Source organism: Oncorhynchus mykiss, chromosome 19 (genome assembly GCF_013265735.2).
Source record: "Oncorhynchus mykiss isolate Arlee chromosome 19, USDA_OmykA_1.1, whole genome shotgun sequence".
In the NCBI taxonomy this organism is placed as follows: Eukaryota; Metazoa; Chordata; class Actinopteri; order Salmoniformes; family Salmonidae; genus Oncorhynchus; species Oncorhynchus mykiss.
This window is the reverse complement of record NC_048583.1, coordinates 39,804,213-39,876,301: the sequence shown is the minus strand read 5'-3', so window position 1 is coordinate 39,876,301 and position 72,089 is coordinate 39,804,213. Positions and strand designations below refer to the sequence as shown.

Genomic DNA, 72,089 nt, shown 5'->3' with positions numbered 1-72,089 from the left:
TACACCAAATCAAATGAATGTATTGTTTTAGAGGGGATGCTTGTATCTATATCGAAGTATATAATTTTAAGATTATTCTATACATCAGTCTGGGTCTCTATAAGCTTCAATATGAGGTCCTTAACCTAAAATAAAAGTGCATCCTTGTAGCTGTGTAAATGAATATAGTCAAATGTTTGCCTTGAGCCAATGGCAAGTTGAGCAAATTGAAGTGTTTTCTTCCTAGGTATAATGCAAGGCATTATTGCTGGGATATGAGGTAATAACAGAACATGTTTAAAAAAGTACAAAGCGTTTTTTACATGTATAACCTGTGTTAAAAGATTTGAAAAAATTTTAAAAGAAAAAAAATCTATTGTGATTGTGTTGAATTGTGTTTGGGAAATAAAGATAGACATGGTTTTAAAAAGGTAGTGATCATATTCCCTTCAGTACAGAAATGGTGGCTTAATTTATCCTGTCCCACAGCTCAATTTACCACTGCTTTTGGACGATCTATGTTTTCAAAACTGTAATGTTTACATTCCTTCTTACAATTTCCAGGGATACGCAACATCCTCAAACATAAGTAGATATCTTTGTTAGAAATAATACTACTATAATATGTCCCTTGATGAAGTGATGCTGAATGTAAAACACCACAACTTACCCCACTCTCCCCTACCTGTGAGGAAGTAACTCATTGGGAGCTTCCTGTTTTATATAATGGCCAATGTCTCATGAATCTATTAATACACAAGGCATTATTCTCCAGCATTGGATCTTCAATGCACCATTCTTTCAGCCTGTAATACAGCCTACAGTGCACGTACACACATGTAAGGGCTTTGTTTGTTATCAGCAGGAACTTGGGTCTACACGAGAGAGGAAATGTTACTGGTTCCCACCATAACTCAGAAAGGCCTAATCAGTAATGGGGCTTGATGAATGGAACAGTAAAGAGTGGCTTTGTCACAAGCTATAAACAAAGAGTAGGTCTATCCAACAATTACAAGCTGTGCTTCAGGACTCACTACATATCCAACGCGGTCGGAATCTCACATTTAAAGCCAGAAGAGATCAGCGGAATTTGACATGTAGACCCCCCAGTGATGTGGTGTGGAAATGACAGTCTTCACAGCCTAAACACTGACTAAATCACCGTGGGAGTTATACGACTTCCACTGTATGCAAATCAGAGGAAGATTACTACCGTAAAACTCCAGCTGTAGCCTAGGCCCCACCCTCACTCCTCCAACATCCCCACGAATCCATTCCATGCTCCCTGATGACGGGGGTAGTGGGGGGAGGACCCTAAAATAATAGCAAAAAATGTTTCCGGTGATACCTGGCAGCGACCCAGAAGACATCAGCAGGCTTCCTCTAGGTCCCAGTGCTGGGCCTGGGAGGCCTTTCATAAACACTGCAGGAATGACAGTCCCACTGAAGCCTGAGCTAAATTTAGCCCCCACACAGAAAGGTGATTGGTGGGCAGAGAGAGACGCCTGCTCTGGCTGTGGCGGGGGTCTGGAAGAGAATCTTTCCTTTTCTATTCATGTTGTCGACCGATTCGTAACCAGGGACAGACATGTCAAAGCCGGTGCATGAGAGAATGTTTGCATGTCACTGCTGTGTTGCTGTGTCATAACTAGGGGCAGGAGCTTTTTCCTCACCACGTGACCTGACCAGTTTTTCATGGCTATAATCATAATCAGTCAATCATGACAGTTTCCCTGTTACTGCACTGTTCACACAGTCCACTCGAACCGACTCCCTGCCTCCTCCACTGTCATTGTTAGTGTGAGAACAGGATGCTAAGGGTGGTGTGGTGTGGGGTGTGGTGGGGGGAGGGGGGTTGACTCCATACTGTTGCGGTGCTGACTAAGAATCAGGGACACATACTGGATTTATTGCATTAGCTTTGATGTAATGATGGTGCTCGCTTGGGTTCTGTTCTCCCTCACCTGTTGGTTCGGTGCCGGAGTCTGTTGATAATAAGAGGGATGACAGGGTGTGTGTGTGCGCTAATGACAGTGGTGTGTGTGTGTGTGTGTGTGTGTGTGTGTGTGTGTGTGTGTGTGTGTGTGTGTGTGTGTGTGTGTGTGTGTGTGTGTGTGTGTGTGTGTGTGTGTGTGTGTGTGTGTGTGTGGTAAACAGTAGTTTATTTAAGGGCTTGCTGAGGAGACTGGCTCCTTTGCCAAGGCTGGGAAAGTCTTACTGGGAGAGACAGTCTGGCACTGGTCTCCCTGCCTGCCACTCCCACAGACAGTCTGGAGCTGTATACCCCCCCGCCCCCAACCCTCCTCCAACACAACCAAACCCACACCCCCTACACTACCACACCCAATGCCTTCCCAGGCTGCTACTGCTGCTACTGCTTTACAATCAACTGAAACACACACTCACTCCCACCCCACCACGCCCATTGGCCCGGTGCCAATTCCTGAACTTATCACAGCTTGTCACAACAGTTTCAACAAACAAATGATTTAGAGAAGGGAAATTGGTTTGCAAGTGCTGAGTAAATCATCAAGACCTGTGCTATGATTATTATCCTCACCACAGAAAGTAAACTGCTTTCCCTAGTGTTGAATGAAGATCCCATTCATCCACTTACACTCAAATGGCTCAACATGTAAGAACAAAGCCCTGGTGCAAACTCTGTGGTACAGTCATAGTCTGGGAGGTGGGGGTCTATGATGTCATCCAGCCCATAGAATCCACGTCATGTCTGCCTGCTCCTCTCCCATCACTTCGGCTAATGACCTGAAGGGCCAGTCCGTATGCAGCTAGTTGGGCGAGAGAGAGAAACATATCTGAGATGGATACAAGACGCTTCAGATGGAAAAACAGCAGAGGCTCTTATTGTAGTGGCTATGGTGATGTCTAAAGCACTGCTAATTCAATTTCGCAAAGGTCAAGACAGAAAGAAGCAATGTTCTTTTCTTTGCACAGGAAGTACAGTGAAAAGTTTGGATTTGGGGTGTGGCGGTAGTCCCCTATTGATCAAAGCCAGTAAGAAGTAAATCAGCCACTCATAGAGGCTCTGCTCTTTGTTGAGTCACATACCATACCCTCAGGCTATGTGTTCAGAGGTTTACACTACGCAAAAGTATTTCACTCACCAATTCAGACTATCTATCTATATATGTCGGGCCTGCGCTCTCTTGTTTGTCCAGACAAGCTTAGACAGAAAGTAGCTGTTTAGGCAGAAAGTGGCTTAGCATTGACAGTAATGTGTGAGAGGGGAACAAAGGAGATTTCACGCCTTCATGTATTAAGGGTTCACAAGCCTCTTACCGTTTCTCAAATGATGTCGTCCTCTTACAGCCATTTGAGATCAGTGATGAGATAAGAACGTGTTTATTTTAAGCTTTGCCAAATTCTTTAAGCTCAGGCTGGAGATGAGAAGAGATGGTCCAGGCTGGGGATGAGAAGAGATGGTACAGGCTGGAGATGAGAATAGATGGTCCAGGTTGGAGATGAGAAGAGATGGTCCAGGCTGGAGATGAGAAGAGATGAGTTTGTGTTGGCAGAGACAAGCCGAGCTGGGTAATCACCAAGAGTGGAGAGACTTGGCTATACAGTAAAGAGAGGCACTTTATACCAACCAGCTCCAATCTCTTGTCTGCATATCCTGACATTCTGTAGATGATGCACTTTCACAAGGTAAGACAGGTAGGGCGTGAGGAGGATGTGGAGCGTCAGTTCTGGGATAAGGTAGGGCAGAATAAATATTAATGGTGACACTGTGATGAGTGAGTATGTCTGGTCTAGTCTCTGGACTAGTCTGTGGTGTGTCATGGAATCAAAGTTGTATACGAGGCCTTTAATAAGAAATTTGTGGGAGAAATTTGACTTTAATTCTTAAACATCTAAGCCGTTGGGTTGTGGGGTTCTAAAATGACATATGGAATTGTTTTAAGATGGTCATACTATGGATCTTAGGACCCCTTTAGGTATAACACATTTTTGGCCTGCTCAGAGAAACGCAATGAACAACACTCATAAATGGCAAAAAAAGAAAGTCAAAAGATACATCATGAGAAACAAGGTTTTGAAGTGTTTTTCCAATATCTCAGGATTTATTTTTTTTTTTTTTTTTTTTTTTACACATATTTAGCCCCTTTTTGGGGTAGGCACAAAACTACCTCCATACTTCCATACATTTGTTAAAACCGATACTGGTTACCGTCAGACACCTGTGAGGGTTGAATAGACAAACGGAGAACACCATCGTGTTCGTGAGAATCTCCCTTTTCCACAGTGGGTGACATCAAACCAAGATGGCGGTGCAGTAGGATGTGTATATCTGTCTTTGTCTTATCCCGTGTATTATCTCTTGTAAATAGCCAGTCTTTTTTGTATATATCTTAATATCACTTCTATCTACGAACTAAATATACTTTCCTGCAACCTGCCTCACCCAATGTGGTGCCGATCTGTTATTTTATTCCTTATAACTGGAACTTTCATCAGGAGCTAGCCAGCTAACTAGCTAATAGTCTTTGTTAGCCACGGCTAGCTGGCCTCGCCTTTTTTCCCCCGGAATCAGCCAGCCTTAGCTCGGACAATCACCTGCCAGTCTGCACAGCGTGATATCAACCCAGGACATATCGGACTGTGTCTCTCTACCATATCACGTTATTCCTGACGCTCTCGATCATTACACTGGATCATTACTCCTAGCTAGCGAGTGGCTACTGTTAGCTAACGCCTCTGTCCTGAAGCAAGCACCAGCTAGCCTCGAGCGAGGCCCATATACAAACTAATTCTAGGGCTACAATTACCTCCTTTGCCAATTGGCCTGGACCCTTTATTGTCGACACTGAGCCCCGCCGATCCATCACGACTGGACTGCCGACGTGATCGCCCAATGTGGTCCCAACAGGCTATTCTGCTACGATATCGCCGCAGAACCATCTACTAGCCCTGGCCCATTAGCTTTTCTGAATGCTGTGTCCCCTGCTCGCTCAGTGTAGCAGTGAATACTGTACAGCACCCTGTCTCACCTATTGCCATACTTTTGACCCTATGATCACTCGGCTACACAGCTGATGGCCCCTGGACTGTTTCAATAACACAATGCCTCATTTTGTTTACCTGTCGGCCCCAGTCTCGAACTCAGGTCCTGTATGTATCTAACTGACCCGCTCTGCCCTTTCTTTGCCATTTACCCGTTGTTGTCTTAGCTCTCCTGATCAACACCTGTGATTGCTTTATGCCTCTCTCTAATGTCAATATGCCATGTCTACTGCTGTCTTGGCTAGTTTTTTTGCTTTATTTCACTGTAGAGCCCTCAGTCCCACTCAAATTGCCTTAGATAGCTCTTTTGTTCCACCCCACACACATGCGGAGACCTCACTTATGTTATTGATAACTCCAGAGATGAAACCTCTCTCCTCATCATGCAATGCATAGGTTTACCTCCACTGTACTCACATCTTACCATACCCTTGTCTGTACATTATGTCTTGAATCTATTCTATCACACCCAGAAATCTGCTCCTTTTATTCTCTGTCCCCAACGCACTAGACAACTAGTTCTTATAGCCTTTAGCCGTACCCTTATCCTACTCTTCCTCTGTTCCTCTGGTGATGTAGAGGTTAACCCAGGCCCTGTAGTCCCCAGTTCCACTCCTATTCCCCAGGTGCTATCATTTGTTGACTTCTGTAACTGTAAAAGCCTTGGTTTCATGCATGTTAACATCAGAAGCCTCCTCCCTAAGTTTGTTTTTTCACTGCTTTAGCACACTCCGCCAACCCTGATGTCCTAGCCGTGTCTGAATCCTGGCTTTTAGGAAGGCCACCAAAAATTCTGAAATTTCCATCCCCAACTATAACATTTTCCGCAAAGATAGAACTACCAAATGGGGTGGAGTTGAAATCTACTGCAGAGCTAGTCTGCAGAGTTCTGTCATGCTATCCCGGTCTGTGCCCAAACAGTCTCTCACTGTTGCCACTTGTTACAGACCACCCTCAGCCCACAGCTGTTCCCTGGACACCATATGTGAATTAATTGCCCCCCATTTATCTTCAGAGTTTGTACAGTTAGGTGACCTTAACTGGGATATGCTTAACACCCCGACCATCCGACAATCTAAACTAGATGCCCTCAATCTCTCCCAAATTATCATGGAACCTACCAGGTAAAACCTCAAATCCGTAAACTTGGGCACCCTCATATATATCATCCTGACCAACCTGACCTCTACATACACCTCTGCTGTCTTCAACCAGGATCTCAGCGATCACTGCCTCATTGCCTGCGTCCATAATGGGTCCGCGGTCAAATGACCACCTCTCATCACTGTCAAACGCTCCCTAAAACACTTCAGCGAGCAGGCCTTTCTAATTGACCTGGCCCGGGTATCCTGGAAGGATATTGACCTCATTCCATCAGTAGAGGATGCCTGGTTATTCTTTAAAAATGCTTTCCTCACCATCTTAAATAAGCATGCCCCGTTCAAAAAATGTAGAACCAGGAACAGATATAGCCCTTGATTCACTCCAGACCTGACTGCCCTTGACCAGCACAAAAACATCCGGTGGTGTACTGCATTCGCATCGAATAGCCTCCGTGATATGCAACTTTTCAGGGAAGTTAGGAACCAATATACACAGTTAGGAAAGCAAAGGCTAGCTTTTTCAATCAGAAATTTTCATCCTGTAGCACAAACTCCAAAACGTTCTGGGACAATGTAAAGTCCATTGAGAATAAGAGCACCTCCTCACAGGCAAGGAAACACTGTCACCACCGATAAATCTATGATTATCGAGAATTTCAATAAGCATTTTTCTACAGCTGGCCTTGCTTTCCACCTGGCTACCCCTACCCCGGTCAACAGTTCTGCACCCCCCCACAGAAACTTGCCCAAGCCTCCCCATTTCTGCTTCACCCAAATCCAGATAGCTGATGTTCTGAAAGAGCTGCAAAATCTGGACCCCTACAAATCAGCTGGACTAGACAATCTGGACCCTCTCTTTCTAAAATTATCAGGCGCAAGTGTTGCAACCCCTATTACTAGCCTGTTCAACCTCTCTTTCGTATCGTATGAGATCCCAAAGATTGGAAAGCTGCCGCAGTCATCCCCCTCTTCAAAGGGGGAGACACTCTTGACACAAACTTTTACAGACCTATATTTATCCTACCCTGCATTTCTAAGGTCTTTGCCAAGCCAAGTTAATAAACAGATCACCGACCATTTCGAGTCCCACTGTCTCCTCTATGCAATCTGGTTTCCGAGCTGGTCTTGGCTGCCCCTCAGCCACGCTCAAGGTCCTAAACGATATCATAATCGCCATCGACTAAAGACAATACTGTGCAGTCTTATTCATCAACCTAGGCTTTCGACTCTGTCAGTCACCGCATTCTTATCGGCAGACTCAACAGCCTTGGTTTCTCAAATGACTGCCTCGCCTGGTTCACCAACTACTTCTCAGATAGAGTTAAGTGTGTCAAATCGGAGGGCCTGTTGTCCAGACCTCTGGCAGTCTCTATGGGGGTGCCACAGGGTTCAATTCTCGGGAATGCTCTTTTCTCTGTATACTTCAATGATGTCGTTCTTGCAGCTGGTGATTCTCTGATCCACCTCTACGCAGACGACACCATTCTGTATACTTCTGGCCCTTCTTTGGACTCTGTGTTAACTAACCTCCAGATGATCTTCAATGCCATGCAACTCTCCTTCCGTGGCCTCCAACAAGTAAAACTACATGCATGCTCTTCCACCCGATCGCTGCCCGCACCGGCCCACACGCCTAGCATCACTACTCTGGACGGTTCTGACATTGAATATGTGGGCAACTTCAAATACCTAGGTGTCTGGTTAGACTGTATACTCTCCTTCCAGACTCATATTAAGCATCTCCAATCCAAAATTAAATCTAGAATCACCTTCCTATTTCGCAACAAAGCATCCTTCACTCATGCTGCCAAACATACCCTCATAAAACTGACTATCCTATCGATCCTTGACTTCGGGGATGTCATTTACAAAATAGCCTCCAACACTCAACTCAATGCTCTCGTTGGCTGGCCCTCACCTCATATTCGTCGCCAAACCCACTGGCTCCAGGTCATCTATAAGTCCTTGCTAGGTAAGGCCCCGACTTATCTCAGCTCACTGGTCACCATAGCAGCACCCACCCGTAGCACGCGGTATATTTCACTGGTCACCCCCAAAGGCAATTCCTCTTTGGCCGCCTTTCCTTCCAGTTCTCTGCTGCCAATGACTGGAAAGAATTACAAAAATCACTGAAGCTGGAGACTCATATCTCCCTCACTAACTTTAAGCATCAGCTATCAGAGCAGCTTACAGATCATTGCACCTGTACATATCCCATCTGTAAATAGTCCATCCAACTACCTCATCCCCATATTGTTATTTATTTATTTTCTCCTTTGCACCCCAGTATCTCTACCCGCACATTAATCTTCTGCACATCTATCATTCCAGTGTTTATTTGTGAAATTGTAATTAATTTGCCACTACGGCCTATTTATTGCCTTACCTCCCTAATCTTACCTCATTTGCACACACTGTATATAGACTTTTCTATTGTGTTATTGACTGTGCGTTTGTTTATTCCATGTGTAACTCTGTGTTGTTGTTTGTGTCACACTGCTTTTCTTTATCTTGGCCAGGTCGCGGTTGTAAATGAGAACTTGTTCTCAACTGGATTACCTGGTTAAATAAAGGTGAAATAAAAGTAAATAAAATAAAATTAGTTTGTAGCTCAAACGGTTTGGATGCTACAAACAGAAGTTGGCACATCGATGGTACCGACTTCAGACGAGTCCCCTGATGCTTGTCGGGGTTGTAGAGCAAAACGGAGACCATCATCGTGCTCATGAGATGTTTCTAGGTCATACCGCTCAGACGCTACAGACGTTTTCATGAGAAGACCAATTTTTGTGATGTCTCATGGTCAAATCAAATAAAACACTGCTCTACCACCTTTCTCCACAGATGTGAGACATTGGCGGATGTGATGGATTAAGACACATTCAATGCAAAAAGAACCTGATATCTTTAGCTTAAACTGACAGATTTTTTTATTTTATTATATTACTTAGATTGAGGCACCTGTGCGTCAATCGATTCTAGGGTTTTTAATCATGGGGTGGTGCTTATATTTGTCCTGTACAGACTTGCACAATAGTGTAATGGAAATGTGTTTCCCAACTCCCCCAGAGACACCCACAGGGAGTGGGGTCACGATTGTCCAGTGCCCCTGGAGTAATTAGGGTTAAGTGCCTTGCTCAAAGACACATCAACAGATTTTTCACCCTGTCGGCTCCAGGATTCAAACCATCAGCCTTTCGGTTACCGCCCAACCCTCTCAAATCAAGGCTACCCACCATCTAGTGGATCTCAAGCTGTACAGTGCCTTGCGAAAGTATTCGGCCCCCTTGAACTTTGCAACCTTTTGCCACATTTCAGGCTTCAAACATAAAGATATAAAACTGTATTTTTTTGTGAAGAATCAACAACAAGTGGGACACAATCATGAAGTGGAACGACATTTATTGGATATTTCAAACTTTTTTAACAAATCAAAAACTGAAAAATTGGGCGGGCAAAATTATTCAGCCCCTTTACTTTCAGTGCAGCAAACTCTCTCCAGAAGTTCAGTGAGGATCTCTGAATGATCCAATGTTGACCTAAATGACTAATGATGATAAATACAATCCACCTGTGTGTAATCAAGTCTCCGTATAAATGCACCTGCACTGTGATAGTCTCAGAGGTCCGTCAAAAGCGCAGAGAGCATCATGAAGAACAAGGAACACACCAGGCAGGTCCGAGATACTGTTGTGAAGAAGTTTAAAGCCGGATTTGGATACAAAAAGATTTCCCAAGCTTTAAACATCCCAAGGAGCACTGTGCAAGTGATAATATTGAAATGGAAGGAGTATCAGACCACTGCAAATCTACCAAGACCTGGCCTACCCTCTAAACTTTCAGCTCATACAAGGAGAAGACTGATCAGAGATGCAACCAAGAGGCCCATGATCACTCTGGATGAACTGCAGAGATCTACAGCTGAGGTGGGAGACTCTGTCCATAGGACAACAATCAGTCGTATATTGCACAAATCTGGCCTTTATGGAAGAGTGGCAAGAAGAAAGCCATTTCTTAAAGATATCCATAAAAAGTGTTGTTTAAAGTTTGCCACAAGCCACCTGGGAGACACACCAAACATGTGGAAGAAGGTGCTCTGGTCAGATGAAACCAAAATTGAACTTTTTGGCAACAATGCAAAACGTTATGTTTGGCGTAAAAGCAACACAGCTCATCACCCTGAACACACCATCCCCACTGTCAAACATGGTGGTGGCAGCATCATGGTTTGGGCCTGCTTTTCTTCAGCAGGGATAGGGAAGATGGTTAAAATTGATGGGAAGATGGATGGAGCCAAATACAGGACCATTCTGGAAGAAAACCTGATGGAGTCTGCAAAAGACCTGAGACTGGGACGGAGATTTGTCTTCCAACAAGACAATGATCCAAAACATAAAGCAAAATCTACAATGGAATGGTTCAAAAATAAACATATCCAGGTGTTAGAATGGCCAAGTCAAAGTCCAGACCTGAATCCAATCGAGAATCTGTGGAAAGAACTGAAAACTGCTGTTCACAAATGCTCTCCATCCAACCTCACTGAGCTCGAGCTGTTTTGCAAGGAGGAATGGGAAAAAATGTCAGTCTCTCGATGTGCAAAACTGATAGAGACATACCCCAAGTGACTTACAGCTGTAATCGCAGCAAAAGGTGGCGCTACAAAGTATTAACTTAAGGGGGCTGAATAATTTTGCACGCCCAATTTTTCAGTTTTTGATTTGTTAAAAAAGTTTGAAATATCCAATAAATGTCGTTCCACTTCATGATTGTGTCCCACTTGTTGTTGATTCTTCACAAAAAAATACAGTTTTATATCTTTATGTTTGAAGCCTGAAATGTGGCAAAAGGTTGCAAAGTTCAAGGGGGCCGAATACTTTCGCAAGGCACTGCATGTGCAAACTCTAGTATAATTGATGCCCTGTGCCAGAAACATGCACACACACTCCTGAGGGCAGCAGCTGCTGTGGACCCCATGCCTGACCAGTTCCCTAACAACCTTAACGAACACTGACACACATACACTGACACATGACACACACACCAAAATACACCGACACAAGCAATGTCCCCGGCATCAACACCAACACACTCCTGTTACCATACCCAGGTCACAGTGTTTTTCATATGTATTCACTCAGCTGCTAGGGCCAACCACTGCAGGAACATGAAGGGGAATCTGTGAGCTGGGGTTGTCTGTGGTGTCTCAGATTCCCTTTCAGGTCAAAGGTATGTGCATCACAACAGACTGCAGATCTCAGCTGTGACTTTCTGAAGGTTTGTTTTTCTGATAATATCAGCACAGGCCAAGCCGATTTTGGAAGCATCCCTCTCTGTCTGAGTTTCTATTGGAGTGATGAGCGAGCCTGTTACCGATCACACCATCCATGTGTCAGGAGCCTGGGTCTGAATCCGAACCATGTGCTGGAAATTCCTGGAGTGAGTGGAGCATAGCCCCATCTAACCTGTCTGTCCAGGGCTGCTGCAGGATCTCAAGGAAGGGGAGGTGGTGGAGGAGGAGCTGGCCGGGAGACCTGGTGAGGCTCCACGGTCTTGGATGCTGTCAGCTAAAGCCCAGCATGGAACACTTTGACTGGGGCTGATCAACAACTGGAGGAATGGGGGATAGGGAAAGGACTGAGGACAGGGGTACCTGGCTAAACGCCCACAAGGTTTGAGATTAGGATCACCACAAACTCTACTGACCTGTAACATTGTACAAGATGTTTAACCCCTACACCAGAGGATAATATGTACCTTGTCCTGGTGTGTCTGGCTCCTCTTAAAGCTTTCATCCCTAATATTTGAATATGGGGGAAAAATTCTGAGGTAAACCTGTTTTCTCCTTGTGACTGTCACTTTATGATTTCTCTTAATGTTCTGGCCTGGATATGACGTTATGACTGAAATGACAAAAAAGTACAGCACATGCAGGGAAAACATGGTAAATGAATAATGCTGAAGCTAAACCTGTCTGCAGATGGTTAAGGGGGAGACAGAGAGTGAGGCTGTAGCTGGCCTGGAGCCCATGGCTGTATAAGGTTGTGCAGCCTGTCAAAGGGTAGTTTTGTCTATCATTCTGCTGCTGAACCTGTGGAACAGCTGGGATTCAAACTTTCCCCAAACAGACAGACACATCATCTTCATAGGTGAATATCTTTAGAGTGGGGCTACCTTTGAATAGTGTCCAACTCACTAGCCTGTTCTGTCTAGCCAGTAGGCCTAGGAGTTCGACTAGAGCACAGGGTGTGGAGCTATGGTCAGTGGCGTACCACACACACCCACAGCCCTCGCAATGCGGGGGTGCCCACAAGCTCAGGGGGCCCCCTGGAAATTAGCTTTATAAAAACAGCAACATATTCTCTCATCCTCAAGGAAAAATGTGTAGATTAGCTATAAAACTGATTTTAAGGCAGTTCAGCCTGCCGTCTTTCCTGACTGTGATCTGTGCCAATGATCTGGGCAAAAATAAAGTGTGTAGAGAGTGACTTCTACAAAAAAGTATCGTCAGGTAAAGTCATTAAGGCCTGGGTGGGTTCAGGCCTGTGTATCTGGGTCATTGTAGTTAAAAGCAGCAGCAGCAGGTCAGGGAATACCTTGGGTACTCCAGTGCTGTATGGGATGCCCTGGCACTGCGATGGCCCTCACTACGCTACCCTGGGTTAGTCTATTACTGACCCAGTCCCATATATTTTCCTGATGTGGGCACTACATTACCCTGGATCATTATTTTCATAGAGACTCAACCCTGGTCCACTGACCCAACACCACCACCACCATCTCTACATCTACCACCACCACCATCACCACCTCTACCACCACCATCACCACCTCTACAACCACCACCACCATCACCACCTCTACCACCACCATCACCACCTCTACCACCACCACCACCATCATCACCTCTACCACCACCATCACAACCTCTACCACCACCACCATCAACCCCATCTACCACAACCATTACCACCACCACTACATCCACCACCAGCCCTACCACTACTACCACCACCTCCAACACCACCACCTCTACCACCACCACCATTACCACTACCACTACAGTACCAACACCACTACTGTGTTAACCTCATGTGGATACGCCTCACTCGTGGGATCCTAGGAGGTCCTGAAATGGGCTGTCCATTTTCTACCAGATGTATTTTCCTCTCCAGCAGATTATCTGGTAGAGTGACACAGGGATTTTTTTAGTTTTTAGTTTATTTGATTTCGTTCATTCGTGATTGCAGTCGACAAGACTGAATTATCCAGAATGCACAGATACATAGACAATCCTTAAAAAACACAAGATACTACATTCAATAAAAAATGTCCTAGCTAACAAGAAATTACAATTTAAAAGTCTAATTTGGTTATTAAACAGTCTGATGACAGTCTATTTATCTTTGCATTGATGCTGGACAGTTGTCTCTGGTTGCGGAGGACTCTACCAGTGCTGTTTCCCCTTCTGTGTAGTAGGATGTCATATAGAGAGAGGGTGGTCAGGTTGGTGCATCATGCCAGTGACCAATCTTACTGCTGCTTGTTCTCTCTGTGACCGTAGTGGTGGAAGGTTCAGTGGAATGCTAGCCTTAAAGCACTGGACAGCCCAATGTCGTTGATGAAGCCAGTTTCCAGTGTATCCTCAAAGATGACTCTCTGAGTGGACTTGTGCAGCAGGAAGAGACAAGATGACCCCACCCTGTGGGACCCCAGATGTTACCGCTGTCCATGAGCTGTACATTCCATTTGTAGTCACCCTCTGTGTTCCCCCTGTTGTGGAGTTGTGAAGCCAGGTTAATAGCCTTGGACACAGACACAGACTGGCCAGATGCTGGAGGAGTTAAACATGGTCAACACGTCTGCCAACAGAATCTGGATCGTTGTGGGTTTCTTTGAGTCTGTTTCTATAAGCCAGGTGTGTTAGGCTATGACCAGCGCATTTGTTGTGTTGTGTTTAGGCAAGTATGCATACTGTTTTTTGCATTCTTCAAGAGCAACTGGTATGTGCTTCTTGACAATGAGCCTTTCCTGACTTTGCCCAGACAGGATGTTATAGAGATTGGTAAATCACCAATCACTTTTCTCTCCAGGAATGGGGACCTTAGGAAAATGGCAGATGTTAGTGAGTGACCACTGGAGCTAGATCCTCTGCAAATTCCTTCAGTAACCTCTGTGAAGTTCTTCAGGTTAGATGGCTGGTTAAACGTTGAACAGACCAGATGATTCATCCCATTATGGCTACAGCTCTGTGTTAATCATTGAACTAACTGACACCAGAACATAATCACAGGCCAGTCATCTGATGGGCTGCGAAACTGTGGTATGCCACTGGCTATGATGACATGTCTCCTCCTTAAAGGCATGATGCTATCTGAGAGAGAGGTGACATGACGGGGAAGGGTGAAGAGGGCCGTGACCTGTCTCAAAGTGTTCCTCTGTAGCCTGCTCCACTCTACGCAGGGGTGAGTTCACAGGAGTCACTTAAACATGTTTCCTTTGTCTCAGCTTGCCATTCTGAAGAGAAGGTCCACCCTTTCAGAGGAAGTTAGCAATCCAGTGCCAAGCTGGGGAATATTGGAGAAAGGCCTATGGAGAGAGAAAGAGGTGTTTGGTTCAAAGACCTAAGAGTCAGACGTCAGCAGAAAGTTGACTCCCAAATTGGTTATTTGGTTTCACACGGTGGAATAACACAGGTCCTTTCTTGTTTCGGACATCAAAGGAAACCTCTTTTTAATGCTGGTCATGTTCATGTGTCAGGTTGATCCGTGTTTCTACATGAACCTGTCTAGAGCTAGACTGCTACTGTGATCAAACCAGTAATGTCATGTCCTGATACCGCAGTAGCCATATACTGTGTTTGATGTAATAATCATAATGCATTGTTCCTTCTAAAAAAGGCCCACTCCTTTATAAAATTATTGAAAATGCATGTAAATGTCATAGAATGGCCCTTTAATGGAAACCCCCCCAAATGCCTATCATCTAGATGGAACTACATGAGCATAAGTCTCCTTCTGAGCCATCTAAAACAGGTCATAATGGCTGTGAATATACTGTACTGTCATTTTTCAGTTAAGCTCTTCCTATATGCATCTTATGACTACGTCTACTCTTTGATTTAGTCCATTTTTGGGCTGTCATGTTGTGGGTTTTCCTCATGCAGGAAATTTCTGTAGAAATGTGCAGATGAGAACACGTTTGATAAAAACACCAACCCAGAAGCTCAACATGTGGGTGGATTCTAATGAATGACTGAATTTTTTTAATGATTTGTATCATCCTTTCTAATATCGTCTTCCTTTGAGGGTGTACATTTTCACATTTGAGCTGCTGCCTGTGGTTGTTGGTTTTGATTTCATTTAATTTCTTCTGTAACCACATGTACAAAAATGCACCTCAGTACTCTGACAGCAGCCATATGGATTTCATACCTTTACTGCAGAGTGAAAGTAATGTTTTGAATCAGAGGGAGACAGACTAGTGAGACAAAGAGAGACACAGAGAGAGAAGCCCAGAGAGACAGACACAGAATGAGCAACAGAGCACAGTGCAGGTTTTTGACACTGACAGGATTTTGTGAAAGAGCCACACCACTCTCACGCTTGACATGCTGTCCCATTATGACAGGCGATTTGGGACTTAATCACGCATTAAGCCTTATTGTTGCACCTCCGGCCAACTGTTGACACAGAGCTCGGTCAATCCGGTGATCGCACCACGGTCACCATGTCCTGGGCCAACCCCTCAGGCACTGTCCACTGGGCCACCGTGAGTGGAAATGGCATGACGTAAGGCCGTTCAGTCTCTGTGTGTGTGAGAGAGAGAGAGAGAGAGATAGAGAGAGAGAGAGAGAGAGAGAGAGATAGAGAGAGAGAGAGAGAGAGAGAGAGAGAGAGAGAGAGAGAGAGAGAGAGAGAGAGAGAGAGAGAGAGAGAGAGAGAGAGAGAGAGAGAGAGAAAGGGGTCAGAGAGTCAACACTTTCGTGTGACCGGGTGTCTGTCTGTGCAGCATCCACTGAACTGGCGCTGACTAGAAGCTTGCTATGATGTCTGGACTAGAGCAGTTTAAGGGCCATCACACATTGCTGGGCCTTTTAGCGAATGGATACAATAGTGTTACCCGAATGTTTACTAAAATTCTAACGGATAAATGTATTCTACCATTGTACTGACAAAACACTGTAAAGCATCTACACGTATATAATTTACAAATGAATGTGCATACACTTGTATCACTTTGCATCTGTCACACCCTGATCTGTTTCACCTGTCTTGTGCTTGTCTCCACCCCCCACCAGGGGTCTCCCATTTTCCCCCATTATCCCCTGTGTACTCATATCTGTTGGTCTGTTGCCAGTTCGTCTTGTCTTGTCAAGTCTTACCAGCGTGTTTTCCCATTTTCCAGTATCTCTAGTTTCTGTTTTCTCGTCCTCCCGGGTTCTAACCATTCTGCCTGCCCTGACCCTGAGCCTGCCTGCCATTCTGTCCCTTATTGACGCTGTTTTGGATTACCGACCTCGGCCTGCCCTGACCCTGAACTTGCCTGCCATCCTTTACCTGTCAGATGCTGACCTGGTTACGAACCTCTGCCTGTCCTCGGCCTGCCCTTTGCCCTTTCCCCCATGTTATAATACATTATCTGAGAACTGAACCATCCGCCTCCTGTGTCTGCATCTGGGTCATATCCTGAGTCGTGATAGTACGAACTGGCACCGACTGGACCAGCAGACTCGGACCAGCTACGCATAGCTGTCGTCGTCCAAGGATTCGCCATTGGTAGACACGAGGAAGTACCTCAAGATCTTATGGAAAGACTCCAGTCCTTGGCGGAATGCCATGATCCTGCTTTCACTTCCGTTGCTGGAGCAGTTCCACGGGTTATCTACTAAGCAGCAAGCCACAACAGTAACCACCCAGACTGTCAGTTACCCCGCTACCAGCGGAGCTTCTCCCCAATCTACCCCGGCTTCCCAAGAACCCCGCTTACCTCCTCCGGAGCGCTACGCTGGAGATCCAGGATCCTTCTGGCCGTTTCTCTCCCAGTGTTCTTTCACATTTGAGCTGCAGCCCTCTTTGTTTTCCTTAGATCGCGCAAGGACAGCGTACTTGATAACTCTGATATCTGGAAGGGCTCTCGCCTGGGCTACGGCGGTGTGGGAGCAACAATCCACCGTATGTCTCAGTCTGCAGGAGTTTTTGGCGGAGGTTAGAAAAGTGTTAGATTCTCTGTTGTCCGGGTTGAGAGGCTGCTCGTAAGCTACTGCAACTGCATCATGGACGCTACCCTTGTGTTGGAGCTAACCTGGTGCCGGAGCTGGGAATCCCCACACAACCTGTCTCTATTCCCATGGACGTCAGAGCACTGGATGGGCGCTCTTTTGGCAGAGTCACCCACAATATGTTTCCCATTAACCTGAGAGTGTCAGGTAATCACAATGCGTATATGCAGTTCCTGCTCATTGAATCCCCTCATGCACCCGTGGTTTTGGGGTTTTCATGGCTCCAGAGGCACATTCCTCTGATTGACTGGGCTACTGGTTCTATCATGGGTTGGAGCCCGTTCTGCCAAGCTTATTGTCTGAAGTTGGCGCAGCGTGCCCCGGGATGTCTTCATGCGGGCTTGAGAGAAGCCTCGGATCTCTCCGCCATTCTCGGGGAGAACCAGGATCTCTGGGAGGTTTTCAACAAGGTGCTACATCTCTCCCTCCGCATCAACCCCACGACTGCGCTATCAAACTTCTCCCAGGAACTACACCGCATTTAGGTCCAGAGACCAAGACCATGGAAAGTACATTGAGGACTCTCTTGCTGCAGGGAGTATTTGTCTTTCTGCCTCCCACGCCGGCGCAGGGTTCTTCTTTGCGGAGAAGGACAAAACCCTGTGCCCGTGTATTGACTACCGGGGCCTTAATGACATCACGGTTAAGGAGTTTCCCTCTACCACTCATCTCCTGCTTTCGAGCCTCTCCAAGGTGCGACAATCTTCTCAAAGTTGGACCTTCAGAACTCCTACCATCTGGTTCGGAAACGGGAAGGAAACAAATGGAAAACAGCTTTTAACACGGCTAGAGGGCACTACGAGTACCTTGTTATGATATTTGGACTGACCAACGCTCCCGCAGTGTTCCAGGCCCTGGTCAACGATGTGCTCCATGACATGTTGAATCAGTTTGTGTTTGTCTACCTTGACGACATCCTTGTTTTTTCCCGGTCAGCTCAAGAACACATACTTCACATCCGACAGCTCCTTCGACATCTCCTGGAGAACCAGCTTTTTGTTAAAACAGAAAAGTGTGAATTCCATCACTTCACCATCTCCTTCCTAGGGTACGTCATTGCTGCTGGAAAAATTCAGATGGACTCTGACAAGGTGAGAGCGAGGGTGGACTGGCCTCAACCCACATCCAGAGTGCAGATGGAACGTTTCCTGGAGTTTGCTCATTTCTACCACCCCTTTATCCGGCAGCTAACCATTTCTTTGACTCTGACCATTCCCTGGTCCTGGATTGGGCTCATTCGTCCAGACTGGCCTGCCTTCCTGACTCCTGTCGAACCCTTTGAAGGACAACACTGTTGGTGGCCCACCATGGTTCCTGACGTCTCCACGTTTGTCAGCTGGCCTCCTTCAACCACTCCCTGTTTCTCACCGACCCAGGTCCCATATATCCCTGGACTTCGCCACTGGTCTCCTTCCATCATATGGCAATACCACTATCCTTATGGTGGTAGATAGGTTTTCCAAAGCCGCCCATTTCATTCCCCTTCCCAAGTTACCCTCAGTCAAGGAGATGGCCCAGCTCATGGTACATCACGTCTTCCGGATCCATGGACTTCCGGTGGACATGGTCTCCGATTGCGGTCCTCAGATTGCGGTTTCCTCTTCTCAAGACCACCTCTAGGCCAGGTATCGGCGAAAGGCGGACCGCCACCGGACCCCTGCTCCCTGCTATCGTCTCGGGCAGAGGACATGGCTGTCCACTCAGGATCTGCCTCTCCGGGTGGATCCCGTAAACTTTACCCCCGTTTCATCGGCCCTCCGTATACATCACACTTTTCATACCTCTATCTCACAGCCCTTTGTCTCCTGTTTCCAGGGGTTGGGGATTAAGGGATTGCAAAAAACGGTAACTGTAATTCCTTACGTTACCAGCAAAAATATTGTAATCAGATTACAGATACGTTTGAAAAACTAGATTATTACTTAGAGGATTACTTTTAAATTCAGAACGAATGTTTGCGAAAAAAAACTTTTACACTTCTGTTTTATCAATGACATTCAAATCAGCATTGAAAAAAGGTGCCTGAGCAAGTCTGACCACAAGTCAGAGACTACTACGATGACACACCAAATGGGTTTGATGGATCGCGGGATAAGAGCCGGAATAGGCTTTTGTAGGCTACAGTCCAAGCTATGTCTTCCAATGGTGCGACAGCTGTCGGCATCCAAAGATTATAAACAAAAGCTTGGAGGTAAGGATGATAGCAGTGGTGTAGTCTACGGCTATACGGATATCACTTATTATTTATATCTACATAACGCAATGATGTGAATCACACTGCTGCTCTCTCATTGAGCTATTTGCGCCTTACAGATTGTGGTTGTTGTGGATGGCTGTTCACAAATCTAAATGTGTTCTTGCAACAGCTGCATATTGCAGATCCCAGCCTATGGAAAAAAAGTGGGGCTTTTATTGCTCAATCTAATTAATGCTGAATTACATTGTTAATGTTGTAAATGTTGTAATGTTGTAAATGACTATTGTAGCTGGAAATGGCTGGATTTTATGGAATATCTACATAGGCGGACAGAGGCCCATTATCAGCAACCATCACTCCTGTGTTCCAATGGCATGTTGTGTTAGCTAATTTTTAAAAGGCTAATTGATCATTAGAAAACCCTTTTGCAATTATGTTAACACAGCTGAAAACTGTCGTGATGATTAAATAAGCAATCAAACTGGCCTTCTTTAGACTAGTTGAGTATCTGGAGCATCAGCATTTGTGGGTTCGATTACAGGCTCAAAATGGCCAGAAACAAAGGACTTTCTTCTGAAACTCGTCAGTCTATTCTTGTTCTGAGAAATGAAGGCTATTCCATGTGAAAACTTGCCAAGAAACTGAAGATCTCGTACAACACTGTGTACTAATCCCTTCACAGAACAGAGCAAACAGGCTCTAACCAGAATAGAAAGAGGAGTGGGAGGCCCCAGTGCACAACTGAGCAAGAGGACAAGTACATTAGAGTGTCTTGTTTGAGAAACAGACACCTCACAAGTCCTCAACTGGCAGCTTCATTAAATAGTACCTGCAAAACACCAGTCTCAACGTCAACAGTGAAGAGGCGACTCCGGGATGCTGGCCTTCTAGGTAGAGTTGCAAAGAAAAAGCCATTTCAGACTGGCCAATAAAAATAAAAGATTAAGATAGGTAAAAGAACACAGACACTGGACAGAGGAACTCTGCAAATGTTTCTCTCAACCCCATAGCAAAATTAGTAGAATTGCATGAAATTAGTTATACAATTGCTAAATATTCTCTCAACCCCATTGCAAAATGTGTAGAATTGCATCACACTTGCTTTAAAACTGTAAAATGTGTAGAATTGCAGGAGATTCACTCATAATGTTTTTTTCTCTTCACTGTCAAGATGGGGGCGCCTACAATATTTTGCTCTTAACGTAGGGGCCTCCAAAAGGCTAGGGCTGGCTGCATGTGTGGGTATGGATATGGGTATGCAGACCCAGGACCCACTGCAGCCATTCATAATGAGTTCAGAAGGGCTGCTGTTGCACATCCCTCCCTCTATTGGTTTGGGCTTGTCTGTAATTATGTAGCCTTGGGGATAATGTGCATGTAAGAGAGGCAGGCTGTGTCATAAACAAATAGATTATGATTTTATAAGGTGCTGAGCTCTGCTGAACCAAAACCAGGTGGATTTTTACCTGATAGGGCTTTGTAAAGGTTTTACAAAAAATTACTTTTTTGATTGAACTTTCAAACTGTTTATACCTACATAAGTAAACTTAAATAGTTGATGACTTACAGTAGTCAGTGAGAGGTGCCTGTTTTCCAATGCAGAGACTCTAAACCCTAGAACTGCTCTCAGACTGGGCTTTGTTAGACAGGAGCGACTGACTGCTCCATAAGGCAGATGTTGTGTTGTTAATACAGATGTTTTTGTAATAGGAGGGGGGACTGACTGACGGACATCCCCTGACATAGATAATGAAGTTATTAGGAAGGGGATCGCCTTACCGTAAAGAATGTCTTGGCTCACGTTACTTTTCCTTCTGCCTAAAAATGCATACTCACAGGAAATAGGAATCAACGTCAGCTATTCCTATGTACGACCCTACCCTCTTATTGTACTAAATCACATATACATTTTTTTTCTCAGCATGAACAGCCTGGAGCTGCAGGAGGACTGTAAATGCTCATTGTTTTAGTCCTCCTCCCCAGACTTTGATGTGAAGGGTCGGGCAGAAGCCCCCTCTGCATTTCACAGGAGAATATTCAGTGTCAGGAACATCTGGGATTGCACTAAGTAAGGCTTACTTGGCAGGCGGTTGTATTGGCATTGACACCATCCTAACAACGCCTTTCATCTCTGTTTGAACATGTGGATTCAGCTCTAACCCTCTCTGGGCCATCACGGGAGGAGTTGTGGGCCTGCCGCCAGCACAGCCAAGGTGTGGCAGCAGCTCCCTCGGAGACGAGGAGGAATCTCATTGAACCCAGCCTCTTTCCCTTTCCCACTATCCTCGGGACTTAAATATTTCTCTCTCTCCACACACGCTATCCAGGACACTCCCTCCCCTTTGAATTCATACCATTATTACTCTATGCTACTTGATGCTGAATCTGGTGACGCCATTGAGAAATCCCTTCAATAAAAACGTTCTTATCTGTTCATTAAGGGATTTCTATGAGGAGTATCAGCGGGTAAAGTCATTAAGGCCTGGGTGGGTTCAGGCCTGTGTATCTGGGTCATTGTGTTTAAAAACAGCAGCAGGTCAGGGAATACCTTGGGTACTCCAGTGCTGTATGGGATGCCCTGGCACTGTGATAGCCCTCACTACGCTACCCTGGGTCAGTCTATTACTGACCCAGTCCCATGTATTTACCTGATGTGGACACTACATTACCCTGGATCATTCTATTACTGACCGGGGTTTGTGTATGAAATGGTACCCTATTCATAGGGACAGGGATGCCATTTTGGACACAACCCTGGTCCACTGACCCACCACCACCACCACTACTGTGTTTACTTCATGTGGATACCCCTCACTTGTGGGATCATAGGAGATCCTGGAATGGGCTATCCATTTTCCATCAGATGCATCTTCCTCCCCAGCAGATTAAATGTTCATTTCTCTACCATTTTAGGTAAACACAACGTCCTTTTAGAGAATTTGGCAGTACGTCCATCCGGCCTCACAACCGCAGACCACTTGTCTGGATCAAGCCCAGGATCTCCACATCTGGCTTCTTCACCTGCGGGATCGTCTGAGACCAGACAACCGGACAGCTGATAACACTGTGGGTTTGCACAACTGAAGAATTTCTGCTCAAACTTTCAGAACACGTCCCAGGGAAGCTCGTCTGCGTGCTCGTCATCCTCACCAGGGTATTGACCTGACAGAAGTTCGGCGTCGTAAATGACTTCAGTGGGCAAATGCTCACCTTCGATGGCCACTGGCACACTAAAGAAATGTACTCTTCACGGATGAATGCCTGTTTCAACTGTACCGGGCAGATGGCAGACAGCGTGTATGGCGTTGTGTGGGCGAGCAGTTTGCTGATGTCAACGTTGTGAACAGAGTGCCCCATGGTGGCGATGGGGTTATGGTCTTGGCAGGCATAAGCTACGGACAATGAACACAATTGTATTTTATCTATGGCAATTTGAATGCACAGAGATACCGTGATGAGATCCTGAGGCTCATTGTCGCGCCATTCATCCGCCATCACCTTATGTTTCAGCATGATAATGCACGGCCCCATGTCACACTTATCTGTACACAATTCCTGGAAGCTGAAAATGTCCCAGTTCATCCATGGCCTGCATACTCCAGACATGTCAACCATTGAGCTTGTTTGGGATGCTCTGGATCGACGTGTACAACAGCATATTCCAGTTCCCACCAATTCTTGAATAGAAGTGGAACAACATTCCACAGGTCACGAGCAACAGCCTGATCAACTCTATGTGAAGGAGACGTGTCGCACTGCATGAGGCAAATGGTGGTCACACCAGATACTGACTGGTTTTCTGATCACGCCCTTACCCTTTTTAAGGTGTCTGTGACCAACAGATGCATATCTGTATTCCCAGTCATGTGAAATCCATACATTAGGGCCAAATTAATGTATTACATTAGGGCATAAAAAAATGGTTGCATTTTTATTTTTGTTCAGTGTATGTAGTATCACACCCTGCTCCTAGTAACAGACAGCATTGTTGTAATCACAGCTAAAACAGTGTGATACTAGATATATGTGGAGTGGAGGTGGCTAACCTGTCTTTGACTGTAGCCAGTGACTCGTGGAATCTGGTGTTGGCTTACATAGCACATACTGAACGGTCGGAACACATACTGTACAGTGCGAGGTACTGGGTGCCATGAAGTCCTCCTCTCCTCTCCTCCCCCCTCTCCTCGCTCTCTCTTTTATTGTACAACCAAGTAGGTCAGTGATCCTGTACTGTACACACGTGACTTAACTGATATCTGATCCTGGATTCCAGACATTTCAAACCATGGAGCGTTACGGAGTCTATGCAGCTACATTACTGCCATCATAGTGAATGATTCTAACGCCAATCATTACATTTAAGATCCAATGCAGACGTTTTTATCTCAATATCAAACCATTTTTAGGTACTTTAATGTAAAGTAATTAAGTACTTTACTGGGATTTTTTTCAATCAAAAATTGTTAAAAAGAAACTAAAATAGCTTAGGAAAATAGGAAAATTTCTCAAGCAAGAATTTGCTAGAACTGCCTGGGAGTTGTCCGAGTGGGGAGGGGAAAACTGAAAAGTAGCTGGTGTGAGGTTTGGAACTCTTGCTTATTGGTCTATCAACTCATTTACGGCATGGTGTTGTCACCATGGAATGCCAAAACTCCATCCCACTAAAACAGGCTGAAACTTCAGGCGGTCTTTTCAAACAGGTCTTATACTAAAAGGGCATTGTCATCATTTTCACAATTTCACAGTATTATTCCAACCTCAGTGTGTGAAAATGGATCTACAGTGGCAAGATAAAGTATGTGAACCCTTTGGAATTACCTGGAATTGTGCATAAATTGGTCATCAAATTTGATCTGATCTTCATGTAAGTCAGGGGTGTCAAAGTCAAATGGACGGAGGGCCAAATAAAAAAATCAGCTACAAGACGAGGGCCGGACTGTTCGAATGTTCATTGAAACATTTTTAAATGACGCATATAGTCTAGTGAACCTAATTGAACCTACTGAAAACCTAACAAATATATTACAATATGATCAGATAAATAAAGCAATATTTTCTTATGGCTCTGTCAGTAATCTTTAATTTTCAACAGACACAAAAGACAAATTTCCTTTATATAAATATCCCCATAACATGAACATTAAATGAAAGAAACCGGTATTCAAGGCACCATCAGTAGACTATATTTTCTATTTTAGCAAAAGTGGGCTAAATTTACTTCAAAGAAAAAACAATAATAGCAATTTTCTATCATCCACTCAACTGAAATATTTTTAAAATATAATTGGATTGAAATACAAAAAAATAAAGTGCAAAAATCTATTAATCAAAAACAACACTTTGTTTAAGGAGAAGTAACATGCAGTGAAAACAAATATTAAATTTTAACTTTTAAACTTGAACTGAGTAAAAACTCTAAATATGTGATTGCACAGTAATGTTCACTTGTTTGAGGTTGAGGGTGATACTTGGTGGTGTCCCATCTTTTCCACAAGTTCATCAATGTTCGGGGTAAGGCTCTGAGCTGAAGAAATCCTCAGAATTGAGTGGAGGTGTTCAGCAGTAAGTCGACTTCTGTGTGATGTTTTGTTCAGGTTCATCAAAGAAAACAGTTGTTCACACAGGTATGTGCTGCCAAACATAGACAACGTTTGAGCAGCCTGGATGCGCAGCTGGGGCATTGTGCCGGGAGGAAACGGGCGAACTCCGCAGCACCCACTGCCGCATATTTTGCCCTCAGTGCATCATTGCATTGGAGGTCAATCAACTCCATTTGGAGGTTTGGTGGTGAGCTTTCCACGTCAACAGCAAATGGGTTACCGAGCAGTTCCAACCTGCTTTTTTGTGCTTCAAAGTCAGCAAATCGGCGTCGAAAGTCAGCGGCAAGCATACCTATTTTATCAGCCAACTGTGTGCTCGGGAACGCACTGGTAGAGAGCTTCTCTTTCATGGTCTGGCAGCTGGGAAAGTGGCTCAAATTTTCTTTCCGCATCTGCGTCTCCCACAGAGTCAGTTTGGTTTTAAATGCCTTCACTGTACTGTACATATCAGAGATGACACGATCCCGACCCTGCAGCTGCAAGTTTATTGCATTCAGATGACTCGTAATGTCACACAGAAAAGCCATTTCACACAGAAACATTTCGTCTCGGAGTTGTGTTGTGTCTTTCCCTTTGCTGTCCAAGAACAGACAAATCTCCTCACGAAGCTCGAAACATCTTTGAAGCACCTTTCCCTGGCTTAGCCATCGCACCTCTGTGTGATAAGGCAAATCACCATGCTCCGTTTCTAACTCCGTCAGAAATGCCTTGAACTGGCGGTGATTCAAACCTTTGGCTCTGATAAAGTTAACTGTGCGCGTGATGATGCTCATTACATGCTCCATTTTCAAGGCTTTACCGCACAACGCTTCCTGGTGTATGATACAATGATAAGCTGTCAGCTCACCTGTCGCGTTTTCCTCTTGCATCTTTTCCCGTATCTTCGCCACCAGTCCGCTCCTGTGTCCACACATCGCAGGTGCTCCGTCGGTTGTCAAACCCACGAGTTTTTCCCAAGGCAGCTCCATCTCATTTACACATCTTGACACCTCTTCATACAAATCATGCCCCGTAGTTGTGCCATGCATAGGACGTAAAGCCAAAAACTCCTCTGTCACGCTTAGGTTGGAGTCCACTCCGCGGATGAAAATTGACAACTGGGCAATGTCAGAAATGTCGGTGCTCTCATCCACAGCCAAGGAATATGCAATAAAATCTTTTCCCTTTTTCACAAGCTGCTCTTTTAGATTGATGGACAACTGGTCTACTCTCTCGGCAATGGTGTTTCTGCTCAGACTCACATTTAAAAAGAGTTGCCTTTTTTCTGGGCAAACTTCGTCACAAACTTTAATCATGCAGTTTTTGATGAAATCCCCCTCCGTAAATGGCCGGGCTGATTTAGCGATCTCTTCTGCCAAAATAAAACTGGCCTTGACAGCAGCCTGGCCTTGTGATTTGGCTTTTTTGAACAGAGCCTGTCGAGATTTGAGGCCTCGTTTTAATTCCTCTGCCTTTTGTAGCCTTTGTTCCATGTCCATATTCTTGTTTTTGTCCGCGTGTTTCGTTTCATAATGTCGTCTCAGATTATACTCTTTCAGTACCGCCACACTTTCTCCACACAGAAGACACACAGGTTTTCCAGCTACCTTCGTGAACATATACTCCGACTCCCACCTTGTGATAAGAGACAAACATAGTGTGCTTAAACTAATAACACACAAATTATTGTATTTTTCTTGTCTATATTGAATACATAATTTCAACATTCACAGTGTAGGTTGGAAAAAGTCTACTGTGTTTATTTTCAGCAAACTTAACGTGTAAATATTTGTATGAACATAACAAGAATCAACAACTGAGACATAAAATGAACAAGTTCCACACACATGTGACTAACAGAAATGGAATAATGTGTCCCTGAACCAAGGGGGGTCAAAATCAAAAGTAACAGTCAGTATCTGGTGTGGCCACCAGCTGCATTAAGTACTACAGTGCATCTCCTCCTCATGGACTGTACCAGATTTGCCAGTTCTTGCTGTGAGATGTACCCCACTCTTCCACCAAGGCACCTGCAAGTTCCCGGACATTTCTGGGGGGAATGGCCCTAGCCCTCACCCTCCGATCCAACAGGTCCCAGACGTGCTCAATGGGACTGAGATCCGGGCTCTTCGCTGGCCATGGCAGAACACTGACATACCTGTCTTGCAGGAAATCACACACAGAACGCGCAGTATGGCTGGTGGCATTGTCATGCTGGAGGGTCATGTCAGGATGAGCCTGCAGGAAGGGTACCACATGAGGGAGGAGATTGTCTTCCCTGTAACATACAGCTCTGAGATTGCCTGCAATGACAACAAGCTCAGTCCGATGATGCTGTGACACACCGCCCAGACCATGACAGACCCTCCACCTCCAAATCAATCCCGCTCCAGAGTACAGGCCTCGGTGTAACACTCATTCCTTCGACAATAAACGCTAATCCGACCATCACCCCTGGTGAGGCAAAACCGCGACTCGTCAGTGAAGAGCACTTTTTGCCCGTCCTGTCTGGTCCAGCGATGATGGGTTTGTGCCCATAGTTGACGTTGTTGCCGGTGATGTCTGGTGAGGACCTGTCTTACAACAGGCCTACAAGCCCTCAGTCCAGCCTCTCTCAGCCTATTGCGGACAGTCTGAGCACTAATGGAGGGATTGTGCGTTCCTGGTGTAACTCTGGCAGTTGTTGTTACCATCCTGTACCTGTCCCGCAGGTGTGATGTTCAGATGTACCGATCCTGTGCAGGTGTTGTTACACATGGTCTGCCACTGCAAGGATGATCAGCTGTCCGTCCCTTCTCCCTGTAGCGCTGTCTTAGGCATCTCACAGTACGGACATTGCAATTTATTTCCCTGGCCACATCTGCAGTCCTCATGCCTCCTTGCAGCATGCCCAAGGCACGTTTACGCAGATGAGCAGGGACCCTGGGCATATTTCTTTTGGTGTTTTTCAGAGTCAGTAGAAAGGCCTCTTTAATGTCCTAAGTTTCCATAACTGTGACCTTAATTGCCTACCGTCTGTAAGCTGTTAGTGTCTTAACGACCGTTCCACAGGTGCATGTTCATTAATTGTTTATGGTTCATTGAACAAGCATGGGAACAGTGTTTAAACACTTTATAATGAAGATCTGTGAAGTTATTTGATTTTTACAAATTATCTTTGAAAGACAGGGTCCTGAAAAAGGGATGTTACTTTTTTTGCTGAGTTTATGTGAACCTCTAGGTTTAATGACTTCTCCAAAAGCTAATTGGAGTCAGGAGTTAGCTAACCTGGAGACCAATCAATGAGACAAGATTGGAGATGTTGGTTAGAGCTGCCTTGCTCTTTAAAAAAACACTCACAAAATTTGAGTTTGTATTCACAAGCAGCATTGCGAACCATGCCTCGAACACAAGTGATCTCAGAAGACCTAAGATGAGGAATTCTTGACTTGCATAAAGCTGGAAAGGGTTACAAAAGCATCTCTAAAAGCCTTGATGTTCATCAATCCACGGTAAGACAAATTAAATAAATTGTCTATAAAAGTTCAGCACTGTTGCTACTCTCACTAGCAGTGCCAGTCCTGCAAAGATGACTAAGAGCACAGCACAGAACGCTCAATGAGGTTAAGAAGAATCCTAGTGTCAGCTAAAGACTTACAGAAATCTCTGGAACTTGCTAACATCTCTGTTGACGAGTCTACGATACGTAAAACACTAAACAAGAATGGTGTTCATGGGAGGACCCCACGGAAGAAGCCACTGCTGTCCAAAGAAAACATTGCTACATGTCTGAAGTTCGCAAAAGTGCACCTGGATGTTCCACAGCGCTACTGGCAAAAAATGATGTGGACAGATGAAACTGCAGTTCAGTTGTTTGGAAGGAACACACAAAACTATGTGTGGAGGAAAAAAGGCACAGCACACCAACGTCATAAACCTCATCCCAACTGTAAAGTATGGTATAGGGAGCATCATGGTTTGAGGCTGATTTGCTGCCTCAGGGCCTGGACAGCTTGCTATCATTGACGGGAAAATGAATTCCCAAGTTTATCAAGACATTGTGCAGGAGAATGTTAGGCTATCTGTCCGCCAATTGAAGCTCAACAGAAGTTGGGTGCTGCAACAGGACAACGACCCAAAACACAAAAGTAAATCAACAGAATGGCTTCAACACAAGAAAATACACCTTCTGGAGTCCTGACCTCAACCCGATTGAGATGCTGTGGCATGACCTCAAGAGAGAAGTTCACACCAGACATCCCCAGAATTTTGCAGAACTGAGACATTTTTGTAAAGAGGAATGGTCCAAAATTCCTCCTGACCGTTGTGCAGGTCTGATCCACAACTACAGAAAATGTTTGGTTGAGGTTATTGCTGCCAACCAGGTCAACCAGTTATTAAAGGGTTCATCAACTTTTTCCACCCTGCACTGTGAATGTTTACACGGTGTGTTCAATAAAGACATGAAAACGTATAATTGTTTGCGTGTTATTAGTTTAAGCAGACTGTGTTTGTCTATTGTTGTGACCTAGATGAAGATCAGACCAAATGTTATGACAGATTTATCCAGAAATCCAGGTATTTCCAAAGGGTTCACATCCTTGTTCTTGCAACTGTAAAACACAGGAAAATCTAGTTTTTGATTGCACTTGGCCTATAAGGGCAAATGTATGCATGCAAGGGACTTACCTTATTAGTGGTTCTGAATTGGTGTCTGTCTGTAGATAGACAACCAATCAGCTAAAGAAAGATTAATCTTATAGGAACAGCAGATTCAGCGCCATCGATAAAGTGTAAACACATCAAATCAAATTCAACACATTTTATTTGATTTCCAGAGCTACGGTTAATGGGAATGAGTGGGAATACTGAAACGTAAGGTCATATTCCAATGCTATAAAGAGGACAAAACAAAGATATTGGTATAAAATACTTTAATAAATAAATGGATTGTTCTAAGAACAAACACAAATTCCACTAACAAACCAAGATGCAACTGCTCTTTTGTACAAAATAATTACAATGTTCTGCACATTCAGCCCATGCTCTGGGGCTAGTGGGATTATGCCGACTGGATATTGGTAATGATTTGAATTCCTTTATCATCAAAACATTTGAAAGACAGTTCTTGTCAGAGAATAACAATATTAAACTGTAAAGAACAACAAAAATCATTTTCACTACCGCCACTGAGGTAATGCTCAATGGGTTCTCTTCCTGTCTTAGTGCAGAAACAGGATATAGTACAAACACTGGACAACAACCACAACATCAACAACAACAATAAAACTTGTTCCCTTCATTAGACCAGTATTGAAAGCAGAAATCCAATGCACCACTGCAGGGCTGGGTAACTGAGTACTGCTGAAAAGCAGCAGTGTATCCATCAGGCTCCATCCCAGACAACAATTAAACCACAGGATTGATCTGATAATGGCCTTGAATTGAATTGTAGTTACTCCTGATTCCGACCTAAATCACGATGACGAAAGCCTGCTAGCACTGTTTCTGTATCAGATCAACTTAACCCCTCCATGCACTGGTACACCCCTGCAATATAATAGGACATTCTAATGTTCACATACAGTAGCATAGTGAATGGGACATGGTGAGCCGGCATTCATTAGGGAAACTCCCAACAGATAGCTCCTCCTAAAGCAGCGGACGAGGACAAGCCTAGAACTAGAACTAACAGCTCTGCTTACTCACAATTTTAAGTGTTGTAACAAAATAAAATCATAAAGCAAAACAAACAAGCACTTATAATAATTTGTTTCTGTCAATGGGACCCTTGATATCGTCCATAATATCTGTATAAAACCAGCCCTGTGTCAACGGACACTAACAAAACGGAATGACATCATAAAAAAACAAACAAAACAATCTTATTCTTTAGAATAACTATAATAAAAAGGGTCACTTAAGTTACTAAATTCAAATATACACAGCCATTTTTATATTTACATATATACATTGTTCAAAGAAATACCTTTATGGTGATATGAAGAGGTGTGAAAGGACATATTTTCCCTTTATATGAATTAAGTTCTGGATAAATGTTTTGAATGAGATGAAATGATAAAAGGGCTGAAGGCACTTTCTACCAAGCAAATAATAAAGCATCTCGGCTTGCAGGAAGTGGTAGAGTAAAATGCATGTTAAAGGGATATACATAAAATCTTTAGAAGCATTGACATGTCATGGAAAATATGTTTATGCTTATAAACTAATGCTGACGTCAGGTGTTATATACTGCTTATAGCTTTCAAAGGGTCTTATATATAACATTGTACATCATTTTACATATACAAATGACATTATTATACCAAGAGAACAAAGAAAAGGCCCACGGTGCGGGTTAAGGCAGATATGGACTAAATGCACTAGTAGTAATGTAGTAGTACAACAACAGCTGCCATTCAACGGCCCTCCATAGTCCTCCAATGGCAGTGCTCACGCCAAAGTCACATAATACACAAACTGCTCAGTGACATGCGGTGAAAAGAAGAGCTCTCCTTTAAAGGGAGCGACAGTTTGTAAACAAAAAAAAATAAAAAATAAAAAAAAAGCTTTCCTTTTTCCTATTTTGAACAGTGTGATTTAAACTGAAATTCGGGTCTTTTTTTGTTGCTGAAATGTTCATTTGCAATGCTTTTAGTAGATAAGGAGCCTCCATGTTGCAGACAAAGAATGTAAAATTAAATGTAAAACGTGTCTGAAATCTTCACTATTGGTGTTTGTGTTTTTCTATTAGAAGGAGACATTGTCTTTAGTTTGAGAGGTCCCACCTCTAGGCTGTGCTCATACATAATGGTCTTTGACGTCTTCACTGACGTTGGCAGCGTTGAGGTTTTTACACCTGTTGTCTTTCGGGCTGTACGCTGTCCGGTGGGGGGGTTTGACAGGGGCACTATGCGTCGTACAGATCACTCCCCCTTTGCCCATCACTTTGTCCTGCGCTCCTGCCAAGGAGCACTTTTGGGTGGAGAACTTGTCTAGCTCCATCCCTCCCCTCCTCAGCTCCTCCTCCTCTCCGTCCTCCTCCTCGTCTCCCTCAGCCCCGTCACACGTTCGGTCTGGAGGGTTCATGAGTTTCTTACATTCGTGCTGAATGTCTTTGCCTCGGTTGTCTTTGTGCTGTGGCAGGCTGACCCTCAGTGGCTCCAGCTGGTTGTTGACAGTGCTGTCCTCTAATGCAGACTCTCTCTCACGCTCTTTCTTCCTCTTACGGGTCCACCACACACACACCACGATACAGAAGATCCACAGCACACTGAACACCACGCACAGCACTGGCACCAGGTGGTCTAGAGACAGAAAGTCCATAAAATTATACTTTACTATCATGTATTGTAATGCTACCTAATCAAAGCACAGTATAAGAACATGCAGACAGTGAAACCAAATCTAGTCCGGTCACTTACCCACAGACTGGGGCATGACCTGCGTCTCCACTTTGACCTCCACCACGGCCAGCATGACAGTGCTGTTGTGGCGTTTGGACAGGGCACCGACGATGGCACTGGCAGCCTCCTGGATCTGACCACGGTCTCCATTCTGCTCCTGACCATCCTGATCATATGACTGGAGAGGGAGAAAGGAGGAGCGATGGTAAGTCAACACAGTAGAGCGCACCCCTCCCCCCCTCACACTCACACCCAGCGGGTCTAGTTAATTGCCTAATAAGTGGACCAGAGAGTCCAGGGGGAGCAGAGGGAGATTAGCTGGATGCTGTGCACTTCAATTAGGAGGAACAATGGAGAACAAGCAGAGATGTGTCTCCCTGGTGATCCCTGGCTAGCTAGTCAGTCAGTAGCCAGTCAGTCAGCAATACTCCTCTTTCTGTGTAAGCAGAAGCTCATTCATTCACACACACACACACACACACACACACACACACACACACGCAACTTTCTGATATTTAACAGCCTATGGGCTTCAGGGTGGACTACAGGCCTCTTACTGAGAACTCACAGAACCCACTGGATGGGACTAATCTGCCAAACCCAGATCCACAATACATTAGGTTGAAATGATGTGACTTCGTGTTGAGTTCGCTTCGAGATCAAGACTATTTCATAATGGTCTAAGAAAGCACAACTAACATTTGACTGTAAGCCTGACAGGGTCTAAGGAGTTTCATTATTGAACTCAGTACAAAGCTACCAGGACGTCAGACGCACCACTCCTTTTCCTGTACGTCCCCAAACATGACTACATCACAAGAAAAGGCCTAATCCCCTCCATTAAGGGCTTAGTGCCCTGTAGCGTCTGATTTCCCCTGTGTCTGACTGGAGAGCAGAGCCTGGGTGGCCACGCCAGTCCCAGAGAGAGGGAGAAAGTGAGAGAGGGAGGGAGAGAGAGGTATTTCATATGCACGGCCTTTGAGAACCGAGAGAGGAGCGACTGCACAGTAACAGTAAGGTGGACCAAAGTAAAGCTAAATGGCATCCAGATGTTCAAGCAAAGGTCGATGCGCTTCAAAAGGCACCACTTTTACAAGTCTACCCTGGATCCCATTTACAATGACCAATTAGGTGTGTGATTTAATAAAGTGAAAGAAAGAACCTAAAGGGGTGTGGTCCTCGGGGATAACTGAAAGAGATGGGAGAGAGACTATTCTTGCAGGCGACCGTGGGAGGTGAGGAGGAGGTAAGAGGGGATCATTGGCAGATGGCAACAGCTCAGAGACTGAAGGTGGGGGGCTGAGGTGGGATAGGGGTGGTGGGGGATGTCAGGCACTCACCATGGCAACCTCCACGGCGTCACTGTTGGAGTAGGACAGGTCACAGAGAATGAGGAGTGTGCAATCTTTAGCCAGGGTCTGGGCGATGGGAAGGTACCTCAGCTCCGAGCAGATGTTCTCCACAGTGGTGCCCTTTGATTAGCAAACACACACACAAAGAATGATAAGAGATAACCATTAGCATTTTCGGCTGAAGTGACTGCCAGCTCCTAGCTAATTCCAGGGGCGGCAGGGTAGCCTAGTGGTTAGAGCGTTGGACTAGTAACCGGAAGGTTGCGAGTTCAAACCCCCGAGCTGCCCCTGAACAGGCAGTTAACCCACTGTTCCCAGGCCGTCATTGAAAATAAGAATTTGTTCTTAACTGACTTGCCTGGTTAAATAAAGGTAAAAAAAAAAAAAAAATTCACTTGAATTCTCGGGTAAAAGTTTGGGGAAGGTGTTGTCGGAGATTCAAGTCTAGTAAAAAACATCTGTAACTGATTTCTTGTCTTTTTTAAATGAAATCTCTCATCAAATGTCAGTCAGGGGATGATGACCTGTACCCACCTGTGGAACTTTGTCTCTGTTAAAGATGAGTGTGATGCGGGCACAGCTGTTGTCCAGGTAACCACTGTTGGGTTCACACTGGGTGTGGAGGGGCGGAGGGGGGTCGGGGGTGGAACACACGCCCCACTGGTGGCAGGGCTTGGCGAAGCAGGTGAGGAATTGGTGTTCCACACATTCCTGTCCTCTAGGACACGGGGCACTACTGTCTGGACCGGCACCACCTCTCTGGAGCAGGCAGGGCCGTCGGCCACACCGTACCTGTACACACAGACAGAGTTCATGGAGGCAGCTCACACACACACACCGTCACTATGTGTAATAAAAGCAAGTCTCACCTTAGAACAGCGCACAATGCCATTGACACACTGGCAGGTATTACACTCCTCCTCCCATCGACTGCCGTGAGGGAACTGCAGGCCGGAGTAACGACAGGCCTTCCCGATCCCTATCACTGCAGAGAGGAGAGAGAGGAGCAGGTTTAGGACTAAGGCAACATCAGGCTCAGTCCTTAGAAACTCTTCCTACCACGCGTGAGGTCAAAGGAAGAAGGTTCCCCCACTACATGGATACAGTAATAAAGGTGTTCTCTTTACACGCTTAGAAAAAAGGGATCCAAAAGGGTTCATCGGCTATCACCATAGGAGAACCCTTTTTGGTTCCAGGTAAAACCCTTTTTGGTTCCAGGTAGAACCCTCTGTGGAAAGCGTTCTACATGGAACACAAAATAGTTCTACATGGAATCAAAAAGGGTTCTTCAAAGGGTTCTCCTACGGGGACAGCCGAAGAACCCTTTTCGGTTCAAGACAGCACGTTTTTTTTCTAAGAGTGTATAGCTGCAGTGTACTCACACTCTTGGCAGTGAGGCCCAGCCCGGCCCAAGGGACACACACAGAGGAAGCTGTTTATCTCATCCACACAGGTAGAACCATAGGCACAGGGCGATGACTGGCACTCATCTATGTCTGATGGGGAAACAAGAGGACATTACTATACACATATCTCTAGTCTACTGCAAGGCACCTAGCTAGAATATCATCACAACAGGGCTTATTGGTTCTCATGTCTGGCATCCCCACGTGAAAAATAGACCTTCTCTGAAAAGGGGGAAAGGAAAGAGGATTGTCCCTGAGAATGTAAGACTGAACTGACCTGTTTGCAGAATACAGCTGACCTCTCCTCACAAGAGAGGTCGGAGGTTAAGACAGGCTTCCTAAAGGCTTCCTAATCTGTCCCTCACAAACAATCAGCTCAAACTCCCCCGTCCCCTTTCACCCCTGACCCCTCCAATCTGACCCCCCACACCCCTCTGGTTCCCAGGGACTCACTGATCCGGCAGTCTGGTCCGGCGAATCCCGGGGCACACTCACAGCGGAACCAGTTCACGCCATCCACACAGACACCACCGTTATAGCTGCAGGGAGGAAACAGAGCCACACATCAATACGTCAGCCTATCCCATAGGAAACACTGGCACAGGTGCAGCAGCATACACAAGCCTGAAGGCTCAGACTACAAAGAGAATACATTCACATTCTCAGGTCTAGATCCCAACAGCAGAATCCCAAGGCAAGGGACTAGAGACTGTGGTCTCTAAAGCTGATCCCTTATCAATGTTCAGACTTCATATGTAAATCCCAAACTGACCCCATACCGTGCTCGCCCTATACCCCCTGCTACCCAGCCCCCCTCTCCTGCCTACACTGCCCCATGCTCAGGGGTCAGCGGTGAAGAATAGGGAGAGGGGCGTCTCTTTCCACCCCACTGCCCCCCTGTGCTAATCCCCCTGTCAGTCATTGTGGTGGCGGGAGCCTTTGTCCACTCAGCCCCTCTGATCCACGGGACCATGGAATACCCAGCTGTCAGGCCCTGCAGTGTTCTGTAGAGGAGTCAGGGATACACACACTTCCCCTTTCACACACACACCTTCACAGAACAAACTTTAAAGGGTAATCTCTGAGCATTAAATTAGATTTGTGAGATGAGAGGTGTGTGGGAGTCATGTGTTCCTGTTTTAAAACCAGAACATTGAGGGAATATGATCTTATATGGGTGTGTGTGCTACTGGACAGGGAATGGGGTAAGAAGGCTGGGTCTCATCACTTGTAATAGAACCAGTACAGGAGCCAAGCGGTTTAAAGACTTTTACAAGTATTTCAATTCAATTTACCAGGGTTGAGGATTGCAGTCATTTGCATCTGTGAAAAAAAGGGGATAACACATAATTAAAATCAGTGTGTTAGTTTATGATTTTAACCTGGATATAGTTCAGTATATGGTGCCTTACTGTGAGCACATGTGGGCCCCTCCCAGCCATCCTTGCAGATGCAGGTGTAGGCATCACCCCCTCCGACACAGGTCCCTCCATTCTCACATGGGTTAGAGTCACACGTACTGTTCTTGGCTGACAAAATAAGATTCACAAAATGTATAAGCAATAGGAATCCTATGGAGCATATGGACCAGAGCAGTCTATTGAACTTTTCCTTGTACGACATAGGCAGAACCGTGCAATAATGGTTTCTCACCTGTGTTACAGGTGCTGCCCACCCACCCTGAGAGACAGGTACAGCGGAAGGTGTCCCCGTGGTCGAAGCATGTCCCCCCATTACTGCAGGTACTGGAATCACACTGGCTCTCACGTGAGTGGCAGGTCTTGCCTTTCCAGTTGTCCTGGCACTGACAGTAGAAGTGGTTGAGCAGGTTCACACAGCGACCTCCGTTCTTACAGGGGTTCCTACTGCACTCATTCACATCTGAAACACCACCACCAGGAATCAGTTAGAGAAACACACACCATGGAGAGGTACATTAAAACCACCCAGGGACACATACACACATGTACACAAAACACACACACACTCAAACGTACCCATGTCACACAGCGTGCCCTCCCAGCCGTCAGGGCAAAAGCACTTGAAAGAGCTGATCCCGTCAATGCAGGTTCCTCCATTCTTACAGGGAGGCGGCACACAGTCGTTTATGTCTGTGGGGGAGGAGAGACATATGAAAGAGAATGTGGAGGATGAGGAAGACGATGATGATACTCATACAGTAAGGACCAGGATGTTCAGTCTTATGGTATGATGACGGTGATGATGATGAAGTGTGATGATGATGGTGTGTGTGTCTACTCACTCTCGTGACAGTATGTTCCAGTGAAGCCCGGTTCACAGGAACAGGTGAAGTTCCCAGCAGGCTGGCTGATGCAGCGTCCGTGTGGGCCGCACACATTGGACGAGATGTGCCACACCCCTTCCTGTGTGCCATTGGTGGCCACGGCGACAGTACAACTGTCAATCACTGGGATCAAAACAGAAGGAACGACAAGAGACTGTTGGTGAGATGGGCCTGAGAGGATTGGGTTGAAATGAGTGTTGGTCTAGAGGTCAACCGGAGGACTGAGCAGCTTAAGAGCAGGTTTCAGTTTAAGCTAGACAAGAGAACTGCCTGGTTAGCACTTTTACAAGGGGTTGAGTTATTGGAATTGAGATGACAACAATAGGTTTATAGATTGGTTTGTACCTTCACAGGGATTTGTCTTACAGTGGTCCTTGAGCTCAGAGCAGGTCTTGCCCTCAAAGTCGTCAGAGCAGGCACAGTAGAAGTCATCCATCAGACTGTGACACTGGGCCTGGTTCTGGCACGGGTTAGGGCTGCACGGGTTGCTCTGCACCTATGGATGGGTCGCCGGAAGAAAGGGTGGATGAATGGATAGACAGATGTATAAATAAATAATGGTGGTGTATAAAAGAGAAGATCTAACCTGTCAAAGGTCTGGGAAGGACTGTAGCTCACCTCACAGGTGGTGCCAGTGTACCCATGTGGGCACTCACACATGAAGCTGTCCAGCAGGGTGTGACACCTGCCCCCGTTCCTACATGGGCCGCTGGCACAGCTGTTCCTCTGGATGTCACAATGCCGGCCCACAAACCCCGGTGAGCAGGCACACACGTAGCCTCTCTGCCCCTCCTGTACGAAGCGTGAGAAAAACACATGTCACTCAGTGGCTTTCATACCCATGATGTCAACCATAGATATACTATGAATGGAGGGCATCAAACACGGTGGCTAGATTGCCTTATTAAATACAGTTTCCTACCTTGCAAGTCGCTCCATTCTGACACTGTCCATGGCAGCTGTTGACATCTGCAGAGGTGAAAAGAGAGAAGTTACAAATACAGTACAACAGATAGGACAGGGGAACATGCAGGGGTAGCATGCATGTGACACACAAACAAAACATAGAATGTGCAACTTGGTTAATGCTTCAAAGAAACTATCAAGACGCAGGAAGACATGATGCTGTTGGTTAAAGTGCATGCAGTGAGGTTGACAAAAACCTTCAAAGATATCTACAGGATGTGCTTCTCATAGCCATGTAAAAACACAATCCATGGATCTAGATAAGCATTGTAGGCCATAATAAAGCAGAAAGCCTGAGATAGGAACAGGACAGTAGGCCAGTGGCCCAAGTAGGTGACAGAGCTAACTGCAGGCAAAGGGGACAGAGGCACATGATTGATTGATACTGACTGATGTCACAGTTCTGGCCGGCCCATCCTCGAAAGCAGGCACAGTGATATCCACCAATCAAGTTTTTGCAAGAGTAAGCATTGAGGCAAGGCTTCCCCATACACTCATTAACGTCTGCGGAGTGAAGAGAGATGAGAGAGAGAGAGAGAGAGAGAGAGAGAGAGACAGAGAGAGAGTGAGTGAGAAAGAGAGACAGAGTGAGAGAGAGAGAGAGAGACAGAGAGAGAGTGAGTGAGAAAGAGAGACAGAGTGAGAGAGAGTGAAAGAGACAGAGAGAGAGTGAGAGAGAGAGACAGAGACAGGAAAGAGATAGACCTAAGAGCCAGCATCCAAGCCCCACCACCCAGCAGATCTCTATAGTACAAGCCCCACCACCCAGCAGATCTCTATAGTACAAGGCTACACCACCCAGCAGATCTCTATAGTACAAGGCTACACCACCCAGCAGATCTCTATAGTACAAGGCTACACCTGCCTTTAGAGAACTTTCTCAACTTGGTTACATTTGATTGCATTTTTTGCCATCCATTTTGCTGTCTCTGCCTCCTACTCTGACCATTTATTTTAGTTCCCTACACTATTTCTGAATGGACCTATTCTCTGACATCCAGAGCTCTCCCAGTGGTCAGTTCACAAAGGCAATGGTCACTAACACCCTGGACTGACCAGAACACAACTGCTTTCCCTCAGAAGTGAGGAGCACCTGTTGGGCTGCGGACACCTGACACCCCTCTCTCAGGTACCACTTGCTCACTGAAAGGGGAACCGCCTGCGCACTGAAAATAATGGACCGCGTAACACAAGACCCGGAGCTTGTGTTCCTCCCTCAGCGTGTTTACAGGTTCTAAAGTGTTTCCTCTCCACGTAGCTAAACAGTGGTGGGGTGAGGCTCTGCTCTTGGTGGAGACTAGAGTACATACCCCTTTTACCCCAGTCTGTAGCCAAAGATAACCCCCTGTCAGGCTATATCCGTCCCCAAGGCTAGCTGTTGCCAGGCTAGGTGTTATTTCTAGCTTTACTCAAGTCACCTGGCTCGGGTTACACATAATGTCCAGCTTTCTACATGGACATGCATACACCAATTTCAAATTAGTATCCACGCCATAGTACTAGTACAGGCTCAACAGGGTGAGAGACACAAACAACCAGATACTAGACGAGCACAGATTCCTGGCTTACGATGGAACAAGGCATTATCGCTAACATTTCAAGTCAAGATTCAAAAACACATCACAACATATCACAATCACATCAAATCAAACATGTCATTGAATTTAGCATGCAAACTGTCTCAAATGATGCTCCCCAGGACATAATCTTCTCCACATTTGGACATGCTTTGCTCCCCCCCCCCCCCCCCCCCCCACCCACCATCACCTCTCCATTCCAGGCTTACCTATCTGGCAGGTCTTCCCAGCCCACTGTGGGAGGCAGAGGCACTCAAATCCGTTCTCCATGTCGATGCAGGTCCCACCCTGAGCACAGGGGTTGGATGCACACTCGTCCGTGTCTGGAACACACACACAATGATGTTAAGGCTCAGCTTTGTAAAAACATGGGGGCACACACACACACTTTGGGAGGGGCAAGATCGTGACTCACTCACCTTTAGCGCAGGTGGGCCCTGCCCAGCCTGCAGGACAGTGACACTCAAACCCAGACGGTACCTCGTGGCAGGTGCCCCCGTTGGCACAGGGGTTAGACACACAGGCGTGTTCCGCTGGACATAAGTGGACAGACAGGTGAAGAGAGATGTGTCAAAGTGACAGATGACATGGATAGCACAAATACAACAAAATATACAAGCAAACTATCAACCCTAGGACATTGGCACTGACATAATTGGATTTGTCATCTTTGGCCAGTTGTTTGAGGAGTAATGACTGACTCACCTATCTCACAGTTCTTGCCTGAGTAGCCGTCAGGACAGGCACAGTTGTACTCATCTGGCTCCGTGTTCATACACGTTCCCCCGTTCTTACACGGCTTGTTCGTCCCACAGTAGTTCAGATCTGGAGAGAATCATACAGGAAGGATTACATGTACACTGTAATGGTCTCATAGGAACACATCCAAAGGGTTAAGATGGTAAAGGATATGCTTCAGACTGAATACATTGTTATAACAAGACTTCAAAGGGCCGGACATGGAGGCATACAGATGCCGTATCTTAATTTGTTCATCCTGTTGTTGCAGGAAACTGTTGTGTATTCAAGTTTTTAAAGGGCTTCTAAAGTTTGTAATTTCCACTTTAAAATGTCAGACTTGATTTGCGCTAATGAAAAACGTATCAAACCCTCCAAAAAATGTCCAATAATTATAATCAATAAAACAATGAACATTTCCTGCTGCTGTGGGATTATTTTCCTGCTGTAGCAAACTGGCTCAAATTAAGATCCTACCTCTGTACTGTTACACATTGCTAAATGTTGTCTCTCCATCCCCCTCTCCATCCTCCTCTCCATATTGTAACTCTGTAAGTGATATCCTGTTTCTAGCAGTCAATCTAAACTGACCTCTGTTGACCACCTGCTGCTGAGGGGCTCTCAGAGGTAACCTTGTGCTCTGTGACACTACAGTGAGGTCAGGGGTCTCTGTAGAGGATGTGTTAAAAGTACGGTGGGACAGGTCTGCTCTGTCTTCTTACCTTTTTCACACAGCAGGCCTCCCCAGTTCTTCTCACAGGTGCACTGCCAGGGCTTGACGCAGGTCCCGTGGACACAGCCTGGGTATGGCAGGCAGTTGTCACAGAATGGACCCTGCCACCCGTACGTACACCTGCAAGACAGATTAGAGACACCATTAGACATTAGGAACGGACGACCGATTGTCTGGTCTTAATATGATGTGCATATTTTGTGCAAAACATGGAAGGAGTCAAAGACGCACGGATGTCATCAGGACAGGCACTGTGACACTGGGCCTTGCTACATCTTGAAAAATTCATCAGTCCCATTAATAGATGGTTCATAATTGAACCAAGACTCATAGGACAAGGCCTTCTGCAATACATCAACCACATGACAAACCTGTTCATGTAAATCTCAAGGTAATCCCCATCAGGAGCCAGACATAGTGTCTTCATCTAGGTGACCAGTGACACCCCTTCCCTTCTGAGGTTCCTAATCTTAGACAGAGGGCCAGGGACGGGGACGGAGCCTCCTGAGACAGACAGCATTGCAAGCTAGCGGTGGCGGACGGTGAAGGGTTAGCTAATCTGTTGGTTTATGGCAGCACTCTGTTATTCCAAGGCCAGCGGTAACCTTGCCCCACCTGTCCTGTCACTTCTCTCCCTGGGCTATTTTAAGACCACTCTCCTGCAAATGGACACCAACCAAACCCTACACTACTAGTTGAAATGCTGTACTGGAGGGAGTGAATGTACTGCTGGGTGCTGTGTGCTAAAATGTTCTGTAGTATACGGCACTGCAGTCACACAAGACGTGGTGCAGTACTACTTTGTGTTGTAGTCTGCTACTGTACATGTGTAAAAGTACTGAAGTGTGCAGTGGTGTGCTACTGTATGTTAGTGTGCTGAGGTTAGTGTATACAGTAGCTATATAACAGGGGTGGGTAACCACTTCGGCTCGAGGGCCATATTGGGATTTCAAAATTCAGTGGAGGGCCGCACATCATTTTTCTGGACCGATTTGTTTGTCAAAAGCAATTTGGGGGACAGAAAAAGGGCAGTTATTGAAAACGTACAGGACCATTATCATTTCTGCATAGTTTTAGACGTTCAAGAGTGGCCTGGAGTTTTTTTCTCTCCCAAAATAAGCAGCAGTAGTAGTAGCAGCATTGAGAGGCCATGGTCACAGTGGGAGCAGGGAGAGACCATGGTGGCCACAAGGCTAGGGTGGCATTACCATTACCAAACAACCACCTTACCACAGACCCATCAATGAAGGGCTCTTAGCTCAGCCACAGTTAAAATCTTTGTTCCACTCCTCCTGCCATTTTCAATGAGAAATGCTTTCTTTTATGAGAACTAAATCAAACCGGTCTCTTACTCACAGCTATCCCCACTGAACAGATCTATAGGTGTGGTACAGTACTCACATCAGAGAGATACACAAGAAGGTGGTCATACAAGAGGATTTGAAATGGAATACTTGGTTGGTCCAGCCGTGCAGACTAACATGTACGTGACTAAGGCTGCTGGATTGAGTCCACACTCCCATGTGGGGTGTGCCAGCCAAAACACGCCCAGGATAGGAAGAGGGGATTGGGGCTGCAGACATGGGCAGAGGGGCCCTGACACACCGATGGAGGAGGGGAGGAAATGCTGTGTGAAAAACAGGCTGCCACTAGAGCTACAGACCAGGTCTGGGACAGGAAGGAGAACAATAGCTCCTGGATCAGACTGAGGGGGGGGGGGGGGGGGGGGGTAACACACTGTATGTTCCATAGCGAGGTGGGACAGGGAGGGGAGGGGGGAATGTGGGGGTCAAGCTCTGGTATGCGATCAATCCTGTGTCATCATTATCATCCTCATTGAACTCAAAAAGAGATCCTGCCCATTATCCAGCCAATACATCCAAATCTCTGTCAAAGGGATGTCAATGGACACAGTGGTACAGAGAATGAAGCTACCCCAGACTCACGTGCATTCTCCTGGGGCACTGCAGACTCCTTGCAGCAGGTTGCAGCCCTGCTTGCAGATAGCTGTGAAACATTGACAAAAGGATTCACACATTTACTCCTAATATCATTAGAGGGATATCTAAGCATTAGTTTCACTGTGTGTATTTTGACTCAGAAAAGTCTTGCACATGGATTGTATCAGGCTGCTCCCCTACTCACCAGTTGTACAGTAAGTCCCCATCCAGCCCTCCATACATCCTCTATTCCCAAACTGGTCACACACGTAGTGGCCATGCCAGTCATTACGTGGCCGGCACAGCTTGTTGCACTTGCTGCCATAGTAGTTCTCGTCACAGCGCACGCGGATGCTGTACTCAAAGCTGGCTGTAAGACCGTTGTATTGGATAGTCTGTCTGTCATCTCCAGGGTTGATCCTTTCTTTACGGACACTTCGCTCAATCAACAGATCCTCACCTGCATGAACAAACAAAAACCAAGAGATTTGATCATCATTCTTTAATGGACGCTTGACAACATGCATGCAACTTAATAGTCAAAAAAGGGAATTCCAGCTAGCCCCTTATTCAATGTTAGGACCTGTATGCCTCAGTACAAGTCCTAGTAGTGTCTAGAAGCAGGAGAGAAACTAATCTGAGAGAACACTGTTGTTTATCTGCTGCTGAAGATCAGAGGGTGACCCGAGGTCAAACACCACTGTTTCCAAGAGCATGAAAGAAAAAAGAAGGAAAATAAACACAAATAGAGGGTGTAGGGCCAGAGCTGCGGGAGCTTGATAACCAAATGCTTTTAAAAGTTTTCCTGCTTGTGAAATGCGTTTTGTCCGTCTCCCTCCCTCTCTCAGGAAATCCAGCTCTGACTCCTCCGGAGCCAGGACGGAAATAATACGAGACGGGAACAGACGAGGAAGGGCGACATAGGAAAGGGCCTTTCGTTTCTTTCTCAAGAAACAGAAACACTATGACCCAACTGGCTTGGCTTCTACAGCCACATCCACAGCCCAGGACTGGGCACTATCCCTAGATGGATAGTGTGCTGATATTGGACAGGTAGTCAGGACTCTAAGGAATTATAGTCCTCTTCATTAGATGGATTCTGTATGTCTTCAGTTATGCAGATATTACTATTTTATTATCTCTTTCTATCTTACTTACTACACCTTCCAGGCTAGCCATGCGTACTTCCAAAGTTAACTCACGTTAAAGAAGTTAAAAAACACTGACAATTATTTAAATTGTCACCTGCGGTCCTGATTTTCTCAATTTTACTGAGAGTTAACACACTGGCACAGATTATCAGTCACTCTCCCACCTGAAAACTCAAGCACTCACTCTGCTCATTTCCAGCAATTAGATATAAAAATACAGACCAATCATGGGCTCTGTCAGCGGAGAAGGAGACACTCAGAGAGAGGCCGCTGTTACTAGGGAGAGCAGGCAGAAGGGGTGTGTGTGTGGTGACTACAACACGGGCTTACACAAACAATGAGGGGGCTTCAACACAGTTGACCAAGTCAAGAGCGACATAATTGTCTGTTTTCAAACAGCCAAGATCATTTAGTCGTGCGTGACTAGTGGCATGGTCGTCTTAAGCCGATGTCTGTTGTCAGGCTGTTTTCAGCATGCTAAACTTAGATATGGACACATCATTAGTAGTCAAGTAACATTAGCTCACTCATTAACTGATTAACAAGATACTCCTCAAGACAACCTTTTCTAAACTTCATTTACCAGTAGTCCTGATAGCAGCCCACTGATCATCTTCGATTTATCCATCCCCTCTATCGTTCTCTGATGGTCTTAAACTGTGTGTTAAGAAACACTAACACTAATAGCCATGCCACCACCTAATAAAGAAACAACGGGCAGCCTGTCTGTTTAGTGTTTAAACACAGAGCCAGTTGCTGGGGCTCCCTGGAGGATAAACAGCACTAACCTAGACTATTTTTCCTGAGCCCTATCCAACTCACTGCCCTATTCAGCCCACTGCCCTATCCAGCCCACTGCCCCCAATGCCCTATCCAACCCACTGCCCTATCCAGCCCACTGCCCCCAATGCCCTATCCAACCCACTGCCCTATTCAGCCCACTGCCCTATCGACTAGCCCCAATTTGACCCGTCCTCTGTTAATTTAATGTATGAGGTGGTGAGAACGTTGTGATCTTGTTATCTGTGTCAGCCAATTGCAACTCAATAAAATGTATAGCTGAAACTGGTTCCAGCCATTCACCTCACGTGCGCCTGCTGCTGAGGAGAGAGCGAGCGAGTGAAAGGAACCTTGGCCTTTGGCTACTGTTGATTGCAAAGATGGAGGCCTTTTTCATTGAAGTAAAATGAAATTTAGAGGAGAAAGTGTACAGTGAAGAGAAGCAGACATGTGGAATGTCCTCCGTGGGTGGACAAAGACGAGAAGAATGTTGGTGGCCAAATGGACTTGTGTGTAACTCACTATTCAGGTTTGATGCAATTTTCTAACTTTATTTATTTAACGTAATTTAATGCAGCAATCTTTTAAACTTTTATTTAGCTAGGCAAGTCAGTTATTCTTATTTACAATGACTGCCTACCCCGGCCAAACCCGGACGACGCTAGGCCAAATGTGAGCCGCCCCAATGGGACTCCCGATCACAGTGCCTTAGAACGCTGTGCCACTCGGGAGCAATACAACAACCTGTTCGTATTTTCACCATAAACAATGACTTGACTTACTTTTCATATTACCCTAGCAAAGCTAAGAAACGTTTGTGAAGGTTTGGTGTGGCATGTCTATTATTAGGCTTCGCTCCTGCAGCCCTATGAAGGCAGTGTGCGCCGGCGCTCCAACCATCTCCGACAGTTTAACTTGGTGAGGAAGAATGTTTTAGGTGTACCAGAGTTACTCCTTTAATCTACCTGTATAATAGTAGGCTATCTGAAAAGGATGAAGAAATGCATGTTGGTGTCAGGAACGTAGCTCCATTATAGCTCCATCTTCATCTCGGTCTCTCTCGGGCTTCTCTTCCCTTAGATGTATTTTTTAACTGTTCATTTCATACGCCTAGGCCTGATGCATTTAGTGTTCAAATCTCTGACAGCTGATCCGTGAGGTGGACAATTCTTTTTTTAGGAAATTAAAAAACAATAGGCTATACCGTTTTTAATATGCTATTAATGAAACGTTTGTTTTAACATTTGTTAAAGGCATTTTTTAAGGACACCTCAGTAATTGTGGATCATCTGGCCAATACCACTTGTTTATTGATGTCGCTGGCAGAGCCCCAGTTGGGGGTTTCTTTCTCTCGCTCACCTCTCAGATCTGAATGGGTCTCTGGGATCAGAAGCAGCATGGGTCTGTTTGGGTCTGTTTTTCCACAGGGCTTTTCAGAACAGGTCGACTGTCCTGGTTCTATTGGCAACGGGTCTCCGTTTATTTATTCATATCGGGGCAGTGGGGAAAGCTTTTTGGACCCTTGAAGACCTCTAGTCCAGAGGCGCCCTATAACAGGCTGCCTATCATTGTGTCCAGGCTAATTTAGCAGCAGTAGGGCTGTCAGAGTGTCAAGGCTGCCTGTCAGTGTCCAGGCTGCGATAATGAAGTGGTGTGCAGTAGCACAGCAGCTGCTGGGACGGTAATTAGCAGACAGACATCAGTGGAAAGAAAAAAAGAGCTGTGGTCCATAATTAATGGCTTAACGAGGTGATGTGCTCACAGGTTTTATATAGAGACATGGAGCACAAACAGTCCCTCAAGCCAGCTGGGTGGGAACTAGCCTGGCAATATGAACGGCCAGCCTGCAGCATAGGAATGCACCACATCCCAGACAATGGCAGTGTAGATCAACAGATTAAACATGTGTTATAAATCCTTGTGACTTATAGAGACAAAGGTTTGATACGCTCTCTTACCACCACTAAAAGTGAGTGGAGTTGAAAGTGGAGGGATTACAGCTGACAGACTGACCTGACATAGTGCACATGCATGTTGAAGGGTCAAACACTGAGACAGAGAGGTGAGCTGGTTGTTGTGTTGGTCTGTTTGCTGTGGTTGGTCTATGGCGGCTCAAATTGACAGTCCATTTCAATCTAGAGCTTGGGCTTTGCATTGGGGACTTTTCTTCCTCTGGTGCTGCTATGAAGCTGCTTTGTGTGAAGATGCATTGTTCCTGTGAATATCTAGAGCTGACTCTCAAGGCTAAGTTAAGCAGCACTGAAAACAAGAAGTGTGTTGTAGAATCTTGGATTGTTGTGTATCGCATGTTTACTGGCTGGAAAAACACAAAGGCCTTGTCAGGTTACGTAAGCCATTGATCTCACCTCTACGCTCTTTGGTCCTTGAAAAGTCATGGAAGTTATGGTTTAGAAATTCTACTGCTTCTGTGATTTCATTTCTGATCCGTTTTTATGAGAGATTTAAGAGCTTTCATTTGTTTCACACCGTTTCAATTGAAGGGTTTTGCGCTAGTTTGTTGGTTGCGCTAGTTTGTTGGTTGCGCTAGTTTGTTGGTTGCGCTAGTTTGTTGGTTGCGCTTATTTTGGTAAAACCATGTGCGGTTACTATGAGCAAGACAACATTGAATGTTTGTTCAACTTGGTTTTCCATACAAAGTGTTCCATTACAAAGTGAACCCGCTTTTTGGTCGCTTTCTCGTTCTAAAACATGATACATTAACCCCTCAATAACTCTTCAACATCGGAAATGGCGAGACTAACTTAGCTACCAAATGGACAGACTTCATCAGTGTACTAGTTTAAAAGATGGTTATTCATTATTAGCCTGGTTCTGTTTGAAATGCAGGCACATTATGGAACACATGCCAGGTCATTATTAATTATTATGTCAAAAAAAACATATAAATAATTGGTGCCACCAAATCATGTGCGGGTGCCACCAACTGAAAAAGTATGTAGCCCCAGTGCCACCAGTGGAAAAAGTTAGTGTGGAACCCTTATCACTTCTAAATACGTCCCTCACCCTTAACCTAATGACTTATTTTCATGGGAGACACTGAGGCCTGGCCGGCTCTCCTTACATGTGGTAGTAAATACCTGGAAAGCTGAAGCCTACTGTACTTACCACTGCTGCTGTGTGTACCATTGTCCCAGTCCCACGCTTCCACGATCAGAGTGTAGGAAACCTGGAAGGGAAACACACAGGGGACAATCAAGGGGTTATTAGAGTTCATACTCCCCACACACTGACACAAACAGACGCACAGACAGACACGGACACATGCAAATTCCTACAGAATGTGGACTGCATTGCATAAGGAACACATGATGATGATGATGATGATAACGCACACACACAGTTTGTGAGTAAATGTGGATACTGCTGGTGGGAAAATAACTCTGGTTCCCACACTGATGTCACTGATTAGCTGGATATCAGCCTAAGGTTAGTTAACAAGTGCAACTACTGTGGGGATAAACATCTACTTTGAACCACCGACTGGCACCGAACATATTACAAATTAACACAGGTGATTAGGCTGTTGGCTCAAGACTCGCTGCTGTACTTATTGTACAGTGATATCATTTCCTTGAAAGGTACACACATACTAACACAATACAAAATCTAACAGCAGCAGGCTTACTCCAACTGAAACTCCTGGGGAATTATTTGGGTATCAGTACAGCAGAGCCAGAAAGGAGTTGGCTTTCTGTCAAGTGACTGGGGCCAGTCCAGCAGATGTGAGTTCCCATGCCCCAGGTCCAGGTTGGAGAGGTAAATTATACACATGTCAGATTAGACAGAAGGGGGGAGGGGAGCTGTAGACTGTGGTCTGTAATTTTCCAGAGAAACCTTTAATGACGTCAACCTCAAAAACACCTCGCACAGCCACAACTAGCGAAAACAAAGCTGACCTAAGCTCACCAAAAATCTCCTCGGACTTAAAATGAGAACATTCAAACAGGTGAAAAAGGAGCCAAACATTTCTGTCATTTGGATTCTTGGGATGCTCAAAGCTGTTGGAGGAAACCTTCCACAAATATGACTTCTAAGAATGCTAAACTGCTGAGTATGTGGCAGAGGAGTCTCGTTCCAGTCCTTCATCTCCCGCCCCCCCAGGAGTGACTTATGACACAGTCCCCCTTCATCACTTCTAGTCTCTTTACCCTGTCTGTCACTGTCATCTGCAGTCATCTAACTAGTATGGCCCATTGCTCAAGATTCAGTCAGTCACAGGGATAGAGAGAGGATGAGGAGGCACATTCTGACCACAGGCATGTGTCTTTCACACTGCCACAGAGTACACAAAGGTCAAGACCTGAGCCACCGAGAACTGCTCATCACCAGAGTCGGTGATGTAATACTCAGTCTACAATACATTGTTATACTCCATCTACCGCCATCAGAGCTAAATGAAATCACACAATGAGTGTTCTTCATGAAAAGCACAGTGGAGGGTGTGACACAAAGAGAGGCTGCCTCCGTGCCCCTCTGCTGTCCTCCCCTGCCTCCCTAGTCTCCCCACTTCCACTGGCCCAGCCAGGCTCCAATAACTCTCGCAGGGAAACAAGGCTTGGCTGTGAATGACAAAATCAAACTACCGCCTCCCATCCCCTTCCCTGTCAGTCAAATATGACTGGCCATGATTTATGAGACTGGAGAACCCAAAGGTGTCATCTTTGATAATAAGTCATAATAATAACAGTGTAATATCTTAATCAATCTTTCTTTAATCAATCTGAAATGTCACAATGACTGACTTCCAGATAGAATCCTCTCTGGGCTCTGACTCACTGATGGGCTCCCTGTGTGCATATGTCCTTGAGGAGAGGCTGGAGGCTGGGAGAGACTGGAGCAGAGGGTGGGGCTGTGGGGTGTCTGTCTGACTGTAGTGTAACCTGATGGACCAGGCAGGGGCAGCAGACGTAGCTCTAGATACTTGACCCAGCCAATTTATAGGAGTCAGAGGGATACGAGTTTTCATTAGCCCACTCCTCACTGCCTTCACTTGTTCAATGAATAAATGACTGTCCCCCTTCCAATCGCCTGTGTCCTAACACACTGCAAATACATAGGCACTGCTTTAACTAGGGGTCACCTACACAAAAAGGACTCAACATTCTATTTTAACACTAATCGCTATAGGGTTTCACAGAATGTTGTCCGACACCATTGTAACACCCAATTTACAACTTCAGTAGAATTGAGATGAGAGGGGGAAAAACAGCAACACCTGTCATCTCACACCTGTTAGGAGGATATTGAAATGAATAAAACATGTAGAACTCAGTAGGGTACAGTGAGGCTGGCTAATTTAGCACGTTAATTAACAGAGAAGCCGCGCTCTAAGGAAGGCCTCTCCTAACCAACACCCTCCAACTGATACTCATACACAGGCTACTCATGCCGCAATCAAATCAAAACTAATCTAATCAAGCCTTTTATAGCATGGGCGTCCATTAAAGACCAAAATGACCCAGTTAGAGTTTCAACAGCTTGGCTGAGAAAAATTATTTCTCAGGGTCTCCTTCAGTCACATTAGAAAATAGCTTTCCACATTGTACAGTAAGACTTAGGTTATCTTTCACAATTTATTAACAGGAAAACATATATTTTTTAATGTAACTTATTTTTGTTATCCTCAAGTGATTAACACAGATATCTTTTAAATTTAACATGTCAGATTATTCTGACACCAAGATAACAAACATTGAGAACTTTTGGAGAATGGCACCATGCTCAAACTCCACATACAGTATGTGAACCAAGTAGCGAGTGGCCATGATGATATCCTGATGAAGACTAAGCCTGACATACCCTCTTTCTCTGTGACACACACTACCTGTATTAGAACTGCCGCCCATCTCCACAGAGCAGTATTGTTGTTTGTTTCCCCAGGACCTTGTAATGGTCACCAATGAAGCCATAAGTCAGCGTCCTCTGCCGACAGCCTCTCACTTCAAACAGGATACCCAACACCAGAGTGAGGCGTTGAACACGAGATATGTCACAGGCCTACTTCGGAGCGCAACACAAGAGAGGCCTTATGTAAACGCTCTCCAATCCACTCCTGACATTTTGCCCGGTGCGGCTGCCATCTTCTCTCTCTCCATCTCTCCACTTGTTTTTTATAAATAACACAATACATGCAGACAAAAGTGGAGGTCTAAACTCATTGTTTGGCCTGAAAGACTGTGACAAAGGGGAAGCCTGCTTTTCTCACAAGGGCTTGGAAAACTGATATTTCATGTTGGGAAAACCCAACTTATTCAGCACAGCAGTGGAAACTCAGCTAGGGCATTAGTTTTAGACCCGAATCACTGGGAATCACTGCATGTAGGCCTATGCTCGCATGTCAATCATAAGACTGAACATTTATTAATGTACGCTGGACTGGCAAACTGAGGCTCTCACGCAATTAGCACACACACGCACACAAAACGGCCTGAGGACGACTGTTGGATGATAAATTGGAAATAAATCTAGAATGTACCGGGGTTCCCTCACTTCCCTAAAACAACAAGGATTGAGTAACAAGGCTACTAACTGAGACAGAGGCTCCTGATGTTGTAATCGTTGAGAAACCCTAATGTGGATGAACCCTCACCCCCTTCACCCCAGAGGAGGGAGCAGTGTTACAACACCCTTCCTGAGTTCCTAACCATTTCACTATCAAAAATACAACCTGAAAACAAATTGCCATAATATTTGACCACCAAGGTATGAGACAAAGATGCATACAAAAGCCATACAATGACATTACAGTGGGCAGCTGCTGATGTCAAGTATTGGGAGAGAGAGCTGCGGTGTGTAGAGTGAGGTCTCAGTTAATGATATACATAAAGCCTAGGATTTAATTAGCCCTGAACACAAAGCAGTGGAGGGAGGGAGGGAGGGAGGGAGGGAGGGAGGGAGGGAGGGAGGGAGGGAGGGAGGGAGGGAGGGAGGGAGGGAGGGAGGGAGGGAGGGAGGGAGGGAGGGAGGGAGGGAGGGAGGGAGGGAGGGAGGGAGGGAGGGAGGGATGGGGGCTTTGCTGTAGTCCTCCTGGCCTGGTGGGCTGGCTGGCTCCAGCTGAGCTCCACTAACCATGTGAACGGGTACTGGAGGCAAGTGGAAATGAAAGTAACTGGCTGTGTAATAACATGCTAAGCATCAGCACCAGTACCAAGAAACCAGAGACGTTATGCTTATGCACCGGAGTTATGCACCACTGTACAACATGGTAGTTAACCAGACAGAAGGGAAAAGGTAATCCTTGTGTCTAAGCCGAAGTTCTACCTCTGTAGCACCCAAGCACAGCCTGATGAAAGGTGACAGAGTTTTTACAGTGAAAGACGAAATATGGCCAGGGAGAGAGGGGTAGAGAAACAGCCCCTCATCCATTTGATTTACTCCCATAGGGGTGATGGGAGGACAGATTGCCTCTCAATATACCACACATCGAAGAATAAGGAGGAGCAAATTAAGTGACTGAAGAGCCGGGTGGGTCCTAAAAATACCTCTCCCTTGTGACAGAATCCTCACAGAGGGAAGGAAGAGAAGAGGCAGCTTCTCTCTTTACAAGCATCCATCCCTCCCTCACTCCATTTCATGAGAAAGATGTCACTAAAGACCCAAACAGCCTGAGGGGTTAACCATGAAGAAGAAATTATCATTGAGTGACAGAACAAAAGCTTTTTCTCTTTAATTCATGTCAGGAGCTAGTGGCCCAGATATTCTGACCAACCGGTGATGCCATTATAGTCTACAAGGCATGCCTTGATAACTCTATTAGGGTTATCAGTCAACAGAATAGGCCTGGCAGTATGCTGTACATGCTGTTTACTACAAATGTCTGTCATTTGCTTTGAAAGTAAACTGGGAAGCTATTATTTTTCATGTAAAAATACGTGTGGAAAGAGGGGGGACACTCAAACTATTCGGGGTCTCCTAGCATCTGACAGAAAGCCTCAAACCAAATGCAGCTGTCATGTAGTGTTGGGAGTATGAGGTTGCTGCTGTGCCCTACTGGTGGTCTCAAAACACCCCCACTGCAGTAACCAAAGTCACCTCCTCAGCAACACAGGAAATAGTACCTGGCAAGCTCAGCACACCCTGGTGGTTTTAGGACCAACAATAAAAGTGCACAACACTTGAATGGTTATGACATGCTACTACAGTTACAGTAGTTAATGGGAGAGAACATTACCTTCTTCTGGACTTTTTAAAACTATTTCGAGGCCAATGTCAGAACATTGATGAGCACATCCACTAATATGCCCTTGACTAGCCAATCACAACAATAGAAAACCTAAAAGGGTTCTCTCAGCTCCACAATCTTCTCTTTTGTCCTGTGTACATAGAGGATAATACTGACCCGCTGAGTAGAGAGACAATGACCAAATAATGGCAGACCAGTGAACCTGAGAGGCCAGAAGTAAAGGCATCCCCAAGCCTAGATGGATAGGGATCTTCTGGGATTTTCGCTTGTTTGAGTAGTGGTGACACCGATATCCACTCCCTATGTCACACAGAACTTAGTGGTAATTGTATCTGCCAAGGGCCCCAGGTTACTACTTCCATCTTTCCCTCCCGCTGACAGCTGACCATGAGGACTGATGAATGGATAGGTCACACAGCCAACCAAACATACAACAATCCTCACATTTCCAAAATGAGCAAAGACATTTTGTTTATGAGGAGAGGAATTTGTTCAACATCACTTTGATGCATTGCGAGTGTCCCTGTCTGTGCTGGACTGTAGGCCCATCTCTGTTGTGTAGAACCAACCAAAGATATGATTGGCAGATTACTACTAGGTTACTGTGATGATGCACCAATGAATGACTGAAACCACCATGAGCGCAATTGTACTGTGTCGAGCAATTTCGATGTTCAGGCCTTAGGAGAAAGGCACGTGTAGCCATTGACTTACAGAACCAAAGCTAAACCAAATGTAATACATGTAATTTGCTACGAGTTAAAAGTGTATGTGTTCATGGCATTCGTGCTGCGTAAAATAAACACAGGTTTATGCACATCATGTGCGCTTTTCTGGAATGCACTAGGCCGAATACCAACTGAGCTCTAACAATGACATTAGACATGATGTAAAGGCCATTCTACCATTACTTTGTACATGATAAAAACATTTAGCACCTTATTACGCACAGACAAGTCTTACACATAGAGGTGGTCTCCAAAGTCGCCAAGTGGACACTGGCAATAAAGATGCCTCGCTCACAGACTCATCCGGTTAGGACTCGGCTAGTGACTATATTTGACTACTAATGAGTAAACGAATAATAGCACGCCTTATGCAGTGGATCAACAGCTGTAATAATGAAGTGTCGTCAACTTACCGGCCAAGCGAACTGGAATGGGATGACGATCTTTCCACCATCGTTGTTTCGGTTTTGGTTGTTTTTGGCGCTCTTAAATTGAAAACTATTTCCACCGATAACGTTAGTAGATCCAGTTCCATAGATGCACAAGCCCGTGGTCGTGACATCCGTTTGGTATTCCTTTAGACACACTCTGAAGTACGTATCACACTCATCGCTGCTACAGCGGAGATCCTGCGTGTTCCTTTCTCCGTCGCAGCAGTCCCCGTCCGACAACTCACCATTTGCGTTCTGTACCGCAATCAGCTGCAGCTCAAAATAGCCCGAGGACTGGGACACCTATAAATAACATTTGAATAGAAAATAAATACATGAAGCGTGTAAAGTATTTAAGTAATCTACAGTAGGTTAAGCATGTTGCACACTTGAACATTACATTTTTTCTAAATGTAATGTTGTTTCAGGCTGAGTAGGCTATGAACAAAGTGGTTTTAGATCCATTTCTAGTAAGTGAAGAGGTTTTGGGAGATTTGTGTTTTTAATGTATAATTATTTGATATTATTAATGTTGCTTTATACTAGAAATGTATGTTTTTTTTAAATATCACATTTTTACCCATGAAAACTGATTGATAATACCTAGATTATAAATTATAACCCAGGTATGAACACTGTCGATACTTTACGCTGATTGCAATGACTCAGGGCAAAAAGAATGCAAAACGAATTCATCCATAAGGACGCTCCAAACTAGAAATTCCAAGATCACATGATTTAACTGTCGAAAACGTAATTTAATTAGGAAGGGAATTCTAAAAATTGAATTTACAAAATGAATAAGACCTCGTTGTCTGCATGAGCCACTCGCCCAACTGCCGATCAATTAATTTGATCTGACAATATTAAAATTTTAAAAAGTTCTCACCTCAGTCCACACGGTCAGAAGAACACACACTATTGACAGGCAATTCGAAATCCCCATACAATTCCACATGTCTCTGTTTGATTAGTGTAGGCTAACATTAGGAAAAATGTACTTATTTCATAGAAACTGCCGTTGACCGCCGATGTATCGTCTTCTCCTAGCATGCACGATGTGAAAGCGTGATCTATTCCCTACTATATCTCCGAATGAAGAGTAACATAAGATGGGTACTAGGGACACCCGAGGCAGTGTTCTGCTGGTCCAGACACACGACTTTCCCCCACCGTTCGAATCACTCAACAGCAAGGCAAGCGATCGGTTTGAACGCTGAAGCAAAGCCCAGTGATGACTCTTTGATTGACAGTTTAACAAACCATTCACAAAGTCTTGGTTCAAACAGTTGTTGAGGAACCGCCACGAGACAGCCATAGAGGCGGGAGGCGGAGTGTCATACACATTATGCCTGAGTTTGATACATTTAAATCAGAAAACATAGTTTGTCTTCACATATATTTGTTTCTTTTTATTTTTCAAGGTTAGGCTACAGTTTTTATACCTGACTATTTATTTTTACAAACAATGCTTGCCTTATGTTGCTACAGAATAAAGTCAAAGTTACAGTGCTTGGTGGTTGATTGTTGCAAAAATAGTCTGACATTATATAAGTGGCTTGAATCTATTATCAATATTTTCAATTACAAGACATTGCTGTCCAGAGTATGTGGAGAGTGCTCCAAGATGCAGGTACAGGACACCTGAGTAGCCAGTTTATTTTACACATAAATAGAGAAACACGTGTCTATCAGCACCCTCTACTGTTTATGTTGCAGGACCCCTGAGTTCAGCTATATACATAGCCGCGGGAAGTAGGGGTGCTGAAGGAGCTGCAGCACCCCCTGAAAAATAGGAAAAATATTAATATTAATATGAAATACATAAATAGAAAAATGAAACAATTATTTTTTCACAAAAAAAACATTCTCCCCCCGCACAACATCTATTTCTATCAGGACAAGCACTATTCATGACACAAACTGTTCACACCGCTCTTGTTGTTGGAGAGAATGTTGCAGGTTTAAAGCTTAGTTCCTGCAATTCTACACATTTTGTCATAGGGTGCAAAGAACATTTTGCCATTTTAAAGCTAATTTTCTTGCAATTCTATATATTTTGACATGTCTAATATGTATTAATGTGATATTTGAGTGACAGAAAACTTACAACAATGTCTATGGCCTAAAATACCTAAATATAAAAACTTTAGCTGACATGGGCAAGTTGATCTGGACAAATGCAATAACTAACATGACAACAGGAACTGATGATGCACTAACCAATTTCGAAATTACACCACGTTCACTTTACTATGAGAACTTTCAAGAGTAAGTTTAAAGCCGGACTGAGTTCGTTTTTTTCAGCCCCCCCCCCCTTTCCCCATCCCCATTTTGTTAGGTTACAGCCTAATTCTAAAATGTATTCAATTGTATTTTTTCCTCATCAATATACACACAATAGCCCATAATGACAAATTAAAAATAGTTTTTTAGACATATTTGCTAAAAAACTGAAATATCACAAGTATCAAGTATCAAGTATTCAGACACTTTACTCAGTACTTTGTTGATAATCTTTTGACAGCGATTACAACCTTAAGTCTTCTTGGGTATGACTCTACAAGCTTGGCACACCTGTATTTGGGGAGTTTCTCCCATTATTTTCTACAGATCCTCTCAAACTCTGTCAGGTTGGTCTGGGAGTCTTTTGGCAAACACCAAGCGGGCTGCCTTTTACTGAGGAGTGGATTCCATCTGGTCACATGACCAAAAAAGGCCTGATTGGTGGAGTGCTGCAGAGATGGTTGTCCAAACTTCTTCCATTTAAGAATGATGGAGGTCACTGTGTTCTTGGGGACCTTCAATGCTGCAGACATTTTTTGGTACCCTTCCACAGATCTGTGCCTCGGAGCTCTGCAGGCAATTCCTTCAAACTCATGGCTTGGTTTTTGCTCTGACATGCACTGTCAACTGTGGGACCTTATATAGACAGGTGTGTGCCTTTCCAAATAATGTCCAATCAATTGAATTTACCACAGGTGGACTCCAATAAAGTTGTAGAAACATCTCAAGGATGATCAATGGAAACAGTCTCATAGTAAAGAGTCTGAAAACTTACAGTACCAGTCAAAGGTTTGGACACACAAACTCATTCAAGGGTTTATTTCGAATATTTTCTACATTGTTTCAAAATTATGAAATAACACATATGTAGTAAACAAAAAAGCGTTAAACAAATCAAAATATATTTTGTATTTGAGATTCTTCAAAGTAGCCACCCTTTGCCTTGATGACAGCTTTGCACACTCTTGGCATTCTCTCAACCAGCTTCACCTGGAATGGTTTTCCAACAGTCTTGAAGGAGTTCCCACATATGCTGAGCACTTGTTGGCTGCTTTTCCTTCACTCTGCGGTCCAACTCATCCCAAACCATCTCAATTGGGTTGAGGTCGTGTGATTGTGGAGGCCAGGTCATCTGATGCAGCATTAAATTACTCTCCTTCGTGGTCAAATAGCCCTTCCACGGCCTGGAGGTGTGTTGGGTTATTGTCCTGTTGAAAAACAAATGATAGCCTCACTAAGCGCAAACCAGATGGGATAGCGTATCGCTGCAGAATGCTGTGGTAGCGATAATGGTTAAGTGTACCTTGAATTCTAAATAAATCACAGACAGTGTCACTGGCAAAGCACCCCCACACCATCACACCTCCTCCTCCATGCTTCACGGTGAGAAGCACACATGTAGAGATCATCTATTCACGTACTCTGCGTCTCAGAAAGACACGGCTGTTAGAACAAAAAATCTAACATTTGGACTCATCAGACCAATGGACAGATGTCCACCGGTTTAATGTCCATTGCTTGTGTTATCTGGCCCAAGCAAGTCTCTACTTCTTATTGGTGTCCTTTAGTAGTGGTTTCTTTGCAGCAATTTGACCATGAAGGCTTGATTCACGCAGTCTCCTCTGAACAGTTGATGTTGAGATGTGTCTGTTACTTAAACTCTGTGAAGCATTTATTTGGGCTGCAATCTGAGGCGCAGTTAACTCTAATTAACTTATTCTCTGCAGCAGAGGTAACTCTGGGTCTTCCATTGCTGAGGCGGTCCTCATGAGAGCTAGTTTCATCATAGCGCTTGATGGTTTTTGAGACTGCACTTGAAGAAATTTTCAAAGATCTTGAAATGTTCCACATTGACTGACCTTCATGTCATTTCTCTTTGCTTATTTGAGCTGTTCTTGCCATAATATGGACTTGGTATTTTACCAAATAGGGCTATCTTCTGTATACCAACAGCACCTTGTCACAACACAACTGATTGGCTCAAACAAATTAAGAAGGAAAGAAATTCCACAAATTAACTTTTAACAAGGCACACCTGTTAATTGAAATGCATTCCGGGTGACTACCTCATGAAGCTGGTTGAAAGAATGCCAAGAGTGTGCAAAGCTGTCATGTAGGCAAATGGTTGCTACTTTGACGAATCTCAAATCTCAAATATATTTTAATTTGTGTAACACTTTTTTTGTTACTACATGATTCCATATGTGTTATTTCATAGATTTGATATCTTCACTATTATTATGCAATGTAGAAAATAGTTTAAAAAAAAGTAATAACCTGGAATGAGTAGGTGTCCAAACTTTTGACTGGTACTGAATGTAAACAACGTATGTATGTTTCTATTTTTAATACATTTGCAAAAATGTATATAAAACTGTTTTCGCTTTGTAATTATTGGGTATTGAGTGTAGATTGGTGAGGAATTGTATTTATTTAATCCATTTTAGAATAAGGCTGTAACGTGTGGTCTGAATACTTTCCCTTAAGTACTGTATATGGTACGCAGCATCCCCGCCCCCAAACAACTTCCCGCGGCTGTGGCTCTATACCCACAATTACTTAATATTCCTTATTGTTAAGACAGACTAATTAGCCTGTATGTAAATTAAGAGGAAAAGCCCCAATGCCCGCAAGCACACACACACACACACACACACACACACACACACACACACACACACACACACACACACACACACATTCAATTGTCATCAAGTACCCATGAGCTCTGTTGTGTGCCTTAGGGACATTTCTCAGTTATCTCTTAATGAAATCTTTCAAGCTTGCCAAAGAATAACCAGGAAGAGCATTGGTGTCATGTTTTTACCCACCTTCACACATACTCTGCATGCATTCTTGATGTGCAGTGACTTGAATAAAACGTGTCAAAGTAAGATGATTTAGCTTCCTCCCTCTTTCTCTCTCACTTCTGGGAAGTCATATTCTCTTTGTATGATTGTTCTCTGCTGTACTTTGTCCATTCATTCTAGAACCAAAGATATGTGTTTGAGGCGAAAATACTGTATAATAACTATGTTACTGACATGTTGTCAAGAGAAAATACATAAAAATAGCTCCAAGAAACCAGGTAGGATGTGTGGGAGGCAACACAATGGATATGTTTACAAGAACACAAGGAGAGGGTAGCCCTTTGACCTTTTATTTAGTTGGTCTTTTGTAGGCTTCAAATATCACAGCTGACAGGTGATAAAATATAGTTTTGTTGATGGTTTTACTAAAGGTAACAGAAACAATGTCAATAACAGGAATGAGTACATGGCGAAAGGGGAATCTACTTAATTAAACTGAAAGGATATACATGCTATACAATTAGCAGTCAATTAAACGCTTACAGAACCAGCCAAACGTTTGGACACACATACTCATTCAAGGGTTTTTCTTTATTTTTAATATTTTCTACATTGTAGAATTATAGTTATCACATCAAAACTATGAAATTACACATACATATGGAATCATGTAGTGACCATTTGAGATTCTCCACCCTTTGCCTTCATGACAGCTTTGCACACCCTTGGTATTCTCTCAACCAGCTTCACCTGGAATGCTTTTCCAACAGTCTTGAAAGAGTTCCCACGTATGCTGAGGACTTGTTGGCTGCTTTTCCTTCACTCTGCGGTCCAACTCATCCCAAAACCATCTCAATTGGGTTGAGGTTGGGTGATTGTGGAGGCCAGGGCCCAGATTCATGAAACACTTCTTATGCAAAAATGTAAGAAGTTCACAAGATAGTTCGTAAATGCAATTCCTCAACAATATCTTAAGATTTAATGATTTTCTTACGAACTTCTCATAAATCTTCTTAAGATGTTTGTTGTTAGGCAACTGCTTTAGATAGCAATGACAATCATGATAGCATATTTCTTTTAACCCAATTTCATGGTATTGAATTGGTAGTTACAGTCTTGTCTCATTGCTGCAACTCCAAGAATGGACTCAGGTCAAGAGCTGTGTGTCCTCCTAAACACAACCCAGAGCTGTGCATCCACCTTAACACAACCCAACCAGCCACACCAATGTGTCAGAGGAAACACTGTGTGTGATGGGACAAGGACATCCGTGTCGGACAAACCCTCCCCTATCCCGGATGACGCTGGGCCAATTGTGTGCCGCCCCATGGGTCTCCCGGTTGCAGCTGGCTGCAACAGAGCCTGGACTCGAACCCAGAATCTCTAGTGGCACAGCTAGCACTGCAGTGCCTTAGACCACTGCACCACTCGGGAGGCCCCTGTTAGCATATTTCTTACTGAGATGACTATTCTAAAACATGTTCTTGGGTTTAAATGAATCACTACTAAACCTTTCAGATGAAGTTTGTGAGTTAATTAAACATGATCAATTGCTTTTAAGATTGTTTTCTCTCACTGCCCTGAGGTTAAGGGTTAAGGGTTTAGCTGTGTTGGAATTAAGAACATTTCCAATAATGTTCATTTCAAGAATCTCATTTCTTCGTAACTTTTTGTTGACGAGAAACAATAAATAACGCAAGAACATTTCCAATAACCTTTTTGAGCAATAGCAACTTTGCTTAACATTCTTCTTGTGATGGTGAGGGTGATGGTGTGGGAGTGCTTTGCTAGTGACACTGTTACTGATTTATTTAGAATTAAAGGCACACGTAACCAGCATGGCTACCACAGCATTCTGCAGCGATACGCCATCCCATCTGTTTTGTGCTTAGTGGGACTATCATTTGTTTTTCAACAGGACAATGACCCAACACACCTCCAGGCTGTGGAAGGGCTATTTGATCAAGAAGAAGAGGGATGGAGTGCTGCATCAGATGACATGGCCTCCACAATTACCCGACCTCAACCCAACGTCCCCGAGAGGATCCGAGCTTACCCGAGTTCCTCCAAGAGCCTCTGAAGACTGCCGATTTGCCCCTTCCCGAGCTGATGCAGCTCGGCAGGGCTAGGCTGTTTCCAGCCAAATGCGTACGTGGACTTAACACCCAGAATTGTCTGTATTGCGGTACTGCTGGTCATTATGTGTCTACCTGTCCCTTTAAGAGACCTAACTCATTGGTTGGAATGAGTACTCTGGTGGGTCTTAAAGATAATGTTGCTTCTCCCCCTACTCGCCCCCCTCTCCATACCACCCTGCTGTGGGGCGACCAGTCCAAGTCTCTCCAGATACTCATCGACTCGGGGACCATATGAATCTTATGGACGTTACCCTGGCCTCCGAGCTAGGCATCCCCACTCAACCCCTCTCCATTCCCATGGATATTAGAACACTGGACGGGCGCTCTATAGGCGCTGGACGCGCGCTCACCCACCAGACCACCCCCATCAACCTACGAGTGTCGGGGAACCACAGCGAGACGATCCAAATCCTGCTAATTGTGTCTCCGCAAGTTCCTGTGGTATTGGGATTATCTTGGCTCCAGCAACACAATCCCTCAATTGACTGGTCTACTGGTGCCATCATGGGCTGGAGCCCGTTATGCCACGCCCATTGCCTGAAATCAGCTCTGCCTGCCTCGGGACGTCTTCCTGGGGGCTTGGAAATTGCCCCGAAGGAGAGGTGCTGGGTCTCCTCTAGGGACATCCTGGACCCAGGTCTCATCTCTGAATTCCAACGCCCAACGTTTTCTGTCTGTCTCTGCCAGTTAGTCTTGTTTGTTCAAGTCTACCAGCGTTTTGCCTCAGCTCCTGCTTTTCCTCAGTCTCTATTTTTCTCATCCTCCTGGTTTTGACCCTTGCCTGTCCTGACTCTGAGCCTACCTGCCGTCCTGTACCTTGGTCCCACTATCCGGATTATCGACCCTTGCCTGCCTTGACCTGTCATTTGCCTGCCCCTGTTGTTGCAATAAACATTGTTACTTCAACACAGTCTGCACTTGGGTCTTACCTGAAACCTGATAGACAGAGGCCTTTCAAGGGTTACATAGACAAAGATACATGGTCTCTGTATGGATCTCCTTAATATTCAACAGCTCTCCTTAGACCTCACATCTGAGAGGAGCAGAGGAATGAGGCAGGCTGAGTGACAACTGTGTTTTTGATGGTTCAGCCGTAACTGGCCAGGGCCAGGACCAGGCTTACAGTAACAGTAAGAAGCGCTGTCCTACTCCGTTCCTCAACCTGGGCTTGGGGCAGTTAGCCAAACAGCCAGCCAGCCTACAGCAGTGTGGACTGGAGAGCTCCAGTGTTTACCCGGGTCAAGACCAGGACACAGTCCAACAGGTGGCTTCTGACACACTCCAGCAGATGTTTCCTCCCTCCCTCCCAGGGAAGCAGGTGCCGACGGCTGCCCTGTGTCTCCTCTCCCCACACCCTCTCCTCTGCTCTCCCCCAGCCCTCTATTATCCTCTTCCCACACCCCTCTCCTCTCATCTGCTGTCCCCTGTTCATCCCTTTATGATGGCTCTTATCACACATGATAAAGAACCATGGGAAACTCTAGTGGTCTTGATAAACTGGGGGAAGTAGTGAGGTATATTTATTTGAAAAGTAACGCAACTTGATTGCTTGTGTAGGATGTGTGGGTTATGATAAATTACAGCTGTATCCCTTTACACTTGTTCGTGTATACGGGTTAACAGAGCTCTTCACAGCTCTGTATGGGTTTGACCTTGAACACAGCACGCAACAAGAAGTTGCCCCCATCCCTCCTGCTAATTGGGCATCTTTTGCAAAAATGTTGTTGTCTAATTGAGGGAAATGCTGTAAATTAAGAGGACTCAATGTATTTTGAAAGATGAGATGTTGAGGATTTTAACTAATACTGATTTGATGTCTTACAAGCAAGCGAAACAACAAATGTGGACTTAACATTTCCATATTATAAAACTCATGTCATATACAGCGTCCATTTATAGTGGGACGTTTTTGGATTGCGTAAACAACAACAATAATTGTGTGATGGTGGGGATGCAGAGTTGTGTTCCAAGCAAACAACTAGAAGTGTGCTTGCTCTAGTTCCTCAAAGGCACAGCTAGGAGACAGTTGATGACTATTCTTTGGGTCATAAAGTGCATCGGAATTACTTAGCAACTGTGCACACTCTGGAAAGGTGTGTGGCGACTTGGAGACACCAGTTAGTCCTCTCACTGAAATCCTTGTAATTTTTTGTCTTATGTTGCACCTACCTCACATTTTCCAGGAATATTCTTATCATGTTACAGAATGTATCCAAAGAATCTCCAGATTTTGTTATCAACAAATGCGTCGGAAAAAGTACAGTAAATGTAAAATGCACTTAAAATCACCAGTGTAGTGTTCGGAGTCAGTCTTGTGTCAAGTGAACTGTTCTAATAATTTTCCCATAATCTCCAAACTGTTCCCTTTCAATTGCTACCATGCCTATGCATTTCATATTTCTTCTGTAAGAAACATTTCAATGTAGCCCTATCCATATAGGCCAATTCTCACAAGTGTAAAGAGTTAAGTAACACTTTATGGTATGCACAACCACCTTCATCCTGAAAATCCACATACAGTGCTGTTGGTTTATTACAGAAACAAGTCTCCACCTGTTCATTGTGGTCAACACCATTTCACAAGGTCAAATTCCTAGTAATGTAGATGAACTTGGCGAATAAATGGGATTCTAATTCTAAACTGCTAAAGAGACCTGGGAGAGAGTGTTGTCTAAACCAACCCTTCTTACAGAGATGTTGAAAACATGTTTTGTAGAGCTGAACGTCTGAGGGATTAACCCTGCAAACAAAAATCGGTCGTTAGGATGTCCCCGGAACATCATGAAATGGTCACCTAAAGTGGTCAGGACGTTGTGTCATGGTCCCCTGGAGGTTTTGTCTAGTTCTCAGTTTGTCCCCTGGGTTCATGGGACGTTGTTTAATGGACCCTAGAGGTTACAAAGAAAAAGACACGCAAAAGACACGCAAAGAAACGCTTTCATTACATCTCAGACCTTGTAACTATTGCCAAGCCCATCAAGGAAGACACACGCAGAGCTTTTAACTTACATATTTGACACTCTTTGACGTATATTATTAGATTGTGTAGGTTTATTTATACAGTAATTATTAATAAACATGGACACCTGGGATGTCCTCACAAACTTTTGGTCCACCACATTCCGATCTTCCTGTTACGCACCATGTACTGGATGTGCGATTGACTGATTTCACCTGTATTCCTAAACTTTAAAGTGAATCTCAGCTCTGTTATAAAATACACTCCAGAAAAAACAAGTATATTTATCAAAGTGATGTGTATTTGTATTTAATATGGATCCCCGTTAGCTGCTGCCAAAGCAGCAGTTACTCTTCCTGGGGTCCAGCCAAATGAAGGCAGTTTATACAATTTAAAAAACATTACAATACATTCACAGATTTCACACCACACACACTTTGTGATTGTCACGTTCTGACCTTAGTTCCTTTGTTTTGTCTTTTGTTTTAGTATGGTCAGGGCGTGAGTTGGGTGGGTTGTCTATGTTAGTTTTTCTTTGATTTTCTATTTCTGTGTTTGGACTGGTATGGTTCTCAATCAGAGGCAGCTGTCAATCGTTGTCCCTGATTGAGAACCATATTTAGGTAGCCTGTTTTCCATTGTGTTTTGTGGGTGGTTGTTTTCAGTCTTTGTGTGTCTGCACCAGACAGAACTGTTCCGGTTGTTTCTTTGTTGTTTTGTTATTCAGTGTTCAGTTTTCATTAAATAAGATGAACACGTACCACGCTGCACTTTGGTCCTCACCTTCTTCCCACGACCGCCGTTACAGAACCACCCACCAAGAAAGGACCAAGCAGCGTGGTAATGGGCAGGAGCGGCCGGAATCGCAAGACTCCTGGACATGGGAGGAGATTTTGGACGGCAAGGGACCCTGGGCACAGGCTGGGGAATATCGCCGCCCCAAGGCAGAGCTGGAGGCAGCTAAAGCTGAGCTGTGGTGGTATGAGGAGGCAGCACGGCAGAGCGGTTGGAAGCACGAGAGGCAGCCCCAAAAATGTATTGGGGGGCACACGGGGAGTGTGGCTAAGTCAGGTAGGAGACCTGAGCCAACTCCCTGTGCTTACCGTGGAGAGAGATGGACGGGGCAGGCACCGTGTTATGCCGTAAGGGGCACGGTGTCCCCAGTGCGCGTGCATAGCCCGGCGCGGTACATTGCAGCACCTCATATCGGCCGGGCTAGAGTGGGCATCGAGCCAGGTGCCATGAAGCCGGCTCAGCGCATCTGGTCTACAGTGCGTCTCCTTGGCCCAGGGTACATGGCACCAGCCTTACGCATGGTGTCCCCGGTTCGCCAGCACAGCCCAGTGGGAGACTGGGCAGTTTTCATTAAATCAGTTTTCATTAAATAAGATGAACACTTACCACGCCGCGCTTTGGTCCTCACCTTCTTCCCACGACAGCCGTTACAGTGGCACAGCAGAAAGATCAGCATACCCTAAAGGTTGATAGTTCAAATCCCAGGTGGGGATCATATTGAAAAGTAAGTACTAAGTGATTATGTCGAATTTAATCATATTGTCATTCATTATATACTTTTATATATATTTTTATACTATTTTAGCCAAACAGCAAACCACTTACCAAAAAAACATTTAATTTCTTCACCTACTGTATAATGGTTTGGTACACCTTAGACCATCACATGACAAAAACCTCTAGGGGACCATAACACAACGTCCCAAAAACGTCCTCGGGGATGTCCCCAGGACAAACAGGGAAGTAGACAAAAACTCCAGGGGACCATGACACAACATCATGACTTCATTAGGCATCTTTTTTGTGACGTTATGGGGACGTCCTTATGGCAAATTTTTGTTTGCAGAGACATTGCCTTAGGACCATCACACAACATCCTAATGACTAGTAAAATGAAAGTCCTGGGAATGTCCTGACGTAGTCCTCGGTGACGTCCTGGGAACTTACAAGGAACAAGACAAAGGTCCGTCCCCCAGAGAACGTTCCCTTTGGCCATCATGTCCCGAGGACTAGTAAAATTAAATTCCTGAGAATGTCCGAAAAAGGTCCTGACACTTTCCTTGGTGACGTCCTGGGAACTTACAGGGAACTACACAAAGTTACCCAAGAGAACATTCTGCTGGGACCATTATTTATATCCCCTTGACCATTATGGAACGCCCCCTTGTGATCATTGAATGTTCCATGGACAACGTCACGCCGAAACCCTTCAAGGGACCTAATAGGAATGTTGCTGAATGTCCTTAGGACTTCCCCTGTTTGCTGGGAAGAAATACAGAGTGAGATAAATTCCCCTCTTGCATTTCTGGCCTGCTCTAATGCAGAACAAAGACAAAACAACATATCTGTCTGCTGAAGCCTGCACAGATAGACCCAGTAATGCTCAGTGTTAAAGATCTGGGATGGTGTGCAATGCAGACATAACTATCTGTTTGTTCAAGCAAATGTAACAGTGAAATAGTACTCGTGCTGTCACTGTGAAACATGTTTTTATTGCATTGCCCAAGGATTTGGCCATCTCCACTCTCTTCTTGGTCAGCGTTGGAAATCCCTAATTCAGATATCTGAGTATATGCTGCTACACCCGCCTGGCGTGTATGTACCTGCACAGGAGGAGTCACCCTTCTCTTTCTCTCCCTTACTCTTTTCCTTTTTCATTGCCATGTTGATTTGTTCATGCATCTGATCCTTAACAAGTTAACTTGCCTGTGTCACACCTATTCTCTTATGATCTACCTTTCTTGGTGCAACAGGAACGTTTACAAGTCCTATCCTGAAGAATGCAAACAGAGGTCTCTTATCTTCAAAAAATAGTAAACTTTAGTCAGTCTTGTTGTGGCTTGCCAACCTCGTCTCTCCTATAAGGTGGTGGACAGATAATAGCCATCCATAAAAACAGTGAAGCCTGACAGTGACAGACCATTCCCCCCACAGGTCAGAGAGAGGAGAGGAGAAGAGAGGAGAGAGGGAGCATGTTTCTATTTCTCTCCCTGGGACCTTTATCTCACCTATGCTAAAGAGTGCTAATGCCTTTGGAGGACCTGCGTGTTTGATCACCTGACAGCCTGTTGACAGAGCTGAGCCCACCCCAATACTGCACACACCTACAGCACCCCACACCACCCCATCCGCACACCAACAACCACACCACTTCAACAAGAGACTAGACTGTGAATCACAAACTCCTTAAACAGAGGAAGTGAAGTAAATACAGTCATGCAGTTAATGCAGTTTGCATCTCTGTGCTAGAACGTCTCCTAATCCACGCCAACTAAACTAACTGACCTCAACTCCACCCCACACGTCTGATAAGTAGGAGGCTATCACAACCCTGTACACACACACACACACACACACACACACACACACACACACACACAGCAGGTGTTCAGTGGCGGGCAGACCACCGGCAGTCTCACAGGGTCAGTATGTGAACAGCAGCAGGTGCACCTGCACAAAGGTGTGTGAGATAGCCCCTTATGGCTTTATAGCATTTATTGCCCTGCAACATAGTTTGAGACTGATAAGAACAGTGTATACACCTGTCTCTCTGGCTCCATCTGCCTTCTCTAGTCTACTTGAATCTGGGCTAAGCCTAGTGGGTATACTGGGGATGATTATTGATATGGAGATTGCTGTATTAATGTTTGTCTAGACTGGAACGTGGTGGGACGTTTACAGTACAAAGAGTTCCAGGACTCCAATATGCACTGCTCTTAATCAAACTCATCATGTAATACATTTTTATATTTTTTATTTTATTTAACTAGGCAAGTCAGTTAAGAACAAATTCTTATTTACAATGACGGCCTAGCCTGGCCAAACCCTAACCCGGACGACGCAGGGCCAATTGTGCGCCGCCCTACGGGATTCCCATCACGGTCAGTTGTGATACAGCCTGGAATCAAACCAGGGTCTGAAGTGACGCCTCTAGCACTGAGATGCAGTGCTTTAGACTGCTGCGCCACTCGGGAGAAGGGGTGATATTTGGGGAACTGGAGTGAAACAGAGTTCCACCAACTTAGGATGGAAAAGACTGAGTGAATTGGGGGAAAAAATGACATAGAAATCAAAGGCAAGCAAAAGGGACAGTTCCACCAGCTACAAAATCCCAATTTAACTTGCGGAGACATACAATGAGATCTAAAAGCATTTTTAGACCACAATAAGTCTACATGAAACAATTACCTAAATTAGGCTCGGCTAAACCCAAAATAAATGAAACCCCAACAAAGTTCAACACCATTGTTTTATATAAAATAAAAATGGCTTTTCAAAATGTATTGTTGTCTAGAAAACAATTACACTGAATATAAGCCCTTAGTCCAATGATGTACAGTACTTTAGCAAGGTTATGATGAAAGTTAGGTGAGTATAGAAAAGGTGACTTTCTGACCAGCTCTAAAGAGAGTCACCAGTACAGACAGAAGGCTTTGATTTTACTCCTCAAACCCCTTAACACAAAGCCAGGCCCTGTCATCTAACACTGGAGCATATGTGCCCTGTTCCCACACCCTACTCCATGTAAACATCTCATTAAGCACTGAGGAGAGGCTACGCGGCCATAAAACGCAGCCAGGAACAATACAGCAGCATCCCCCCACAGACAGACAGTGTCAATTAGGCCCCAGTCTTTGATTACCCAGGAGCTGCTGCTCCACTACAGAGGCCCTCTGAAGGTAAAGGTAAGGTAATCATCCCCTCAAATTAAAACCCAGGCAGCACACACAGGCTCAGGGGCTTTCCTGTACTCTGTGAAAAGGTTTTAAAGATACGACTGAAGTTCTTGCTACGTCTCCAGCACATACGTGCGCACACACACACACTGGCATGCACACATCACCATACACAACCTAGACCCTTTGAAATACAGGTTTGCGGTGCAGCACTATTGATAATTGGTGGTTGGGAGGGGTCACGGGGCAAAAGAGGGGGTTACCAGATTAGCTTCTCCAGCCTTTGTGACTGTGCTCCAAAGAGTCTCACTATGATGGGATTTCAGTGGGGAGAGGACAATACTGGGCACAAAGACCAAGAGGGCAGTGAAAGATGCATGAGGTTAGAGCTGCTTTAAGCGCTTCCTAGCATTATGCTAAAAAACAATTAAGTGGTTCCAAGGTATTGGAGGTGATGGCCACTCAGCTCAACAACCCCTTCCACCTGGTTCAATCCCTTGAAGAAACATCACTCCTAAACTATACCACCAGCACCACCACAACAAATTAATTCAGGACCCTACCTATAAAAGCCCAGCTTCACTGGACTGCTGCCCTCAGCCCTACACTGCCCTGCACATGGACACTTCAATTTAAAGGGAACACTCCAAATGGTGTTGGGAGGATCCAAAGGTCTGGAGCCACAAAGAGAAGCAACCATGTGATCCAAACAGATTAAAGTCTAAAGGATCCAGGAGCCTCCTGGTGTACTGTGTTAACATGGAGATGAGGGGGTGGAAGATAACAGGATCAGTAAGACACAGCCCTGGTCTGGGTAATGACATCTCATAATAATGTCTGGAATGGAGTGAATGAAATGGTATCAAACACATGGATGTTTGATGTGTTCGATACCGTTCCAGCCATTACTATGAACATTCCTCCCCAATTAGGTTGCCCAGAGTAGGCACTGGCCTGATATTTGGCCCTAATTGCCTAATCCATTCCCAAGGATTTGGATGGTGGTTTGGTGTCATACCCACTCTATAAGTATTGCAATGCTATTCACACTGTAATGTGGATGTGGAGGTTAACAAATTCATTCTACTCTAAATGATAAATCAATCGTCAAAACAAAGAATGAATCAATTTTATGATCTCAATTACATTTAATTGAGACCATAAAATAATCATGACCATTTTACCCGCTCCCCTTGTTACTTACATAGGGGCTTTTGAGATAAACATCTGATAATTTTCCATGTGTTAAGAGATGGTGGGAGGACAGCCAGCACTATCTCTCTGTTTTGCCCATTCCAATGGTTTTTAGTGTGGGTGGGAAATACATAACATTCTGTTTAAGAGGGGGACTGGGGCTGGGGGTGGTGGGGGGGCACTGCAAGAGCAACAAGTGTGTGCTTGATTCCATAGTTGTGGAGGTGGGCATCCCAGCAAACAGGGGACATCCTGAGGACATTCGGCGATGTTTTCATTCGTTTTCTTAAGGGATTCAGCGCAACATTATCTCACTGCGTCCTGAGAAGGTTATATGAATGTTGCGTGATGGTCCCAAGGGAACGTTCTCTGGGGACCTTTGTCTAGTACCCTGTACATACACAGGACGTCACTGCGGACTATGTCAGGACCTCTTTAGGACTTTCTCAGGACATCACTGATGACCATATCAGGACCTTTTTAAGGACGTTCTAAGGACTTTCATTTCACTAGTCTTTAGGACATTGTGTGAAGGTCCCAAGGGAGTATTCTCTGTAGTTCCTTGTAAGTTCCCAGGACATCACCCAGGACCATTTTAGGATATTCTCAGGATTTTTATTTTACTAGTCCTTAGGACATCGCGTGATGGTCCCAAGGGAACGTTCTCCTGAATCACTATGATGAATATCATATTTTTTCAACAGTGTATTTTCAACAGAGCTGAGATTTACTTTGAAGTGCAAAGTTTAGGAATGAGCCTACAGGTGAAATCAGTAATTGATACAGACATGGTGGCGTAGCAGGAAAATCTGTGTGCTGTGACCCAAGAGGTTTGAGTTCAAATCCCAGGTGGGAAAATGTTAAACAATAATTACTGTGTGAATAAACATATGCAATCAAATGTGTCAAATATGGAAGTTGGCAACACTATGTTAAAGTGTTCTTTCTGTGTGTCCCTAGCATTGCCAAAAGATAAAAAGCTATCAGTGGTTCACAAATCAATTCCTTGACGGGCTTGACAAAAGGAGCGGTCTAATAAAATGTATTTTTTTTTGGGGGGGGGGGCGACATTCCTATGCGACCATCAGGTGATGTCCCCGGGACAAATCAGGAACTAGACAAAAAACTTCCAGAGGACCACGACGCAACATCCCA

At 44.9% G+C, this 72,089-nt stretch overlaps 1 protein-coding gene across 2 annotated transcripts; it reads right to left on the bottom strand.

The window, feature by feature from the left end:
• Positions 1-30,059: 30,059 nt before the first annotated feature.
• LOC110497825 (protein jagged-2) lies at positions 30,060-56,092 on the bottom strand. Of its 2 annotated transcripts, XM_021574244.2 has the most exons (25): positions 55,746-56,092; positions 54,839-55,159; positions 48,621-48,681; positions 43,769-44,023; positions 43,570-43,630; positions 41,613-41,743; positions 40,858-40,977; positions 40,572-40,685; positions 40,362-40,475; positions 38,966-39,079; positions 38,532-38,578; positions 38,228-38,401; positions 37,955-38,105; positions 37,568-37,732; positions 37,302-37,415; positions 36,958-37,185; positions 36,717-36,833; positions 36,600-36,627; positions 35,758-35,843; positions 35,281-35,394; positions 34,768-34,883; positions 34,433-34,690; positions 33,887-34,018; positions 32,565-32,724; positions 30,060-32,447 (listed from the first exon to the last, which is right to left on the bottom strand). In XM_021574244.2, exons 1-25 carry the CDS (start codon positions 55,812-55,814, stop codon positions 31,942-31,944), a joined length of 3,756 nt encoding a protein of 1,251 aa, XP_021429919.1. In that variant the 5' UTR covers positions 55,815-56,092; the 3' UTR covers positions 30,060-31,941. The 2 variants fall into 2 exon arrangements, with proteins under 2 accessions (XP_021429919.1, XP_021429920.1); XM_021574245.2 differs by lacking the exon at positions 38,966-39,079 and having other exon boundaries at positions 55,746-56,091.
• Between the last annotated feature and the right edge of the window lie 15,997 nt (positions 56,093-72,089).

Excerpts from the sequence above, each read along its gene's own strand:
- LOC110497825 (XM_021574244.2), bottom strand. The coding sequence starts at position 55,814 with ATGTGGAATTGTATGGGGATTTCGAATTGCCTGTCAATAGTGTGTGTT. Across the intron at positions 40,686-40,857 it reads AGGCAAGAACTGTGAGATAG|CGGAACACGCCTGTGTGTCT; the intron begins GTGAGTCAGTCA and ends ACTTATGTCCAG. Across the intron at positions 32,448-32,564 it reads GGTCATGCCCCAGTCTGTGG|ACCACCTGGTGCCAGTGCTG; the intron begins GTAAGTGACCGG and ends TTCTGTCTCTAG.